At 40.8% G+C, this 72089-nt stretch overlaps 1 protein-coding gene across 2 annotated transcripts; it reads left to right on the forward strand.

Moving 5' to 3' along the window:
- The first annotated feature begins 13692 nt into the window (after nt 1–13692).
- On the forward strand, nt 13693–42470 carry PPP1CB (protein phosphatase 1 catalytic subunit beta). Of its 2 annotated transcripts, none has more exons than XM_080342429.1 (8): nt 13693–13965; nt 26036–26167; nt 29633–29863; nt 30210–30314; nt 35105–35176; nt 38266–38417; nt 39994–40128; nt 40739–42470. In XM_080342429.1, exons 1-8 carry the CDS (start codon nt 13914–13916, stop codon nt 40841–40843), a joined length of 984 nt encoding a protein of 327 aa, XP_080198555.1. In that variant the 5' UTR covers nt 13693–13913; the 3' UTR covers nt 40844–42470. The 2 variants fall into 2 exon arrangements, with proteins under 2 accessions (XP_080198555.1, XP_080198556.1); XM_080342430.1 differs by lacking the exon at nt 13693–13965 and adding an exon at nt 25274–25408.
- The last annotated feature ends 29619 nt before the right edge of the window (nt 42471–72089 follow it).

Below are 72089 nucleotides of genomic sequence, written 5' to 3' on the forward strand. Positions count from 1 at the left end.
TAAAATAATGTCATTTGTATTGATAATCTATGTTAATGCTTGCAAGTATTTTAAACTATTCAAAAAATATTAGGGAATCTATATGTAAAGATCCGGTGGAGTATCCATCAGAGTGACAGACGTTTTTTCTCATTGGTATCTTGGATATTTTTACAGTTCATTACACCAAAAAATGGAAAACAAATATGAAAACTCCTCAAAGGAAAAGTGACTCTTAATACACTTAACTGATATGAAGACCCAAGTAATGTATGTTGGAAGAAATTTGTAGGTAAAGCTAGAGAAAAATAAGCTGAAATAGAGCAAATTTCACCCTGGACCCTTTCACCCTAATCTATGATATAGTTTAAGGCAGATTGAATAGTCCCTGTTTAACAACAGCTATGCAAAAATCAGATTATACTACAGTGGACGCAGGGTTAGTTAATGTGATGCTGAATGGGATTTAACTTTCTCTCTGCTAACTATTCAGCTGTGGTCAGCACATTCTAAGAAATCTACCTTGATTTTCCATAGCTGTATTGAAGCACAGTAACACCTGCCTGGGTAGACAAGGTTTAAGATTTTTGTTGACACTTGAAGGCTTTGTCTTGTGTAGGGTGATTTTTATGACATAACAACTTCAACAAAAGCTGTAGCGTACACACAGTTATACCAGAAAAAAAAAAAAACAAACAACCAAACAAAAAAGTAGGTTTGATGTTATGGCTCATATCGCTTGCCAAACTGGAATGCGTTTTACAGGCAAAAAGCACTTTAATTACGTAGGTGGAGTTTAGGGCATAACTGCACAGCATGACAAAACTTTGAACTGTAAACAGGAGCTAGGTGCTTATTTAAGTCAGTGTGTCTTCTAACCACTTGACAAAGTATAATTTGTTTTCCAAAACCTCTCCTTCCCCAGCCACACTCTGGGTCTGACTCTCACCCTGTTCAGAAGCCAGCAGCAGGACACCAGCCCACCAGAGAGGCAGAATCAGGCCCCTTCCTTTGGAGAACGACTGCACCGACACCATTCACCCGCTAGCAGAGGCTGGCATGAAGAGAAAAACAACACCCTGAGAGGTAAAAAAAGAAATAAAAAAATTAGTCCTTGTCCTACTTTTACTTACACATTCATATGACTTCTCATGCTTTCCTGTTTAACTCGTACCAGCTCTAAGCTCCTTATGGGTGCCCCTGGGACAAAAGGGATTTAAGACAACAGCGGGAGGTGCTCACTGGGCACCAGGCAGACTGTGCCCTGCACAGAGCAGGTTCTCCTTTGTGTGATACAGCTGCTGGTTCCAGGAACAGGAAACCTTTTTTCTCACCTGAGGGCAGGCTGGCTTGGACAGACTGCATCTGTGTGATGCTGTGTGAGGACACATTAACAGCTCAGGCTGTTGATAGCTTGGCTCATTCTTCCAATTCACAACGCAGACATCGGAAGGACCTTGTGCCTGCAGGAAGACTGTGGGGAGAAGGTCAGATTTGAAGGATTACAGCAACTGGGCAGAAGAGCTTGCACAGTTCCTACCAATTGTATTTCTGATGGTTGCCATCACTTTTAATGAGCTCTACCTTTACCCCTTCCAATCTACCCCCAGACAAAAAAAATGCAAGTCAGACATGGGAATGTCTGTTTTGTACTTTTCTAGTATTTGGGTTGAAAAGGGCAAGGAGAAAAAAGAGAAATCAGCAAGATCACATTCCATTAATATTTTGGAAATCCACAGGCTTAATGAGAGAAGAGAGCTAAATGTGTGACTGATGTCACTAGCAAGTCATCTGGAGTGTGCAAGGGAAAATGCTGTCAAAATCTTTAAAGTAAATGATCATGCAAAGACAGAAATAGTCAACACTTGAGGCAAAAGATGTTTAATTAGAGTGGGAAAAGTCTTTGTTCTAGGTAATTAAAGGTAAAATTCCAGAGTAGATGAGAGAAAACAGAACTCCTTGAACATTTGACAGCTCTAAAGAGAAATCTGCAAGGATTCACAGATAAACAAGGAGATGCAGAGGATGAAGCCAGACTGCCTGCTAATGCAGCTCTGCTGAGGCACTGCAAGGGCTGAGAAGTGGGTCCCTGTCCATCCAGCGTGACTCAAAGGACCAGAGATGGGCATACAGATATCCCCTACAACCAAGGAGTAGAATAAGCCTCCTCCAAAGAACGGCAAAAAATCCCACATGCCAAACAAGGATGTGCCGTAAATCAGTCTGCAGGTAGGACGGTGTAGGGGTGTTCAGAGAGCAATATAGGCTGGACGGGATCTGGGGGTCACTGGGTCCACCTACCCAGCTCAAAACAGGGCCTGTTTGAATCAGGTACTTGGCACCTTGCTGAATTCTCATCCTGCTCAGCAGGCTGTGGGGTCTCACTCCCTTTGCATGCTGGTCATAGATTCCTCACCTTAGCTAAATCTTTAGCAGGAAGAGGATTTACTCTTTGAAACAAGGCTGTGACAGCAATGGCCGGCTTTGCAGAAGAGCCTGTCAGCTAAAGTGTGTGCCCAGGAAATGGGGTTTGGGATCAAGACACTTGACACTGCCCAGGGCGTGCTGTAATCCTTGATCTACGGCACAGTCTGGGAAAGAGGGAAACCTTTCCTTTTGCTAGAAAAGCTGGCCTGTAGGCAGCTGGGCTGCCAGCATCATGGGGCTTAGACAAGAGGTTAGGGCCACCTGCCATGCAGTGGGGCACCTAAGCTTTGGTCCTTACTTTCAGAGCTACTAACGGGTTTTGTATGACATAGCATCTTCTTTATACAGGACACAAATAATCCTGGTATTGGGGACAAGCAACACAGACAAAGGAACAGTAAGTTCATGGATCCTCATGAGATAGAATTTTTGAGGTATCAGTACTGTCCATGCTGAAACATCTCTGGACATCCTCACAAACAGGGCTGCCAGCATATGGAGGAACTCACAAATCTAAGATTTACCAACCAAAGCTTTCACTCAGAGGCTGATGAGCATCCTGGTTTTGGGATTTGGTATGGCAAAAAGGAACTGTTTAAGACTGAGGCACCTGCATATTTTTTGAGGTCTAACTATAAAGATATACACACTACAATGACAGTTTAACATGACAAAAAGTTTTATATGATAGAGTTCAATCTCCTAGATGAAAGAAAACTGGAAAAATCCTCAGTGCACTGTGAACTGAAAATGTTCCTTTTTCTTTTATTTTTTTCTGGATACAAGAAGTCAGGTACTAGTCATGTAATCTTTGCATTCCAACTGTTTCCAACAAAATTCATACTTTGCAACAAGCTTTGCTGTATGAGAGTCATGACTAAGCTTTGTATAATTTGGATTCTACTACAATTTTTTAACATTAATAGCATTTTCCAATTTTGTGCTTTCTCCCTTCTCTGTAACGGTTGCCATTATAAATTTGTAAGATTTCCCAGCAAGAAGATTTCTTACCACCCAGAGCTTTCCTAGCACTCAGCAACAGTAGCAAACATTTTTTGAATTAAACTTATGACACAATCATATGGCTACCAAGTGTGCTGCATTTCTCTTCATTAACAAGCTCACTGATGTTTACTGAAATTTATTGTGTTGAATTTATGCATATACAAGAGGACACTGTCAAAAGCTGTATCTTTTCTCAGTGTTGGCCAAGATCAAATAGCTTTAAGTTTACAGTCCAACTTCTGACCAGCATGTGGGAATGGACTCATAATCATCTGCACAAAAGCCTCAACTCTTTCCTAGCTATAGATTTTAAAGGGCTTGCCACAAGTGAAACTGGGATTACCTAGGATTATGCAGAGTGAGATAATCATCTAAACCAGGTATTAAACAGTATAAAAACCATCCACATGATTCCTGGGAATCTTTTCTTCTTAGTGGAATAGGAGAGAGAATACAACAGCTGGTTTATACTTTAGCAAACAGAAAGTCACTGGCTGCTCTCAGAAGAAAAAGACAAATGCTGAGTTTTTATCAAAGGTATTTTATCATAGAGTTAAAACTGCCCAGTCTTTGCTGGAAGTCTGTTGTCAAGATCACTAACTAGCCAATTAAAGTTTATTCTGACTAGGAAGTGCTCATACTTTAATGGATGAGTATGTGAAATTTTGGCTTTTAATTCCAATCGGTCACACAAACTTTTCTTGTCATTTAATTAGAAAGAAGATGTTCAAGAAAGTCATTAATTTTTTAAATTCCTGGGGACAACCCCAAAAAGGAGCTCAGCTTCAAATGAGGGATTTACACTGCTTATCTCTGAAACTTGTGAAGAAGGTTGTTTATAAATCACTGAACTCTACGAGGAACATTCATTGCACAGGCGCCCTGATTTTCTGCCCTGTCATACGTGTGTGCCACATGCTGCCTACAAACAGAAGTGTGCTACCCAGCCCTGCCATGCTAAACATGGGCAAGGGCCTTTGGGAAAGTAACATCTTCTTTTTTTTGGTTGTTTTTACGGTTTCTGGTGGGGTGTTTTTGCTAACTATATCAGCTCCCTTCCCTTCCCTTCCCTTCCCTTCCCTTCCCTTCCCTTCCCTTCCCTTCCCTTCCCTTCCCTTCCCTTCCCTTCCCTTCCCTTCCCTTCATCTCAATATTTTCTTGTCGACTGGGTCAGACAGTTCTGGACTCAGTATTTTGGTTTCTAGGGGTCTCATTCAATGACAAAACTGCCTCTGTGCTGGGTACAGCCTTTTTTTGGGGTTGCTACAGAAGCAGAACACCACGGCTCCCGCAACCCTTTTGGCTTTGGGCTTTATGCAAAATGCTGCTTTGTCCTTTTATTCTGCCCCTGTGAAAGTCATGGAAATGTTTATAAGAAACTGTTTTCCACTTGTAATAGAGTCTCAGTAGTTCAGCTTAAACTGCCTGGACGTTCTAAACTTATCAGCACCATCCCACCAGAGATGTGTTCTTGAATGTTAAATTTAGGCTAATTGAAGGCATATCCTTTAATTTAGCAAGCTGAGGTTACTAATACAGATCAAGAGCTAAAAATTAGCAGCGGAGCTGATGTATGCTAAATGCCTAAGTGATATCTTAACCTATAATTATACAAGTTCTGTTAATAGTGAATAATTCAAATCTTCAAGGATTTCAATAGTCTAATGGGCTGTAGTTATTTCCAATTTACATTATGGTTGCTAGGTTTCATTAAAATGAGAAAAACGCTGTATAGCATAGCAGAAGAAAATTGGTGTTTGTAATCATCACCCAGGAATCAAAATATGAAATTTAAATTAGAAGGTGTCCGAGCAACACAATGACACTAAAGCCGACTGCTGATAATGGAAGTAGGAAGAGTGCAAGTTTGGAGAGAATATTAAAGGACAACAGCACTACTAGCAACATGCTCCGTAACAACAATATCTTAAATGCTGCATTAGCATAGCATGTAAAGAATCCAAAACATATTACAAAATGAAATTAAGCCTTGCTACATTCTTCTGAATTATTTAAATTTTGTTATCACTGATTTGCAGATGGCAGGCCGAGGCAGGATGAAGCACGTGATTTAACTGAAGTCAGAGATGACTCAGTAGGATGCAAGAGCACCAGCTCAGGGCTGTAGGTCCCCACTGGTGGGGTACAGGTATGTCACACCATCGGTTTTGGGAGGCTGCTCAGCCTGTCCCCCTCTACAGTTTGCCGCTGCTCATTTAATCCTCATGCCACAGTCCTTGGGCTCCTCAGCTGGGCTGAGACACGTTTGAGAGATGTGCTCTACACCAGCAATGTGAATTGAAGCTGGTGCTTTCCAGAGAGCCAGAGGGAGCTGTTATTCATCTGGATGACTGTGGACATCTGGCTTGCAGGGCAGTCCCACAAAGACACCAGCAAGGCCGCAGGGATGGCAAATCCCAGCAGGGCAGGACAGCGGGAGCTTGGAGACACCACCTGCCGCCAGCGCTGCCACCACTGAGAATGTGCTACGTATCCAGCCCTGGCCACGTGTGCTCCACCGACTCAGGACACACTTTTAGCAGGGGACCACAGTGCACACCCCCCAAAACCCACTTACGACAGCAAATGGCCTCCTCTTAGCCAAGCCCACCCAGGCTTTTAGAGTAAGTCTAGGTTTTGCTGACTTCAGGCTTAAATCTGTCAGTGTGACTCATTGCTACTAGTCACAGTGATGTGACTTCCAGCTTCTGCCCTTCTGAGCCACACTGTATGCAGGTGAACTATTTTTAGAACAAGGAGGATAAATCAGGTTCCTTGATAGATAATAAAAATGCGGCACAAGTTAATAGGAATGCGCAGCATGTGTTAAGATTTAGTGGAAATCAAGGTATCTGGCAGGTTTTGGTATCTAAATTTGACTTTAAATTTCTTTTTAATTCTTCTGGAGTGTACTTTGAACACAGAGAGTATCTGCTTCTTATGAGCAGATTAACAACTAAAATGAATGTTCTTTTATACTTAAAGATTATCTATTTCTTCAGTGTTTTGTTAGTGATTCATGTTACTTTGTTTAAATTCAGCCTCAAATTCCTCACTTGTATTAATATATCAGTTCAGTTTTTTGATCTAAATTTATATTTCTCTAAAAAAGCAGAAAATATGGTGGAATTTGTTTTAATTTAAACACCTTGAAGTGCTGCAGTTTCCATGTTAGTGAATGAGCCATGGGATGAAGATTTATAGCTAAATCGTTCTTTCTTTACAAAATAGGTTTTCCCAACCTCTCCTTTTTATTTTTTTCTGAATCAAAGTAACCTCTTGCATCTCCCTCTGAAATACATGTACCCATTTTGTAATATGTTGCTACATATCTCTGATTTACATAAAATGCAACAGCAAAACTCCACGTACACTGCGTTAGTTAAATTATTATTATTAGGTAATTACATAATGGAGAAATAGCAAATTCAAACTCTTAAAATGCTGATCATGAAGTATATTAAATTATAGCATTGCCTCAACTGCAGGGCAGGTGTGCTCAGTGGCACACCCTCTGCCGCACAGACGATGGGATAAACCAGAGCACAATGCAGCTTCTCTTCTGGAAACCGAGGGAAACCAGCACCTAAGGAGACATTTTGGACTTCTGCTGTGTTCTGCAACCAGGACACACTTGAGGGTTCACAACTGTCGAACTTCGAAGATGTTCATAGTGATTCACAATAAATATGCATTGCAGTGAGCCAGAAAACTGCTGGCTTTTGCGGGCAGGCTCATTCTGAAATTGTGAATAAGAAATCCTTCCCAAGCCTATTTTTACACGCAGCAGATGACAGGGAGTCAGCAGGGTTGGATTTGGCTCAGGAACACACGCTGTAGCCGTCAGTGACCACGAGGCCCAAAGCCCCCAAGCCACCCTCTCCAAACCGTGAGTAATCTTGAGCAACCCACATCAGCCTCCCAGCAGCCAGCACAGGGGTGTACCTGTCAGTCACACAGCACAATTACTGAGCGGTCAAAAACCACTTTCAGATCGGTAGAAAAGAGATGCCTTGTTACTACAGAATTATGTTAAGCAGCAACAACACAAATCAATAAAAATCACCAAATAATTAAGCATCTTCAGACACTCAACACCCATTGCAACTGCCATTAGCAGGAGGTTTGAGGGCTGCTCACAGATCTCTTTAGCATATTATAAATTCCCCACAGAGCACTCATGTCCCAGCTACGGCAATGCGTGTTGCGTACACTGCAATCCAGTCCCTGTGCTATTAACAGTGATGGCTTCACATTTTACAATCGTGTCCTGGGAGTGTGGCTGAGGACACAGCACGTTGGAGAGGCATTAGCAAGCAAAGGGACATGTGGATGGCCAGAGCACGCAGGAGACTAGATCGTGACTCACTGCATAACACGGAGAAGCTCATTTACCTTCTCATCTTTAGTGTAATGTGAAATGCGTATCAAAATTTAATTACTTCATGGACTGTTATGTAGTCTGATTAATAATATTTAGAGAGCACTTGGAGATCCCTGGATAAAGCTTGTCGGTTTTTGTAAGTCTATTCTCATTGCCTTCATAGCTTTAATTTCTCGTGTTGGGTCCCTGAATTTAAAGGAGTTCTTTTTAATGCTCTGCACACACATTTTGTGAAACTCCGACTGCTAGTGTCAAACGCCAGCATATTCACAGGGCATAAACCATCTGGTTTTGCTGAAACTAAATATTCCCTTGTTTACTTAGGAAAATGGATGCAGACATTTTCAGTTCTCACAGCTGTTCCTTCCTGGGAAACAGGAGGAGAAGAACATTTTTCTCTCCTAAGCAGAGGAATAGTAAGCTTGATTGACATTCCAGAAACTGCAGATCCTGCAAGCCCAAATTATTTGCCTTGTTTTGCTTCAGAAGTCCTTCACCCTTCCTCACTTGGGGAATAACGCCACAGCAAGTGTTGTGTATTTCTGAGAGTTTGTGGGCAGTAGGACATGCTGCTAGGGGAACTGAGATTATATCATATGCTAATAAATATTATAATAATAAAAAAGCTCCTCACACTTCTAAATAGTTCGGACACCAAGAGATCAAGTAATCTGTGACAGGTACCCCTGGGTACGCCTCACCTTGTCCTGGTTCTGCATGGGCTCCCGGGAGGCTCCCTCGTGCCTTCAAGGCACGGCTTATCCTGCCCGGGTGCCCTACCCCAGCTATGGGGACAGGGCAGGGGTAGCTGCTCTTTTCATAATAAGGCTTTCAAGCCATATGTACTGGATTGAAATTTGTATTTTTTAATTTTTTTTTTCCCAGCTGTTTCAATATTGGTTCTTGACATCCACAATCTGTTTTCTTGTTTTAATTCCAGAGAAAATAAGGGAACATCTAGACCTGCCCTGCCTTTTAAGTATGCATAAAAGCCAATTAGAACACAACTACACACACAGGAATCGACAGTCAGTATTAATATACAAAAAACCCCCTCGTTCTTCAAAAAATACTATTGTTAAAGCTTTGATGATCATAGCAAACACATTCATGTATCAATCAAACATCTCCTCGTGTGTTTCAAATATTTCAGTTGTGTTTCTTCACTCCCTAGAGCAGTTCACATATGCTATTAATCCCATTATAAATGTGGGAATTAAAATTGAGAGCTCACCAAAGTTGCCCAGGTGGTGACAAGCAAATGTACGACAAGAATCTGGGGAGGCTGAATCTGACTTACCTATTACCTCTTTGAAGTGGAAAGAATAGGTGTAAAATGTATGTAGAACAGTTATAGCATGTTACATTAATGATACCCTACCTCTTTGGTTGGATTAATATTTAACTATTTCTATGAACTATAATACCTACATCAAAAGAGATGGACCAGCTCTATCATGGAATGATTGGGGCATTCACCCAACACAGACCCAGACTCAAGCTGATGCCCCAGTTTAATTATTTATAAAATGTTTTGCAATTCCAGACAGTGATACCAAGAGACCTGCCTTGGATGCAGCAGTTCAGAGAAGAGGTTTTCATGTCCTAGGTATGTGCTCCCAAACCACTGCCTGGTTTGGGACTCTCCTTCTCCTTCTCTATTTTTTCAGGAAAGTTGAGAAAGTCTTGGTTTGAGCTCAGTGTAGAAGAGTAGTATTTTTTTTTTTTTAATCTTAAAGGGATACAATTAAATCTGCTATTTTCCCAGCTTTAGTGCAAATATTGAGAAACAAAAAAGGGTCATAAAGTGCTAAGGAGTGGCACCTGTTTGGTTTTCTGCACCTGTCTCCGAATCAATACTTTTGGGACAAAAATAGTGATAATTTACCTGCAGCCTTTGTATATTTTGAGATTACTTTGATACAGTTTCTTGCCACTTCCTGACTAAAGAAACTGGGACCTGTGAATATTTTGTAAACAAACTATGCTAAGAAAATGCATTGCTGATATGGATCACCAATTTCTGTTTCAAGTCGGAAACTGAAGGCAGCCATAGAGGAGGCAGCGGTTTTTCAGCTATCACTGCCCAGGGAGAATATGCTCCTAATTACATGCTGGGAATCGAACCACATGGCTCCTCTTGGCTTTCTCCTCCCATCCACATAACAGCTGCAAGCCAGCCCTGAGTTACAGTCGGCAAAGGTGACAGAGTACACTAGAAACAAGCTGTACGGGTGAGATAATGCTGCAAAATATGGCTGTGTGCTGTCTAGCAGGTAACTGAAGACAGACCTAGGAGGGCAGTGTAGCTGGGGCCATGGTTTTTGAAAGCAGCAGTTACAATGGCATAGTAAATAACTTAATGTTGAAGGACAATGACGTGGACGTACTGGCTGAAACAACACAAGGTCACTAGGAAAGAGTGGGGAACATTGGAGATGCTGAGATGGTGCTGTGCAGCTGAGCTGCAACCGTATCATTGTCTCAGCAGCAGCATGAAAACTTGTGTCTAGAGAACCACAGTTTAGGGAATGACACTTAAAAACATATAATTTTTTTTGCCACCTTCTTCGGAAATTTCTGTCCTTCAAATCTCATAAACTCAGCAGAAGAGCAGTACAAATTAAAGGACACCTTGAGATGGTGTGCGGATAAGGAGAGGAAAGTTGACAAATGGGGCATTTGGGGCAAATGACACTGAGATCAAGTAGGGGAAAGTTAGATGCAAAATTGTGTTGGTGGACATAAGAGGAAATTTCAAAATAACAGAAAGGAAGTTTAGAAAGTTGAGTGTTATTAATGGGAATCTGTCACAAGCATCAGCAATGTTCAGCTTCTCCTGCTGCTTAAATCACCAGTTAGGTATCTTTGGCCTGTACCTGTGTATGCTGTAATGCCCAAAAATTACCAAACATCTCCCCTTGATCAAGGAAAACACATTCAGTCCACATAAACTATTTCTTTCTGTATCACAGAAGAGGCTTCATTGTCTGATCTTTTACTTCTATTTGCTGTACTGGGATTACACCAACGTAAACCACAGGTCCTCTCAAGTCTTACCCACTGAGGGGGAAACTCATGTACTTGTTTCCCTGCTATGAAGTAAGGTTGGAGAGGGCATCGCGGGGGCAAACTTTACAGGGTTATACAGCCCAGTGAGGCGGCCACCCTCCTGTCTGAAAACCCACGTATAGGCAGGGAGTGACCCTGTCACCCAGAGATGCCGCTGCAAAGGGTGGGAAGGTGGCCATGGTGTGCAAGCTGGGATGCAGCCATGACGGGAACCGAGAAGCATCCGGTGAGGTGTCGTCCTTCTGACGTCAAGGGTAGCACCAGCGGGCTTTCCTCATCGTGTGACCCAGCTGTCCGTCAGCCCCTCGAGAAAACAGAGAAGTAGTGAAATGGAGTAGGAAAAACAAGCCTAACATATTTACCGGAGATCCTCAGCAATGCAATGGCATGATTTACACAGGTCGATGTGGGTTCAGATGTGATGTGGTGAAATAAAGTAAGACACTGGCAGAGCATCTACATGGAAAGAAGCGAGGTATTTTTTGCAGCTTGTTCTGTTCCACAGCATCTCTGCTTATTAAATTATTTTGCTATTATAATATGCTGCTGCATTGTTTCTGGAACATGCTGACATGCCTAGTAAAAACGGTTGTTATAGAATTGTTTTCTTCAGTGTATCTGAAAGTTTAGTAGCTTCTGGAGTTTCAGAAGACAAATTAATTGTATCTTTATGCCACAGTGAAAGATAATTTCATATCCCCATTTTGTTGTCAATGCAGAATGCTCTGTGATAATACAATATTATTATGTCTGAATCTGATGTTGTGATGGCTTAAAACAACCTTCAGGGCAGTTAGGTTGTGTGAAATGAAACTGGGACAGTTCCTAAAAGCTCAAGAAGGGCTGTAGATCTATTAGTTTTAGCAGCAATAAAGTAATTGGGATAAGGTAGATCCTTTTAAAAGCTGAATATTTATTTTTCCTTGTTTCACCAAAAAAAAAAAAATAGAAATTTAGATTTTTCACTACTAGAAGAATTTGAAAAACAAAAAAGATAGCTGTATATGTGTTCAGCAGATGAACTGGAATTACATTTCCAAATATGCTGCCTATAAATCGAAATACAAAATCAATTTTCTTCTCTGGAGTTTCTTCCTCTTTCTTCGGTGCATCAAGTGAATCTTTATTATCATTGCACAGGTATTTCAAAAGAGTGTTCTTTTACCCACCTGTCTGGACACCTAGGATCATCTGACGCCTAATCATTGCCCCGCCTTGTCTTAATTGCTTTAGTTTTGCTCATACTCAAGAGATAAAAAAACTGGATTTTGAAATTATTCAAGGTAACAGCATTTTGCTGGCTTGTACGGACTGATGGAAAAATTCAAGTTTGAAGTCACAGAAATAAGTTTATCCAACACCAACTATGCCTAGGCATATAAATAAGCAGCCTGTTTTTTCTAGAACATCTGCACTTTGTTATTTTGTCAACACACATGTATTTGTCTGCTGTCCCAGTTCACAGAATGTTTTCACCACCCACATTTTAAAGCACTTTTGTCCATCCAAGGCAAGCATCTGTTGTTACTCTGAGCAGGTCCAGCCACAATGAAACCTAAACCACACTGGTTGGGAGGTTTTTCTGACAAGCGTGTTAGAGTTGGGCTATACTTGTCATTCCAGTTTTGACAGTTTGGTGTTTTTTAAATAAACTGTGAGCTTTCACAGGTGCAGCTTCAGCAGAAGGGGTGACACACAGGTTAAATGCAGCCTACTAGGCCTCGTTTTCTTGTCTTTTGTGCATAACTGATGGCTGCCAATTAAAGGGAAAGCCACCCTTCTCCTGCAGCAGCCCGTTATGAGGAGGTTGGGCACCACCAGAAGTGCCAGGTGTCCCAACACCCATGGTGAAGTCCTCAGAGCTGCTCCCCAAGTGGGAGTCAGCTGGTGGAGCTGCCTGAGCCCTCAGCCTAGGGTGTATTAGAAAGGGGGTGGTTAGTAGATTGAGAGAGGTTCTCCTTCCCCTCTACTCTGCCCTGGTGAGACCACACCTGGAATGTTGTGTCCAGTTCTGGGCCCCTCAGTTCCACAAGGACAGGGAACTGCTGGAGAGGGTCCAGCGCAGGGCAACAAAGATGATGAAGGGAGTGGAGCATCTCCTGTGTGAGGAAAGGCTGAGGGAGCTGGGGCTCTTCAGCTTGGAGAAGACTGAGGGGTGACCTCATTAATGTTTATAAATATGTAAAGGGTGAGTGTCACAAGAATGAAGCCAGGCTCTTCTTGGTGACAACCAATGGTAGGACAAGGGTTAATAGGTTCAAACTGGAACACAGGAGGTTTCACTTAAATATGAGAAGAAACTTCTCAGTGAGGGTGACAGACACTGGAACTGGCTGCCCAGGGGGGTTGTGGAGTCTCCTACTCTGGAGACATTCAAAACCCGCCTGGACACATTCCTGTGTAACCTCATCTGGGTGTTCCTGCTCCAGGAGGGGGATTGGACTGGATGATCTTTTGAGGTCCCTTCCAACCTCTGACATTCTGTGATTCTGTGATTCGGCACTGGCGGCGTGACAGGAGAGGGCTCCTCACCCCTCACTCTGCGGAGGCCGTTCCCCCAGAGGACGCCCCGCAGGGTCTCCGGCCCTGCCAGCCTCATGGAGACCGGCAGGTGACGGTGTGTCCGTCCCATCCCGCAGGACCGCGCCCTCGCACCGTAACCTAAACACCCGCGGGGACGCGGGCGAGCGGGCGGCTGACGCTCCGCGCATGCGCCCCGGAGCCCGCCAACACCTTGGGCGCCTGCGCGGCGCCTGGAGCGCGGGGCGGCGGGCGGGAGGGGGCGCATGCGCGCTGGCGGCTCCTGAGGCGGGGAGGAGGCGCAGGGAGGAGGGGTGGCCGCGTCCCCCCATTTAGTGGTGAGGGAGCAGGCGCGGCGCTTTCGGCTGCCAGCGCGGGAGAAGCCGGGCGGCCGCAGGGGACTGCCGGAGGGGGGTGGGGGGAGCCAGTGTAGTTGCGGCCACCGCTCCCTGCTCCTCCTCCTCCTCCGTGAAGCGCCGTCCACCCCGCCCTCTCCCCGCCCGGGACCGAGTCTGGTGGCCACAAAATGGCGGACGGGGAGCTGAACGTGGACAGCCTCATCACCCGGCTGCTGGAAGGTAAGCGAGACGCCGGGCAGCCCAGCCCAGCCCGCTCGCCGCCCCCTACGCGCACCGGGAAGGGGGGGGGCAGAGGGTGCCGTGCCTCCCCACGGGCTCCCCGCGGGAGCCGGGGCTGCCGGCGGCGTGAGGGGGAAGCGGGCGGGGTGGGCCAGTCCCGAGCCGCGGCCGGGGAGCCGGGGCATCGCCCCCTCCGCGCCGCCCGGCCCGCGGTGGCAGCCGGAAGGGAGTGGGAGCGCCGCGCCACAGCCCCGGGCCAGGCCGTGCGTGCAGTGGCTGCTTTCCTATTAGAAAAAAAGAAAATGCCTTGCTTTACGTCTTCGCTTTCCCCTGCTGCAGCTGCCTGGCTGAGGGGCGAGCTGGAGAAGCCTCGCTAGCGGGGCTGTGAGCGGCCTGGTCCCTTCCTTCGGCTTGGTTGGTCGCAGTCTCCCGTGTTTAAAACTGTGTGTTAGGTGTGGGGTTGTATGAATGTGTCAGTGGAAGCAAAGGGGTTTTGGTGGGCTGACATTCCTCTGCCCGCCTGCGGGGCAGTCTCCAAAAGTGGCTCTCACAGATGGCTAATAAACGCTGTGAAGGGTTTTTTGTGTATTAAATAGCGAGTCTTTCCTTTAAAGAACAAGGAAGCTGACTCCTTGCTTTTGGAGAAGCTGAGGAATTATTCCAAGCGTTTTCTTTTTTATTTATGTCTCGCATATTTAGTCTTCTTAGGCCTCTTCTCACATTAATCTTTCATTGCACATTCAACAAATATCTGGTATGCTGGAGATGAGAGTACATGCATGGGTATGTGCTGTTCGCTTGGCTGCTGTACTCCGTGGGTCGTTGGATCACTTTGCAGGAGGCTTTATGGAAAGGAATTTCTGGAGCATGTACAGTTCTGGAAGTCAAACAAGCTTTCTAAGTCTGAAAGTTTTGTTCAGCTGAGTTACTACAAAGCAGAGTTTTTAGGGCTTTGAGGATTTTTTTCTTTTAGTAATTCCTATATTTTCTTTTCAGATGTGAAACTTAATTATGAACAATAAAATCAGTGTTTTAAAATACATAAAGACTTTGGGCAGTTGTGCTTATGTTTGTGATTTAAGGTATACAGTGTAGTATAGTATGTAGAAACTGCGGGTATCATCAGTTTATGTTTATATGTGATCACTAATACTGATAAAACTCCCTTTTTCCGGATGTTGAAACCCAGATTAGTACATAGGTTTTTAAGACAAACCAAATAGTAACCTAGTAAAAGTTGACTTTGCAGTGCAGATTTTTTGGGGACATTAAAATGCATGTATATGTGTGGTGGTGGGATTTTTTGAGAGATACTTAAAAATATGTTTGATACTTTTGCTCATTGCTCGTTAGTGTAGTTACTTAAACACAGATTCCTTTAAGAAGAGGGGATTTTGTCATGTTTTGGTATGCAACTTGGTGGGTTGTTTTAAATATTACTCTACTTATCTTTTTAAAATAAGAATTTTCAAATGTTTCATACCTTTTATGTACACCATAAATACTTGTGTTGCAACTTGCTGCCTTTTTGGGTTATGGTTGGGTGCCTTGTGTTTGAGCAACCTAATCTGTGCTTTATATTCCATGGTACTTTAATCTTTAGGGTTGTGTATGTGCAACTTCTGAACCAAGCTTTGCTCATAATTTTTCATCTCTGTTTCTTGGTTTGTTTCTCCCTCTGAACAGAGATGAGGAAGATTCTTAAGGGAAATTGGGTGGGTTTTCACTGCTTGTTACCTACTAACAGTAGTAGGAGTGCCTTGTACATCATCTTGTATCTGAAAGGGAAAAGGTTTTTGCAGGTTTTGTTTGGAAAAAAAACGAACAACAACTTAGAGTGCATTGTGTATTATTTTTGCTTCCATTTTACATATTGTGTTTGTGATACTGCTAGTGTATAATATTTTAAGCTGTGATTTGGATAGTAGTGTTTCACAATGAAGCTTTTTTCTTTTTTTTTGTGCAACTGGTATCTCACATTCTGGATCTCCTGCTATTGCATAGCTGACCTGTTCCGGTAAAGTGAATATGGATCCTTTCCTGTGCTGCTTGCACAGAAAAATTTCTATTGACTCTTATCTCTGCAGCAATTAATGAGTTTAAAGCATTTTTTTTTCCTCCATTACACTTCAATTTTGACTTAAAGGGCAAGGAAACATGGCTTTTGAGCTGTAAAAATGCACATTAAAATAATCAAGACATTTTTATGAAATGTCATGAGACACATATTTAGTCCTTTTAGTTACATGGAGTGAAATGGATTGTGTTGATAGCAGTCTACAATTGTCTCTTGGTGACTACTGCATGTACATTTTAAAGGGTAGCAAATACATACCAAAAGCCACAGCAACAGGAAACTTTCCTGCTGTCACTGGATTGTGGGTTGGTGACACCTGTTTCTAGCCTTTGACATTAGTTGTCATGAGTTCTTGCTCTTACTTTAATTAGGTTACTCCAACTGATTTTACACTTGTTCAAGACTACATATCTTTTGGGATATATGAGAAATTAACTTGCCTTTGATTGGAATTACCTACTTAGATCATCTTACTCTCCATGTGCTGTGGTTCGTTGTTTATTTTCTTTTCTTTAAGCTATCAATGTGAGGTGTAGCCAGGCTGCTTGGGAGAATTCATCAAGAACATCTTCCCAGCCCTCAAGATGTGTGCATGCATGCCTAGCCTGAATGCGTGCGTACTTTAGAGATCTTTTGAGTGTTGAAAGTCAGATTGATTAATTCTTTAGTTAAATTTGGGACAGTTTTCAGAAAGACTCAACTGAACTGTAGTGTTAATGCATGGTGATAGTCATCTAGGACATGAGCTTTCAATTTCCATGTTCTTTTGTATATACCATGTTCTTACTCTTTCTTTTCCTTCCATGGAGGAATGGGAGGTAGAGCAAATAAGAGAAGGCATTGCTACATTCAGACTTGATGCATACAGTATACACTGTAGTTTTACTTTTCTCCAAATAGAATTCATTTATAAGGTATCACTAACTAGTGAATTTAAGAATAAGAGCTTGTTTTGAATTCTCTTTTAGCATGTCTAGTATATAGTTTCATCCTATTCCTCATTCTTTACTAGACAAATGAGGGTAATGCTAGTGCTCTTAGATGTGTGCCTGACTGATGTTGGTGATACTTTTAGCTTTATTGTAATATTTTTGATAAATAAATCACTTGTAAGTGAATCTCCAAAGATTTATAGGTCATGTAAACACAAAATTCCATAGTTCACTAAAACACTTTGACTAATGTGTAGCCATGAAAGTGAATGAGCCAAATTAGTGTTAAGACTGTTTCCTTCTTGCACTGGTATTCAAAATTCTAGTCATGGGTCAGACTTAGTCACACTATGGCACACAGAAAGGTGATCCTCTCATTTTTGCTTCAGTGTCCTGACTTTTTTCTTCTTGTTGTGTTTGTGGGTTTTTTGGTTGGTTTGTGTGTTGTTTTGTTTTTAATTTTTTTTTTTAATTTATTTATTATTCTTCCTACTTTCCCAGCTATGCCACCTGGTGGATAGATGTTTCCAGTCCCTTCTAGCTATGAACAGCACAGGAGTGTGCACATACATGGGACAGTCAGGAGTACAGCAGATGTGGAATACGTTGTGCTTTGTCTCATCTAGGCACACCATGTATCCCTCTGTGGGAAATGCCCTGAAATTTGCAAAAATGCTGCACTAAACTGTTACACTAGGCTTATATTTAAGACAGGCTCTAAGCTAACTTAAGCTTTGGTGATGTATGCAAAAATTCCATCTGTATCAAAGCAAGGGTGCTGGAATAGGTGTGACCTTACTTGTACGGAGTGTTGTGCATGGTGTTAAGTGAGACTGCCGTATTTCTGTCCTGGTGTTGGGCTTCCTGTTTCTGTGCTATATATGTCTCTTATAGTGTGAATATAAGGCAACCCAGCTGGACTGGACTTTCTGCAATTTCAAATATATATGTATCTGTCTCAGTAAACACTGAGGAATTTACCATATGGAAGAGAGGATGTAGTTGGGGAAACCCAGACATATAGTAGCTGTAAATACAAGCTGGATTTCTGTGAGGAATGTTTATTTATATAGCTGTATAAACAAATTTACCTTGTCTAGGCAAGACCTCTTGCTTGCCTAGATATGGCTAACTTATTTCAAATTAACAACTTGAATTCACTTGATGGAACTTAATGTGGATCTGCTTTGAAGTAAAATTATTTTTTGTGAGGTTAGGAGGGCTGCTAGTTCTGATAGTACTGACCCACCAAGAAAGCTGGGAAGTGTTTATCCAAGAAGACCTGAAGAATGATTATTGCTTCAATATTCAGCTCAAAGTGTGATTTCTATGATTGCCTTGTAAAAGCTGGTTGCATAGTCTTACTGTGTCATGTGATGTCCTCTAAGAAAGCTGCAACCTTAACTTCATTCTGATTTCAGAGGTCTTGCATGTTGTGATAAAAATAGAAATTTTAATGTTATTCAAATTTTCAAATGGAAGTTGGATTTTAAATGCTTATGAAATAATAAAGATTTTCCTTATTAGTTTTAAATGCTGTAGTGCTACTGTGCTGATGTATTATGGTCAACAATGTCTTTCTTGTTTGATTAGTGTCTTAGCTAATTAAGCTGTGCAGCCAACCTGGCAGTGTGGTGTGATACAGCAGTAGTGCTCGCAGTTCCACAGGCACAGTAGCTGATACTGAAAAAGAGAGGTGGTTGTAGGGGAAAAAAAATAGACTTTATTGATCTGTTGCAGAACAATATAAACAAACCATTGAGGTGAAGCTTGAATAAACAAGGGTGATTACCTGGTTTGGTTTGAAATCACTGGATAATTTGTTATTAGAAAAATAAATAAGGACAATTTAGTAAGTTTCTTACAAAGGTTGTATTTTTGAAATAAGCTTTAGAGAGAAAGATAACAGGCATATTTAATGTTTCCAGCAGGGTAGGTATTGTATTAAACAGGGAGAAGGGGTAGAAAGAAGGATATTTGTTTCTGGGTTTGTACAGCAGTGCAGGTATCAGCCAGTTCATCTTTAGCTTTATAAGTGCATGATGAATGGGATAGTTGGCTTGAAAGATTGCACTGAAGGCCAAGAGTCCAGCGTCAGGCTAAGTGTGCTTGTGTTCCTTTATTCTGGCCGTCTGTTTTGTGACTTGAAGCCTAAATGATTCAGTAACTGTTTCATTTAGATATTCTACAGAATAGTTTTTACTTGACTCATTCAGTGTCTTGCTCAGTGTTCAGCTAAATCATAGTATAAAAGGAAAAAAAAAAACCCTGTTTTTGTTTAATGTAAATATGAGGATTTGTAATACTTGGCGGCTGCAATTAAGTACTCATTAGTGACCACTACGAATGTAGGTAGGTATGTCAGTTTTGGGGGTGAAAAAAAAGAAAAAAAGAAATCCACCAAAACACAATATATGGTTTAACACTGTGGAGTCAAGCATGCTATATATGGCTATTACTCAGTAAGGTGAGATGCTGTACTCGGTCAAGGAGATGTGCGTACAGGGGGATCTACTCATTGCTGCAACCTGAGGTGCTTCTAATGTGATGTGCATCTGCTTCATAACTTTAACATAGAAATGAACCTCTTCACTGTCTTCTCTTACTGCTGTATGATCTGTCTAGTACATTGGCTAGGTCATCTTAGTTTCATAGCACCATCTTCTGTGTGGGTTTTTTTAATATCAAGATTGATGCAAAGCTTTTGTGTGTGTGTGCCACATAGCCGTATTAGTTAGATACCTGAGAAACTGAAGAGATGAAAAACTAATGTTAAACCCTAGCTTTTTGTATTAAGTATTTAACTTCTTTCCTTGGTACTTTTCAGGAGTTATGAAGTAACTTTGTAATTTGCCTCTGCTTTCCTCAAGTTTTAGGTATTCCATTAGCCCTGCTTTAGAGCAAAAGTCAAACTTGAGAAAGAAGCTGAAATTTGTTGTTTCGTGAGATTTTTAGCCTTCCCTGAGGACTAGAACAGGAATTGCTGCCGCTGCATAATCCAGCATAGTGAGAGCCTTCTACCTCATGCTTTCCTATGTGTGAGTTTGAGGTTCAAATGTAGTTAAGCAAACAGTAAATATAGACCAATAACAAGCATTTAAGGTTACACATTTTGCTTACAGGGTAGAGTAACTAATGTGATCTTGTCTTTCAAACTTGAATTCAGCAATTCTTGCAATTGTGCGTGGTCCAGAATGAGACCATAAATTAGTTTATAAAACCTCTGTGTAAGGAAGCAAGTGGTCCATGAAAAGCAAATATAATGGATGAGGCTGATGCAGGGGAACTTGTCTTTTCATGGCCTTATTTGGGTATCCCCTGAAGCAACTTTAGGTATTAGTTTCTAACAAACCTCCTTCTCCATGAGCATTAATTCTGCTGGATAGTATGTATTTTAAGAATGTAAATTCAAGTTTGAGTAGAAGAAGAACACTTTGTTTAGTTATTTTCCTGGTTAGAAATGATAGGCTTGGGCAGTCTCTTACACTGCAGTGAATATTTTTTTAATGTTAAATAAGTCCTACTAAAATGAGTTCACAAGCAATCACTCTGTTCTTCTGCAAAATACTTAATATCAAGGGCATCCAATGAAGGTTAATTTAATAAGATTTTAGGAGTACTTGGATATAAAAAGCACAGTTCTTCAGGAAAAAACTCTCTAGAAAGCAGATTCTTCTGTTTTTAGTGGGGAGTTTGGATGATGTACCCTATGAAAGGTACAAGCCTTTGCTGCATACACCATGCAGAGGAGCTGTGTATTCAGCAATAGCCTACTTACTGTATTGAGTGAAGTTCTAGCAGGGCTTCAGTTATATTATTGATGTCCAGCCATGTAACACATAAATGAAAGCCATTCTAAGCTTAATTCTGTTACAGCAATGCTGAATTAACTCTCAAATATTTTACTGCAAGATAGGGAGTGGTTACTTCTGGATGACAGCTGAATAATTTAAATAACAAAGGGAGTAGATGTTTCACTTTCCAAAATGAAAGACACTTTTTAAACCCAGTGTAGGATTTCTGACTTAAAACCACAAATATACATTAGTTGGATTTAAAAATGCTGGGAGTTGATAACTTCAGAACATGTTTCCAAAATTGGTGTAGGAATTGTTTGTTTCCAAGTCATTGGTAATGCCACCCTTGGCTTCCAAATCCATTCTGCTTCTGCTGCTGAGCAGCTGTTAAGGATTCATCAAATATGCCAAAGTACTTTGAAATACAAGAAATAGTTAAATGTCATAGTTGCTAATCACCAAACATTAAACATTCCACAGAAAGCTGGGGAGGGAGCATAAGCTTGTGGGAATTGCTTGTGTGCCAATTTGTAAAATTGCATGCTTGCAGTCTTGTGTTGTAGTTTGGGGTTGGTTTTTTTTTTTAGATATACTCTGGCAAAATAGATCTCTGAAGCCATAATTTCAGAAATATGCTTGGCTGGAGCTACTGTGAAAAGAAGCAGAACCAGCTGCTTATTCTTTCACTAGTCCTAGCCCAAGTTCACAGTGGATGTATTCTCCAGCTTGGTGAACTATCTAGATTGTTGTTGTTTTCTTGCATCTTTGTACTATGAAGAAAAGATCAGTTCACTGATGCAGTTTACTGTGCAGCCACACAAATGCATATGCCTGCAAAAGAGCAGGGAAAGAAGGAGGCTTCTTAGCAGTAATGCTGTCCCAATTTTTAATGAGAATTAGAGGTCTGTCTAGTTTTTCGTGTTGTGCTAAAACCGTGAGTGTTTTGTCCAGTAAATAGGACATGTGTGATATCAGAGAACACAGTATAAATGTTTAGGACAGCTGTGCATACAACAGCTGATTAGTAGTTGAAGAAACTTCTATTAGTGATTCCACAAAATGAACAGCTTAGTTACTTAGTGAGAGGCACACTAGAAGCAGTGTGAAAGAATAAGTTAAATTTATTTTCTCCAGTTCATAAAAGTATGGCAAAAAGTGATGCTCATAGGACTTCCAACAGTCCGTTCTTGACCCACTTTCCTTAGTTTTATTTATTTTTCTTCCTTTCCAGTATTGCCTTACATTATCTGCTGCTCCCTGGCATGAATTTGGAGGGATTAAAAAAAAAAAAAATCGAAAAATTTCAGCAAAAATAATCTATCCTACCACTGTGCAACTCATGTCTCTGATTACTAATTGCTATTAGTAGACTTGCTGTGGTTGCTTATCAAAGCTTGTGTAGGTGCAGAGACCATTTTTAGTATTGATTAGAGCAGCTTTTGGATTACTATAGGATCTATTGTGCTAAAATAATGGCCTGACAGTACAATGAATATAGTTGCTTTAATTCTCTTTATTCCCTGCTATGTCACTCTGCTTTAAGCTCCTTGCAGCAAAGGTTTGTTCTGACATAGCACTATGCACATGGGATTGTATATTACAATAGGAATTGCTGTCCCTATGAAATACTTTTATGTAAATCAAAGCTTGTTTGCCGCATCTGTGTCTTAGATTAAAGAGAATTAATTTACGTCTAATGTTGAGATGCTGTTTCTGCTCTGGGTAAATGACAGCCATTAAAGAGATGGTTTTCCCAATGCTGTTAAAGGTTTTTTGTGAGGTACAGATTTTACAATGCATGAAACTATGGCTTGTATGTTTTAAGAATAGGTAGAAACAGTAATTTGTAAACGAGTCTGAAAAACATCACACCATCTTCTCTTAACCTCCTTTAAAATCTGTTCTTGGAGATTTGGTTTTTGAAAAACCACATGTGGTGAGAGATGTTCTTGTTTACAATCAATACAGTGCTCAGCTGAGTCAAGGAAAGTTCTATGAAATTCTAGTTGTAGTATAAGCTGGTGAAATATTTGCTTGTTCTTGCTTATGTTCTTGTACCACAGCTTTGGCGCACTTGGTTCAAGTGAGAATTTTGCCAGCTTGGCAAACCTTTCAGTGCCTTTGTGAATCTAGTAAAGGGCTGAGGTTTGCAAGGTCACTGTAGCTTCTTATTTTTCAATATTTAGTACCCTTATTGATGGTCAAGGGATTGTGGGAAAAAACTTCTCTTAACTCTATTGATGATTCTTGCTCATGAAACCCCAGACTTCCTACTTCTTCAAATGTAAGAGAGCTTACAAGTTTGCTGTGTGGAGCCTGCTGACTGTTGGGATGGGGTGGGGGGGAAGGTGCCTTTGCAAAGGTACGGTGGCCCAGATTTGTATCCTTCCCAAGGGCTGGAAGTAACTGCAATCATTAGGTGTGTGTTGCCGCCTCCTCTGAGAGTGACATACTTGCTATAGTTGTAGAAACTTCTCTTATCTGGAGAATCCCAAGTGTGGTAATAAGTCACTGCCCTGTTTGTTGGTTTGTCTCTTACAGGCTTGCAACATTTGAGGCTCTGTTGTGAAAAATAACGAACTAATATGAAGACACTGGATGCACTGACTATGGCAGTTAGTTAATTTTGAAGTCAGGAACTGCACGTTCTTTGCGTCTTTCGGTGCAAAAATCCAGCAGCACTTAAAGCCTCAATCCCATAAAGCAATTGTTCCAAGTTTAAACCTCCATGTGAGTTTCAGGGGGAGCTAAAGGCTGGTGTTCTAAGAAATATTGATTGGATCAAAGTTATTTTAAGTATTATGAGTGTCCCTTTGAACTGCTGTCTCAATTTTGGACTCTGTGCTTGGTCTGGAGCTACCTAGGGTAACGTTGTGTGTGGTGGGCTTTCCCGAGTCTGAGTATCAAACTAGAGTGTATGTGAAAAAATGTGCAGTTAAGTCACTTCTTGGCTTAATTCTGGTGTTGTAAAACATTATGAAAGTAGCTAAATACAGAGGAAAATTTAATTGCCTATCAAAACAGGTTAAAAGAATGCACGGTTTGTAGAGGAAAATAATAACGATTGTGATACTGAGACTCTGTGCTTTCAGGTGTGTGCTTTATCTATAATGACAGTTTATTGTGCCTATCAAAATGAGTTTCTGCTCTATGAAAGGGAACATTATAAGCTACCAGAATGTAAGCATTTGAAAAGGAGATTATTGAAGCATTTTGGTACCTCGCAAAATTGGATAGTCAAGTCCTGTGCAAAGCTATCAAGCCTGACTGTTGGTTTTTTTTTTTTTTTTGGCTAATAGTCTCCATGGGGCTGAAGGTGCATCTACAAGTGCATCACTTTGTAGATGTTTGAGATGTCATGAAACGGAAGCCTGTAGGCATTTGTTTTCTAGTCACCTTGATTTTTTGTCTGCCTTTGTTTTCTTTTAATAGGTAAGGCAACATTTTCATGCATGAAGAATAAGAAGAAAGTGTTACTGAAAAGCTATTTGCTTTCTCAAATATAGTTACAATCTTAATTAGCAAAAGGAATGTGACTTACCATATGGTAAATATCACCTCGTACTGGTTCAGAGTTTTATTGAAAGAAGTCCTGTATGTGACAGCCTTGTTCTGTGGGCTTCTAATGAGTGAAGTATTTCCAGTGTGTCCTCACTGGAGATAGGCTAGCTTTCCTGCTATTTTGGCACTCAAACTGACTGTCCCAGCATCTAGTTTCACATATTCTTTTCCCTGCTTGAGAAAACAGTTTTTAATTTCCGCCTTTTCACATGTTCCTGTGGCTGCTTCCTAACCTCATTTCAACAAGTGTCTGGCATTTATTTATAATAAAAAATAAAAATTCATAGCACAGTGTTGGAATGGTTCAGATGTGCAGCTACAGTGGGACAGAAGTATGCAGTGATAACCAAAGTAGATATTTTTGAGCTTAACACTTTGGACTGTAACACTAGGTGACCTAGGACAAACTTAATTCCCCTCACATCCATTTTTCCCAGTTGCACAATGTAGATGGTGATATTGATCTCCTCTGCAAAGTATTTTTTTCTAGGAGCTAAGCAGAAATAAAAAGAAAAGGGGTGTTATAGTTTATGGGAAAAAAGAAGTTCCAAGCTTAATCTTTTTGTTGGAGAGGGGAAACAGGGAACTCATATGTATTTTATGGCGAAGAACTAATTTTTGCTCTTCTCTTTTCAAACCTTATTCTGTTTCCTGAAGTTGCAGCAAAAATTTTTATGAACTAATATCTTCTGTGTGAGTTTGAAAGTATTTGGATTTAAACTGCTGAAGTTTTGTACCACCTTGTCTTGTAGGTACCACCGCAGTCTAACTCTGAATGTTGCTTCCCATTTACAGCAGGTAACAGAACAGGATGTTCGCCTGTTGTGGACACTGATACATTCTGACTTACTGGTTTGAAGTTTGGTTTATGTTGAGATGTAAGACTGAACCGGATCAGCCAAAATGCAAACACATTTATTCTGTTTTGCTGCCTCATTAAAGACACATTAAAGCCTTTGACAGAGGAATAATATAGATATTTGTGGAAAGAAACAGCTGCAGATAAACTTGCCAGAGGATGTTGGTTTGAATGCAATGACACATGAATGCTTTCGAAAACTTAGTGCTAAATATAGGTATGAGTACCTGACTTACTGATTTAGGAATTCAATTTAATTCTGATTAGAATGTCTTTGGACATAAAGGTTCTGATAACTCAAGAGCTGTTTTATATGAATGAAGGTTTCATCAGACTTTCATGGATTTTAGTGTGAAGTTCCTAATATGGCAATTTCAGCTGCTGAAAGTGTAAACATGCCTGTATATTCTTTTTTGTATGTAGCTAACCCCATTTAACTTAATAGTCCTAAAGAAGTTTATTTTGTGCTAATGTGAAAGTGTTTTCAGGATTTTCATTCTCAGGATTTTTTTGCCTATTGTGAATGCACAAGCATGATGGGATTGTTAAATTAAACATTTCTTGAAGTTGCTATTTGTCCAAATGTGGACAAAAGCAAGGCTTAAATTGTTCTCTTCTGAGACCCTGATTTAACAGGAATGCACACAGACCTTCAAGCATAGATTACCACAGTAGGAGAGATTAATTTTAGAATTCATTGGAATGTATAATTCCAACACATTTGGTAGATGTGTGCTGCCAGCTTTTTGTCAAATATAGATTTCAAATACAGCTCATCTGCATTTACCTATTGTTTTGTATCTGTGTGATAGTTACCTTCAGTTGTTAACCGATCTCATTTCAGTACGAGGATGTCGTCCTGGGAAGATCGTTCAGATGACCGAAGCAGAAGTTCGAGGCTTGTGCATAAAATCACGGGAAATATTTCTTAGCCAGCCTATTCTCCTGGAACTAGAGGCACCTCTGAAAATTTGTGGTATGTGAACTTCATATGTATGTGTTTTATGTAGGTGTTTTAACCTAGTTGTCTGCTGGGTGGATTGGAAGGATACCAAGACAGGCAAGTGACCTTGACTTGGGTGATATGGATTAGAGTGAGGTCTTCACAATCTTAAATGTAATTTTCAACCTGGATTGGATTAAGTTGAGAGAAGGCTGCTAACAGTAGGTTGTGGATGCTTCCAGTACTACTTAGGAGCAAATACTGTTGGCAATGAAAACTGCTTGTGCCCTTGTCTAGTGTAGATTTTGCAACCTGTGCCTTTTACTTCCCTAGGGACTGCTTGCACAGAGCTGCTACTCTTTCAATTGCTATTTCAAAAAGCAGTTGACTTCTTTAAAAATAGCAAATGTTTAATGTTGTAGTTGCTTTCTTCAAAGCATAAGCAAAACAAAGATTTTTACCTGTTGAGAAGTGGGAGACTTTCAAAAATAATGTTCAAGAAAGCATTGTTAGTCTTTTAATTAAAGAAAATCGCATAAAAACAACAAAAACAAAACAAACAAAAAACCACACACACACACACACACACACAAAACCACGCCACACTGGATGCAGACTGTTAAGATAGGCTTAGTTACCATGTAATAAGTTCCTTGACCTTTATAGCAAATTTTAACAAAAATTGTTATTGCTGACAAATACATGGATAAAACTAGAATATGTGTGGTCTTTACCTCTTTAAAGCTTTATAAGATTCTAGACTTCTTCAAAAGTATGCTGTTGTTAATAGGTATGCAAGCTTTTTAAAATCTGTTGCAAAAGTATTGTAAATACTGGCTTGTAATCATCTTTCAAGTTATTAAAAGCAGGTGCAGTCTTAGAAAGCACTAGATTTATGAAATTAGGCTTCTTAAACTGTATTAATATTAAAATTGAAGCAGTCTTTGATTTTGTTGTAACTAACATGCTCAAAGATAGATCAGATTTTTCCTAGGCTTCTTTCTGGCAGGCCTAGTGTAGCAATGTTTCTCACATCAAGATAGGATAGTACCAATTAAAAAAAAAGCCCAGCACGCTCATGGCAAAGTCACTTTTAAATGACCCATTGCTTTGTAGGGTGGGGAAGAAAAAGCAGACCAGCTTGCATAATGGCATAAAGTTGAAATTAAAATCCAGGTTTACCTTGTTGTGTTTGATACACTGGAAAGAATACAACAGTCTCATCATATTCCTAGATAAATAAAAAATGAAAACTCAAATATTTAGATTGCACACAAGTCAATGTCTGCAAAGAATAATTAGCCTCCTTCAGAGTTACTTTCTAATTTGCCTAAATCGAGGTGGTTGAAGGGACTGTTAGATGCGCAATTATAGGCTAGCAAATGCACAGTTTAAAAAGACATTTGTTAGTTTTAAATTGGATTCCAAACACCATGATAGCACCAGGAAGTGTCAGGTGCATCTGAATTTAATATTAGAGCACTTGTCAAAGATGCATTTAGATAAAAGCAAAAGAAAGGTGATCGCTTTCACCAAAAGCAAAATATGCAACTGTACTGCTTTGAACTACTATTGTAGTCTGCTCTGGCGTTGCCTGAGGAACCATTATAGGATTGTTTTTTCCTGTAATCAAGTCAGTTCAAAAGAAGCTTTTACATCTTTAATGGCTGTGTTTTAATGTAAGATGAAAGATATTCTTATGTAAACATTCATTTTAAAATAGGTGCAGTTTTTACTGTAAGATGCTGTATCTGTTAGCCTTCAACTTATGCCCATGTGAAGCTGTATTTTTAAAATGCCAAGTGCCTTTAATGAAATATTAAATGCTTTGGTTCATTTACAAAATTGTTTCTATAAAATGTTCCTTTACTCTCAAAGTGCTTTGGTCCCTCTGGCTCATATGTGTAACTGAAAGTAATTTTAGGCAATGAACACATTTATAGTATTTTTTTAGTATGTTTACTTGGCAGTTAATTCTAGTGGTGTTGAAGTTTGGAGAGTGTGTTAGTAGTGTAGTTCTGGAGTACTAGACTCAGCATAGCAAGGACATCTTGAGGAGTCTTCTATGTATTTTTTCTGGTTGTGACCTGGAGATTTCTAAATATCAAGTAGAGTAGGAATCACTGCAACATATGTCAAAATGATTTTAGCCAGTGAAACTTCAGATTGAGGCTAGAATTGGATAGTGGAGGATGTTCCTGACTATTAGAAGAAAGGTGGGAAGTGATTCCTTTCCCTGAGTTCAGAATAGTTATGGAAGAATGTTGCCTAAAGGAAGAAGTATAGCATTTCTAATTGTAATAGTAAAGAGAAATATAGCTATATACTCACCACTGTATGCTTTAGGAATTGAACTGGAGAGCATATAGGTTTGGGAACTTTTTTTTCTTTAAGATCATAGAAAAAGTTGCGGAGAGATGTGTGTTGCAATTTTTGCCTTTTTTTTAAGACCATAGTAGTTAGCTCTCTACTGGAGGGTAACTGTGCTTAATGAAGTAGGGATTTTGGCACTGAAAAAGCAGCAGAAGCGAAAATACATTCATGGAATGCTTAGTGTAAAGGACCAGGAGGTACTAAGTTTAAACAGCATACAGCAGGTACTGAAGGCTTCTTGCATAGCTTTTTTTGCCTTCCATCATTTCAGTAATGAATTCTACAATCAGCTGGAATACATCTGTATTCTAAAAGTTACTGCATAGCAGCTTTGGTGTCTTCTTTGACCTTAGGGGCAGCTCACAGATAGTTAGCTTTGGCTAGTCTGATATGATGCACTGTGGTGGTGTAATTGCCACACAGAGCTGTTTCATGGAAAGCCTACTGAATTTTAAAGATGGCAGTGTGATGAATACCATGACGATTATTTTTCCAAAGATATACCTGCAGGGTTGAATATCTTGTAAGGGATGTAAGTCTTTGAGTCTCTGTACTGTTTTTATATGAATAACTGTATGCAAGGAGGAGTTACCCTAAATGCAGGGGAATGAGAATCCCAGTTCTGCAGTGTTACAGGATGACAAGCAGTTGACTTCTGAAGTGCTCTCTGCCAGCACAGTGTTCTGTTTCTCTGCAGTCTATCTAGATTCTCTACTAATCTGTTTGTGCAGTAAATAACGTGACAGCTTTTCCTCAATACATTGGCTTCCTGGCCATGTAACTGTTCAATTAAAGACTGTCTTTCTGACCTTGTTTTAATTTGAGCAAATTAGAGTTTGGTTAGGAAGTGTAAACTTGAAGACTTCTGTAGCTTTTGGTTTTCAGATTGTTTTCATAACTGACATAGCTGTTCTGCATAATACTATGGGTTATTTACATTTAGTGAGTACTTCAGTTTCTAATATTAATGTGATTCTCACCTTTCTGATACTTATTGTTGGCCTGTTTTTAAAGGAAATAATGGTTTTCTTTATGATCAATTAATTAAAAGTGATTAGCTGACATAAGTTCTTGATTTCTGTATTCTTTATTGCACTAATACTTGGTAAACATTTTCTTATCCAGGTGATATTCATGGTCAGTATACAGACTTGCTTCGATTATTTGAATATGGAGGATTCCCACCGGAAGCTAATTATCTTTTCCTTGGAGATTATGTAGACAGAGGCAAACAGTCTTTGGAAACAATTTGCCTGCTGCTGGCATATAAAATCAAGTACCCAGAAAACTTCTTTCTCTTAAGAGGAAATCACGAGTGTGCTAGCATCAATCGGATCTATGGATTCTATGATGAATGTAAGCAAAACCTATTTTTTTTGAAAGACTGTTTCAGACTGATCTTGTGTTTTAGAGACGCTTCTAGTAGTGACTCTTGTACTGCAAAGATTTCAATACTCTGTGAACCTGGTTTGGAACTTTCTAAAAGTACATTTCAAACCAAGATTAAAGTCATTTAGAAACTTATTATTGGCTCTTCTGCTGTCATTGAAATGCTTTTGCAGGAGATTGAAACCTAAGTACACTAATGGAAATAAAGGCCTGTAAAGACAGTTCGCTAATGTTTTTGGTCAGGTTGTGATATGTATTGCAGCTTGGCTTTAAAACAGCCTTCTCTTTCTAATGTCATTCACTGGTCTTATAGGCAAACGGAGATTTAACATCAAGCTGTGGAAGACCTTCACAGACTGTTTTAACTGTCTGCCTATTGCAGCCATTGTGGATGAGAAGATCTTCTGCTGTCATGGAGGTAAGCTGATGACCACTTTTAAAGGTTGTGTCTAAATTGATCTTTGAGTTAATTCTATAGAAAATGGAGTGTGGATGTGCATACCTGATATTTAGCTGGATATGCTTAACCTTTTATTGTCTGCAAAGGCTGCTGTTATGTCTTGTGCTTTTCTATACACCTGACAGCAAACAGATATCATCCTTACTGATACACGTGGTCCTCTGTGCCTGAGAGGCAAGCACATATCTAGTTGTTCCTGTCAGTATGTCCATGTCTGAAGGATATTGAATGCTAGAATTCTTGTCTAATTAGCCACATGACTTGTTGCTGTTACTGTCTGTTGATGCAGCATTAGCTGTCATCCCTGGCAGTGGAGTGAAAGAAAAACTTTCCCAAGTAACCCCATCTTTTTAGTCTTGGTCTCTTGAACTGGTTTCGTAAGATGTTGGTGGAATGGACCTCTGAGGTCACATCGTCAAGCCTGCTGCTTGAAGTAAGATAGTTGTTAACGTTAGAGCAGATCAGCCATGGCTTACAGGTTTTTGGCATCTTGCAGAGTCACAAGAACTCGAACAACTTAGAACAATTTCAAATTACTTGTAGTAAGAGCCATCCCTGCCTCTTTGCAGCTGTCTTTGCAACTACCTCCATTACTGAGCAACTTAATGCCTTGCACTGAGTGATCCAGAGATGGTCTGGTTGGTGTCACACCTGCATTACCAGTGAGATAGAGACTAGTGGAAGTGAGAGCACTGTAGAAACCTCTAGTTTGAACAGCTCCATTTGGAATTAGAAATAACAAGCACCCGAAATCACTGAGCAAGACTCTTACAGGCTTTGTGAAGTGATATTGATGGCTAGCATCCTGCACTTATTATTTACAGGTATCTTTGCAAGAGCTCTGCCTTTGTGGAATGTGTGGTAAAAATTATCCTGGCTCTTTCTGAACCTTGTGTTGAAAGCTTCTGCCTTCAGTGCCTGCTTGTATAAGCTATGTCTTATACGTAGTATGCTTTGAGGTATTGTCATGTCTCTGTAAATACAGCAATAATGCAATGATAGACAGTTGAGTCTGTGCCAGTCTCCAGGTAGCACTGATGTATTAGAGGAAGTACATGTTGTCTCACAGGTCATCTTTTCATCTCATTCTCAATCAGTGTGGTGTCTTTCTTTTTTAAGAGCTGGTACCTGTCTTATGAGCTAGATCGCATGATTTTAAGAATGTGAGCTACAAAAGTACTTCTGCACTGAGTGAGCGAGTTATCAGTGGCTCTCCGATACATTTGTTTCCAAAAAAACTGGGAAAGGAACTACTCTTTTAGTAGCATTGTATTTTATGAATTTTATTTGGGAAACAGTAAAGAATGAATGGTGACAAAATATTGTAGTGTTTTAGGCAAACAATTAAGCTTAGGTGGGTGGGAGAAGGTAATCAAGGAAGCTTAGCAGGTACTGTATAATACTATGTTCTGAGACAAAACTGATAGTTTTGTGTGTATATGTACTTGAGACTTGACTTACATTTAAGAAGCCTAGAAAGCTATTTTTCAAGAAAAAAATAAAGCTTTATTATAAGTGTATTGGGGGGATTAATCTCTTGTTTACTCAAGTAGGAAAACTGATTTTGTGCAGTGCTCTTTCAGAATCCTCTTACGAAAAGCAATATTTACTTTATTGAATGCTGATTGTCCCTTAAACTTGTACAGGCTTCATCTGTAACTGAAATTACTGTCACAATTGATCTGCAGCTGTGAAATTAAGTGAAAAAGATTACTAAATGTGCTGTGGGCTCCTAATAAATGGAAGTGGACATTCAGCACATATATCAATTTTGCCCTTTTTCTGCTTTTCTCCAATTCTATCCAAACTGCATTCCAGATCCCATGAAGTCATGGACTGTCAACGCCTTTTCATGATGTTACTACTATAATAAACACTGAGGCAGCAACACAAACCATTCAACTCTGCTGGAGGTTGAAGCTAGCATGTAGATATAAGGTAGGTGCCTTTTTTACTATATTGCGCATTTTTGCATAGTTTATTTAAAAAAATTGTCCTCTGGGATATATAATAAAACTTTGCAAAACCGCATAACATAGTAAAACAAAAGGCACCTAACTTACCCCAGTAGGCTATATACAATAGCTTAAAATCTTGAGTCAGCTTTCTTACCTGGGTTTTTCTGAACATCTGCTGTTCTGAGTGCTGTCTCACTATGTATATCAAACCTCTCTTGCCATTCATGTCTCTGAATGTTCATGCTGCTGAAAGGATTTTTCATTTTATCCTTCTCATCACCTCCTTCTCTTTTCCCAGTCTTTCCACATGGAACATAACAAGTCATATTTTGGCCTTTTTTTAAGGTTGTTCTCTCAACTTCTGACTTTGCTCATTATCTTGCTTTGTTAAAGCTTATTCCATAACCATTCTGAACTTCTCCCTTTTGCTCTGCTTTGTATTCTGTAAAATATTGTCCTCTTATCTATGACACCACTCTCCTTCTGATCTTTACAGACCTTATGTGATTACTCTCAAGTTTCTATAAATTAAGTCCTTGTTGTAGTGTCATGTTGATGAAACACATACTTCTTATCATATTGGAGTTAAGCTCTGAGATAGAAGTCATGTTAGTTTAGTAGAATACTGGATATACGTAATATTTTCAAGCTCTGAGATTCTACTTTTCTAGTGACATAAATGACAATGAAATGTATGTTGAAGGTGAAGTCTGTTTGATAATCTTACATAGTGTCCAAAGAGACCTGACGAGCTTCCTGGATTACACTATAAAAATAAATAACTCACTCTTTATCAATTCCACCTGATCAGGAAGTGGTTCAAACCTACAGCCTGGATCTGATGAGCCTGCCAGGAGTAATGACAATTCATTTTTTTTGTTTCCTGTAGGGAATGGGTGCTCTTATGCTTCAAGAAGATGATATGCTGAAAGATACTTTTTCTGTGCTTAGCTGTCATTATGTGACAAGACAGCTTAATGCAATTTTATACTTTTCAGTTTTCTTTCAGTATGCAATCGGTTGCAGTGATCACTAGTGGCAGCAGCCTGACAGTGAGCTTGAGAAGACTTTGTTTGCATTCTTATTTCCTTTATATAGTGCTGATCTTGTACAACTTTTGTCTGTACGTCTGAATTTGAGATATAAGCTCGGAAGTTATCTTGGGAAAAAATGACCTCTTTGGTGGTTACAAAGAGGTCTGCAAGTATGCAGGCAGTTCTTTGGTGTTTTGACATTTTACAGTGGTGTAAAATAGCATAAAAATTAACAGCTACAGGGTTGAGACATGGTTGCTAATAGCACGTTTTCTTTTAAAGAACTTTATGTTCTGGGTGCAGCCCGAAATGCAGAGCTGTAACCTCATAGAAGGTCACAGACTGGTTGTGCTTATTTCACTGAGATTGTCCTTTACTATCTTGAGGTGTGGTGCTGAGTAGAATCAGAGCAGAATCTACAAGCCTTGTGCTAATGTAATCTGCATGCAAATAGATCAGTTCTGGGGAAGGGGAAGAGGTAGGCTGGTCAAATTGTAAAAGCTGAATTTGTATGAATTTTTATTAGTATCCATGTATCGTTGTGTAAGTAAAATTGACTAAAACTCCTTTGGTATGCTATTTAATGTAAGAATTCTGCCATCCTTTGCAACCTCAGGGTAGTAATGTGAAGACTGCTTTAACAAGCTGATGAGGATAGAACACTTTTATCATAAGACTGCTTCAACAATCTTAAATCTTAACAATTGAAGAAAAGTTCCTCATGTCTTTATATCAAATGCATTGGAGTCTTTGTTCCTGTAACACCTGCATTGCAACTGTGCAAACTCTGATGTCGGCTGAAATTATTTTACATGGTGACTCCTTTCCAATGATGTGTTTTCTTCTATCATGTTCGAAGTTCTGGACTGAGGGTATGGCTTGCTAATGTGAATTGTGTCTAATCACAAATTAGGTCTTCTTTATCTATGTCCAAATTTGCAACTTTATTATCATTTAAGTCACTTTAGGACCCTGACTTAAGGATATATTTAGGTGTTAGAGCATGTATTAGGCTCTCTTTCATGCCTTATGCCTCAAGTAGAGAAGCTCTAGAGTGGGTACTTTAGCTGTTCAAAGGGTGACTTTGGAATCCCATGCTTTGGCTGTAATTACATGTTAATATGGCAAAACTACAAAAAGAGCTGTCTTTGTGATGAGGTTTTGAGTAATCAAGGTACTCTGGTTTTATAAATGACTAAGCAGCTGAGCTATAGGAGATGACTACATCTGTGCTCCTTGCAGTTGCACAGTCTAGTATTTGTTTATAGCACCCAGTGATTTCTGCTCAGCTGATGTGTGGTTAAACACTGAAATAACAGTGATGTGGCATATGATTACAGTGCTACCTGCAGGCTGTTTTGGCTTGTGGTCTTTTAAAGCTGGGTAGGCATTTTCCTTTAGCTTTTGTAAAGTAAGGTGATTGTAAAGAAGGTCATCTGCATCCAGTTTGTGTTAGATAATGCCATCCTTCACTGGTTATCTCTGGTAAGCTGTTCAAGAGAACATACTTAACTGTAGAGTTCTGTGCTGTGTGGCTACAAGGATGGTAGGAAAACAATTAAAACCACTTACTAATTTCACTTGTGATGTTCTCTGTCCTTCTGTTCAGGACCTCAATTGTCTTATAGAAAACTTTTGTTTATGTTACAGCGGAAACAATGGATGCTGTATGACTTTGAACCTCTAATTGTGTGTTCTCTGGAACTCTTTACAGGTAAAATACATAGATAAGTCACTTGTTTTCTTGTACTTACAGGTCTGTCTCCAGACCTTCAGTCAATGGAGCAGATCCGGCGAATTATGAGACCTACAGATGTTCCTGACACAGGTGAGTGATATGGAATTTGTGGTAAATAGGTCTTAATGATGAAACAGGTTTAATCAATTTCTGTACAGGCAATGCAGTGACTTAACCTCTGTTCACAGTACAGTATTCCTTGATGTATGTTTGTGCAAGGTGTGAGTCTTGTTCCTTATGATTGCTAAGTTCCCTGACATGCTAGAGGCTGTTGCCCATGTTGTTATTGCTTGTCATTAGAGTAGGGTACATTATCCAAGTTGGGTTACGTTACCCATGTTTGCATTAAAACAAACTTAGAAATTTAATGAAAGATCAAATGAAACTAAACAGCTACTTCTTTTTTTTGCCTTGTTTAGGCACACCCAAACCTTGTAGCCTATCAAAGAGCCTAACTGTTTAAAGCCTGCTGAGTATTAAAGTATGCAAGCTTCTTTCTACTTGAGTCCATGTCTCCTTCCTCTTTAAGTTATAAAGTACAGTTCCCACTTCATTGCAATTGGGATTTCAATTGCTTGTATCAATGTGCTAGTCCTGAAATTTTCTTCTACTAATATATTCTTTTAATATAGATCTTGGATGCAAATTGCCAGTGCTTTCTGCACAATATTCTTTTGAATGGTTTAATTAATAATCTTCCTCAGTGTCCAATTTATTCCAAATTTTGTTACTAGTGGATTGAAGAGACTGTCAAACAGTACAATGGGATATTTTCCAGTGTTGATTTCAACAGTGGTCTGAAATTAACTTTCAGAGGAGATATTTCATCTGAAACTTTTTTGAAACACAAATTACAGTTAAACTTTGGAATAGAATTCTGCTTCTGGTAATGTTCCTCAGTGCTGAGGCGTGGGAGTGACTCGGTCTAATATATATGCTGTACCTTAAACAACAGAATTTCTGTGCAAGCTGGTGTATACACACAACACTGAGAAGCATTACTAGACTGTTGTATGAGTGTTTCTGTAGTACAAATTACTACATTGTTCTTCCATTTATGCTAGGAATTCACTCAATGCATAACCAAATAAATGTCAGTACAAACGAGTTAATCTTTGCATTTATCAGAGCTCTCAGAAAAGCTAGTTCTGTTGAACACACTAATACTATTTCTTGAGCCACCCCCTCTTCAGGAATGCCCTTGCAGAATGTAATTCTGGTTTCCATGGACACTTCACTGAAATCATATGTATTCTTAGCACCTCCTAAAAATAAGTATAGAGATTTTTTTTAAAAGGTTATTTATCCACAGAGTGCTTTGCAGTCTTAATTTTGCTTTCAGAAGCAATAGCTGGATGTTTGCATGCGGAGGTAAAATGAAATGTCCCATCAGGGGTGTGTGTGTGTATGGTACAGTCACACAGAAGGTCTTGGCCTTTGGGACCTACTTAGGGCAACTGATACTACAGAATGGAAGTAAATCTTGTGGAAAAATTAAAAATAAGTTAAAGTGGTCTCACATCTGTGAAAGTTGCAAGTCTTTAAAAGCTGTCCCTTTGTGGAGGAATGCCACTTCCCTGATATTAATGTTGGTACAGAAATTCTTGGTAGATATTAGTGTGGTTTGTGTGGAGAAGATTAGATCATTATGATGGTCTCTTCTAGCTTGATAAAAAAAGCCTTTTCTGCCTTGACTGCAATTTAAATACCTTTATTTTGGTGACATGTCTATGGGGTTTGGAAGCTGTTAGCTCAAATCTGATACTGTATTCCAGCTTAAATCAGTTGCCTTTGGTAACCATTAGAGTATTTGCATTTATGAGGCCAAGGTATAAATGTTGTGTTTTGGTAAGCACTGGCAACCATTTGCTTTTTAGGAAACTAACTCGTGTAATCTTGAGTGCTGTGTATCAGCTGTGTTATATTATGCTCCTGGTCAGCCCAAGCTATTGCAATGGTAGATATTGCATGTTGAAATACAGACCTACTTGGGCAGCATTGTTTAGTATAGGCAAACTTGTTTCAGGGTTCTGTTAAACCAGTGCTAAAGATTATAGGACAGATCTGCCTCTTACTGTTTGAAACCCTAAAGATTGTTTGATTTTGGGAGAGAGAATAGGAGAGCTTCCTAAGCAGCTGAGACATGCAACTTCTGTCATGTGTTGGAAGTTCATATTAAGAAGCATTTAGGCATTGCAGTGCAACTATTCTGTTTTGAAAAACATGTTATTCAATATAGAACTAAATATCAATGATGTCAGTTTTTGTCATGTGCTGTCCATATTCAGTAGTTTTTTTCTAGATAGATATTTTACCTAAAATGCAGTTGTCCTTGCTGTTCTTTGTCTTCTAAATGCAAATAAAATATTATTTTCTTTGTGTTGAAATTGAATTGGCCTGGTTCTTACATGAAAAAAGTTCTTTGAAAGTTCTATGTATAAAGACATTGCAGTTGATCTAGAGAATATTTTTTTAATACCTGATTTTAACTCTAGAGTTAGCTGACCTTTGTTTGGCAGCAGAAAAAAAGGTCTTGACCAGTGCTAAAATACCAGAGAGGTTTATTGTTCTAATTTGGATTCCAGACTGGTTGGCACGAGGCTTTTTGAAAACTCAACAATAGTCAAGCAAACTGAAAGTGCTACCTGAAACAATATATCAGAATTTTGCAATATTAAATTTTGATTTAGTCACATAAGATTCTTCGTGTGGTAAGAAAGGTAAGAATCAAAGCTGTTCCATGTTCAGAAGCATGCTGTACAAGTTTATTTGTTTTATTTATGACCGGCCTTGCATAGGATTTTTAAATTTACTGTAGCTTTCAAACTAAGCTTTCTTGGTGAGCTGTGAAATTGATTGCCTTTTAAAATGCATCCACTGCAATATTTTTAAACTCTTAAAATGTTCACTGTAAAGATGCTGAATATTACAATTAAATATTATTTCAAATAACTACTTGGGTCTGACTTGTTTCATCTCAAGGTACTACCAGTGGTTAAGGGGGGTGAAATCTCCAGATATACACAGACCATATCTTTTGTCTGAGTTGCAGTTTAAGTATTGCTATATTTGTTGCTAAGGCTTCTTTTCTTTAGGAGAGATAATTAGAGTACAACTATTTTACATTATAGAATGATGCCTGCTAAGACTGACATCTTCATATGTATTGTCTTTCAAAGGCTTGCTATGTGACCTGCTGTGGTCTGACCCAGACAAAGATGTGCAAGGTTGGGGTGAAAATGATCGTGGAGTCTCTTTCACTTTTGGTGCTGATGTGGTCAGTAAATTTCTGAATCGTCATGACCTGGATTTGATCTGTCGAGCTCACCAGGTATGACTTATGCTGCTGTTGCTTCTTAAAACCTCTCCTAGACTTGCTGCTTCTTTGCTGCTTATCAGTAGGATATATTTGAAACTTACTTTGCATTGTGTTACTTTTAGGACAGAAAAGTACTTCCTAATAAAGAGGCTATAAGACTCTGTCCTTCTGTTGACTCATATTGAACTGAATGTCTAATGTCAGTGAAGTAAAATACTAACACTAGATTTCCTCATGGATCTTTCTTTTGTATTGTCTGTTTATTAAGACTGCTGTTCATGAACATCAGAGGTAAAGTGTCCAGGCTTAAAGTCACAAAGTGACTTGGATTTTAGTTTTACACTGAAGCTTCAGGGTTCTTCCATTCCAGTAGTAGTCATTTTTCTGGTAGTTGTGGCTTAACTACCTCTGCTTCACTTCATGAAAGTATTAAATACATTTGGAATGTTTCTGCAAATCAGTCTGTACATAAAAGCTTTCACTGTTGCCTTCCTTTTGGTTCAGCTATCTAGAGAACTTTGGCATAGATTGATGTACTGAAATGTGCAGAAAGCAAGGTTATTTTTAGCATCATCAATGTTTAAGTACACTTTTTTGCAGTTTTTATTAAGTTACTTCAAGCAAGTGTCCTAGTTAAATGGACACCAGGTTTCAATTTCCTGTATAACATTTCAGTTTCATTATTTAGTCTATTTTAAAAGCTCTCTCCTGCTGTGAAACAAAAATAGGCTTTTTATTCTGTGTCCCTGTTAGGCTTGGGTATACTATCAGAACACTTCACTAATTTTCCTTGCAATTTTACTGCTGAAACATTAGAGTCAGTGTATGGAATGGATATTAAGATTTTAACTGCTCATGAAGATTTCTGCCAATTTCCTGTATTCATGTAGTCACATCAGTTCTCTATAAAGGATATGACATTTTCTAAAAGATTATGGTGATTGGACTGAACTGAGCAGTTGGTGCACTAGTTTAACTATGTTATAACATGAGGCTTCTGTTTGGGGAAGAGAGAAAATCCTTAGCTGATGCATCATACTATTTGTGCTATTTTAAAGATGCTCTTAGAGGAAATACGGTAGAACCACTTTGCTTTCAGAGCATCAAAATTTTTAAAAAGGACTACATTTGAGGTTTGTACAATGGACATCACTGTAAGTGAAACTTAAAAGTTACAGTTGTAATGAAGATGGTATCCAAACTTTGCGTGCTTGGAACTTGCAGATCAAACATCCAAATTCTGTGTATAAGCCATAAAATGCTTGGAATCCTTAAACTAGCAGTGTGCATAATCGGACTTCAAATATTAAAATATTGACTAGTCAAGCTGATGCATATTTAACATTGGAAATGTCAGACAGGTTAAGCTACCTGATTTGGCATTCAGTGTCCAGATAAGGTGACTAAACCTGTCATGTCTGAAAGCCAAGACATACCTTTTTGAGTTATTGTCATCTCTTTAAGTTCTGTTTGCTTCAAGACTGGCTTTTCTCTTAAAAGTTTATTTTTTCTTATATGAGCTGTATTAATTTCTCTGGTGTTGAGATCCCTTCCAATCCCTAACATTCTGTGATTCTGTGTGTGACAGGTGGTTGAAGATGGATATGAATTCTTTGCTAAACGGCAGTTGGTCACCCTATTCTCAGCTCCAAATTATTGTGGAGAGTTTGACAATGCAGGGGGCATGATGAGTGTGGATGAAACTCTGATGTGTTCCTTTCAGGTATGGCATATTTGTACATTAAGTATCACATCAGGTGTTGGGCTATGTGTACTGAGAGAGTCTGCTTGCTGATGTACTTGTTAGTCTAGGGTAATATACTCGAGCTACAGAAAGGACTGCACAACAAGCTGGTGTTTGGACAATCAGAACTGCAAACCAACTGTTCTCCAGAGAATTGTGTGGGATCTGCTGTTTTCCACACTCCTGCGTATTAAGTTATTCCCTCTATTCAGATGCTTATTTCAGAGTTTAATTGGATGATTCTTTTTAGTCATACCTAGTGATCAGAGTACCTGGTTCTGCAGACCAACACATTGTTGGAACCCTTTCAGTGTGGTTACTCTGAGATTTTAAGCTCTACTCATTGCTGGATGTGTTTCTAGTCCCTTTCCTTTCCCTTTCTCACTCCAGTGCAGTGGTAGATCTAGAAGGATTTAGAAATAGTGTTACTGTTGTATGTAGAATTAAGAAATTTGTAGGATTGTGATGGGATTTCCCTCGTACCCTCACCCCTTTTTTTCCTGCTGAATGAGATCTCATGTTGGCTTAACAGTGTTTGAAATGTTCTTAGCTGCCACTGACTCAAAAGAACTTCTTTATTTCCTCTAAGATATTGAAACCATCTGAAAAGAAAGCCAAGTACCAGTATGGTGGACTGAATTCTGGGCGTCCAGTCACTCCACCTCGCACAGCTAATCCACCGAAGAAGAGGTGAAGAAAGGAATAATGTAGAAACACCATCAGATTTGTCAAGGACAAAACTCCATATTACAGTATATAATAAGTGTGCACTGTAAAACCATCCAGCCATTTGACACCCTTTATGATGTCACACGTTTAACTTAAAGAGACGGGTAAAGGATCTTTATTAATTTTTTCTAGTAGAAAGATGTGCGACACTGTATTGTAACAAGTATAGCTCCAAGTTCTAATATCCAGCATAGAGTAAAAAAAGTATTAGGAAAAAACTATTGCAACTATGTATTCACACTTACCACGGTTTTTAAAGTTGACCAACATCCCAGTTAAAACTCGCTGTAATAGTTAAACCAGATGAGAGCATGATGTTCCATTTGTGTAATGTGGTCCTATTGTTGCTTGATTGCTTTTACTTTGGTTATTTTGTAGCTAGAATGATGCAAATATGGTATCTAGTCTTTTTTTCCCCCCAGCTCTCTTTAAAATTGAAATAAGGAAGGGGCTTTTTAGAACAGCCATTGATCTCTTATCCTTCCCCTAGCTTCCTGTTGTTCATAATAATGCCGCCCAAATGTGTGCCCCATTATAATGCAAAGTTTATAGTAAGGTAGTGATTAAAAGGCAAACTAAGTTTAAAATGCCCAGACTGGACAGCTTGACAGCCATCATAAATTGAGACAGAAATACCTGTCTTGACTTTTTTATTTAAACTGCCACACAATGAATTTGTGCACTACACTATTTTAAATTATTGACGTTACACTGTGCTATGGCACTTCATTTAACTTAGGACAAAAATGGTATTGCCTATTAGTTGGTAACTTGATTATGTGGTACCTTGGCTTTAGTTTTATTAGCATGAAACACCTTTGGCATGTGTAGCTTCCAGGTAACTCCCTACCTGCATCGGAGTTCATCTTGCATAGTTCCACAAAACATGAAGATCTGTATTTGCTAAGCCTTTGAAACCTGATACTCTTTTTCAGAAGAGGGTGTGTTTAAATGGATGTTCATCAACAGACAAGTGGTGAGCTGAAAATGCTATGTGAATGTCCAACATGATTGTAAGGCTTATGTCAGATTGTCATTTGGATTTTCATGATCAAATTTCATATACTATTGTATAGATTTCTGCTTTGTAGTGTACTATAGCAGCAATAATTTCTGTACATGATCAAGAGTTATGCAGTATTTCTCTTCAGTTTTCTCCTTTCTTAAAAGAGTTAACATTGGCAAATGGCAAGATACAGAAGGATACAACATTTATAGTAGGATAAGGCACAGATTTGTGATGCTTTAGGATGCAATACTTATTGGATACAACTACAAAAGCTTTTATTGAATATTGTCAAATTTGTAAGATTCTTTGGGGGAAGGCTTCAGATTTATACCATTCTTAATGTGCATCAGTAGGTGTAAAACTTTGACTTCAGTATTGTCTTGGAAAATGTTAAATTGAGGATTCTGGTAACTTACATTTTATGAACTGGCACATTATATAATGCAAGAGATATATTGATTTTTGACACAGTGAGCAAGTTCTTTAAAATGGATTTAAGTCTCTTCTAATTCCATTTTGTTTTAAATGCATATTTTAAATGTAGGTTTTTTTCATTTAGTAAAAGTTGTCTAATTCATTTGAATGAAGTCTGACTGGTTATTTTAACATACCTTACTGTTACTCAAGAAGTGTGGAGTTTGTTTTTTCTTTTTAAAAAAAATCCAATAACTTAAGGGCATATGTATCTGTTACTGATTTATATGGGATTGCTCTGTGGTTTTGAACAATGGTTTAACTTACCCCACCTTGAAGCAAGCACCAGAGTTTCAATGCATAGGACAAAATGCAGAAGTAGATTTCTTCTGACATTGCTCAGAGACACCTGTTCTTGAAAGTCAGTGGTGAGAGCTGTGTAAGCATAGCTTCAGTCTGTGATAAGGTAATTGATGACATGTATTCTATAAGCCTTGGCACAGTAACTTCCTGCTCTAAGTAATTGCTTACTTGAGGTTTAGTTTTATAAGTTTTGAAAATGCTGGGTTTTTACCAAGTGCCAGCCTCTATCATAAAGAAGGCGTCATGTTACCAAACATCTGGGTTAACACTTTTCCATTTTTTTTTCTGTGGTTTCTGCAACAATGTCTTCTGTATCATGAAATGTCTGGGTGTAAAGCTGTATGTTATGTGAGTACCTAACATGCTCGCTTGTATTACAGATGCTATGTCAAAAGGAAAATAAAGTCTTCAGGCCTTCTTACGTGTCCTAAAGAAACAGGAAATTCTTGGTTTATTTTATGGCTCTAGAAGGCCAGATCCGATGGTGTTCTGAAGAATCGTTATTTATGTATAACAGCTATCCCTTGCAAAGGATTTGAGTGCTGCTCTGAATTTTGGGTAGTTGGGACAACTGCTAACATCCCTCATCTTCCTGTATTGGGGAAAAACACATGATTTAATAACCTTACCCTTACAGTTATCATTGATATTCAATACTAGAAGCAAGTCAGGAGTATCAGATACATAGCAGAACTTAACCACTTCAGCTTATGTTTACACTGTTAATATAGGTCTTTAGTATTTTTACTGCTGTCCATTCTGGAAGAGGTAGAAAAGAGAACCTGAATTTAACTATACTCAGATAAAATTAACTCTTCCATGGAAATTTGCTAGTGGTCTAGTAGCCAATAAGTTTTTTCCATGTAAACATCTTGTCCATACAAGCCTAAAATGCTGCTAAATAGCACAGTGTTAGCATGCTGGGAACTAAAAGGAGTGTTATCAAATGAGCTGTTAAGAGGTGTATAAAACATTACACTATTTGAGGGATATTTTTGCATGTTCTCCCCTCACCTGCTTTTATCTGTCAGTAATATCCATTCCTGAATTCACAGAGTGCAACATGGCACATAACCTTGTCTTGTTCCTTTTGGGTTGACTGGCACTTTGTGATTCTCAAACACCAGAGAAATAATTGATTTAATCTAATTTAAAATATTGGTGCAAGCAGTGCTTCTCTGGTCTCTTTTGTGTTGTTTGATATGAGATTGTTTTACATCACTTTTTTTTTTGTATGCTTCGTAGTAGTCAGTGTTTTCTGTGCACGGAGTATTCATAATTTATTGCTACTTTAAAGGAGGAAGAAAACAATGTTTCGTGTTGCTGTGGGTATTGTGCTGCTCTAATACCTTGAATACTGTTTCTGTTTAGGTAAACTTGCTTGTACTGATCTGATCTGTGTTTCAAAAAATGCTGTAGAAATAGAGTCACTGAAAACACTGTAACAAGTCTTATACTGGTGGGTTGTATTCAGTTTTCCATGTCTGGACACCTCGAGGTAACTGTGGCCACCGAAGTATGAGTTGGTCTTTTTGCTTCTAAGTTTGTGACATTAACTGCAAGTGTACTGCTGGTAGGTGTCACCAAGCTTCATGATCCTGTTAGGAAGATGGTTTGCATTTGTTTTGTATTCTCTGTTGAGAGAGGAGCTAATAGGTACATCTGACACAGCTTGTAGTACCCCAGTGTGATGCATTCCTATGTACTTACTTACCTGGGAAACTCCGATGGAAATTCTTCACATCTGTGGAAGGAAGTTGCTTTTATTGTTAGTAGCCTACCTCCCTGTTGTAAGGTTGGTTGAAGACAGGCATCCTCTCTGCTGTATTTCAGATGATAGGAGTTGATGAGCAGCAAGGTATCTTTTAAATAAGTGTTCACGTCTAAGGATTATCTTTTGGTAAGTCCAGGAGGATATTGCTGAAGCTGTCAGATTAAACATTTTTTTTTCCCTCTGTAATAATGGAAATATTAAAGACACTACTGCTATCAGATACTGTTGAACTGAAAGTCACCTGGGAGTAACTCTAGCTGGAGTTATCAGAATATGTAGATGACAAACATAAATATCCTATGTGTGGCTTTTGGTGTAAAGCTCAAAGGTTAACAGAAATGGGTATCTGCTTTATGGAGGCTTATGTAGATAATAACTGTAAAAACCTAGCCTATAACTGGTGTTGAATTTCTTATGGGCAAACTGTCAATGTTGTATCCATGGCTGGTGTTTCTGGAACTTCCCTTGCAGTCAGGTTTCTTGGAGATGACACTGTATACAAATCTGACAGGTAACATTACAGCTTAGCAAAGAGCAGAGGTGAAGTAATACTGTCAATATTGTTTTGCTTTTGAACTTTTTTGAGTTGTAACTTGACTCATGATTGGCATCCATCTGCATTGTAATGTACCTGAGAGTAAATGTGGATATTTGGCTTCAAATGACCTGGTGAAAAAGCAAGGGTGAGAGAACATTCCTTATGCTGGAGCAGAGGTGGCTACAGCACAGTCAAATGTCTGAGTCCATGTGGGCTAGTAATATGCTTTAGAGAGCAGTGTGGTTTTTAATACAAAACAGAGTTGCGATCAAGTTCATGTTCTAGTGTGTGTTTAAATTCCAGTTCTAAGAATCATGGAATTGTTTTGGTTGGAAAAGACCTTTCAGATTGAGTCCAATGGTAAACTTAACACAGCCAAGTCTACTACTAAACCATGTCCCTAGGTGTCACATCTGTGTGTCTTTTAAACACCTTCAGGGATGGTGACTCCACCATTTCCCTGGGCAGCCTGTTCCAATGCCTGACAGCCCTTTCTGTGAAAGGAGTTCTTCCTGATATCCAATCTAAACTTCCCCTGGTGCAACTTGAGGCCATTTCTTCTAGTTCCTGTTGCTTGTTACTTGGGAGAAGAGACCAACACCCTCCATGCTACAACCTCCTTTCAGGCAGTTGTAGACAGTGATAAGGTCTCCCATCAGCCTCCTTTTCCCCAGGATAAACAGCCGCAATTCTGTCAGCCCCTCCTCATCAGACTTGTGCTCCAGACCCCTCACCAGCCTCATCACCCTCCTCTGTGCTTTCTCCAGCACCTCGATGTCCTTCTTATAGTGAAGGGCCCAAAACTGAAAACAGGATTTGAGGTGCAGCCTCACCAGTGCCAAGTTCTTGTGTCTGTGGAGATCCTTGACTGTCACAAGAATTGCACACTAGGCACAGAGTCATTCTTACCAATAAAAAGGAACTCCATGATTCACTGTCAGGCTTGGGATATTTATGCATAGCCCTAGATATTTTTTGTTGCCGTCATCTGTTTGATTCTGCTAGTCAGCAGTAAGGATTTTCAAGCTTGCTCTCAATGCAGCTCTAAACTTTTTTTTTCCCTGGATCATACATTGATTTTGCTTGCTTTATTCCAAAGGCTAATCAAGGTTTTGGTGACAGCATCTAACCAGGTGGCTGCAGATAACTCATGGGCTTTATAACCAAGCATTCTCACTGCATGTATCAAATGGTCAAAGCTGAAGGAACCTCAGGCCATGTTGAACTGAACACTGGGAAACCATGTGACAGTAAGTCCATGTTGGGGCAGTAAATAAGTTACACCAAGGTAAGACACAAGTTTGGGCACTGTATATTGTTATGGGTCTGCTGGTTTTTTGGATTTCTGGAGCTGGTAATGCCTGAGCATCTTCCTTGCAGATCCCTTGAGTTGTTGGAAATGAGCAAAGCTGTCTGGTTACTTGTTCTGGACCTTATTGTGCCTTGTTAAAATAAATACTTATGATCTCAAGTTAATTGTTCCTAAGGACAAAATTTAATTCTGTTTCCCAGTGTCCCGTTTGAACTCATGTTAATCTCTGCATCTGTATGTCCCAAGAAATTAGAATTTAAAAACTTAATTAAAAATAACCATTTGCTGCAAGCCCTTGCCAATACATGGCTATAGCAATCTTTTCCAAGGAAAACTCTTGTTGCTGCCCAAAGCAGTCAGAACAGAGGGAGCCTTAAATAGAGTGTGTGCGCTGCGTGTGGCTGAGCACAGCCCCTTCCCTGGATTCTCCTGCTTTATTTACAGAACTTGCAGCCCAGGCTTCCTGTTCAGCCTCCTGCAGACTTGATCTTAGAAGCAACTGTATCAGAAAGCAGGTGCTAACTAGATCCAGCTACTAATAAAGATCAGTAAAAGCCATTTTGTATCTTGAGGTGGAGATGTAAGGATGTTAAAAATGAGGAAAGCTCCCAGGCAGACCTCTGGAAACAAGCACCACTTGAAAATCCTTTTGAAATATGATAGATGTGCCTGGCATTAAATTTCAGTGTTTTAAACTGAGTTGCTGTTAAATGGAGGAAGTTAAGCAAATAGGCTGGATTACATTTTTTTTTTTCTGATCTCTTACAGATAGCTGTTATTCAAAAATGACACATAATATTTGCAGAGAGCAAAATAACTGAAACACTGATTTTCCCCATGGTACAGAGTTCTACCTGCTCATGTTGCTTTAGAGTTTTGAATCTTCAGGGTGCAAGAGAGATGCTATAGATGGATCCAATTAACTATTGAAAAGGCTTAGCCGGGCAAAAACTGATATTATCTTGCAGACAAACTGGTGCAGCTCATGACATGAAGCAGAGAAGTGCACAACATTGAAGAATGCAGAGGACAACCTTGGCAAGTAAATATGTTCCAATGTAATGTTCTTCTCAATGGCTTTGCTTTGAAGTTCCAACATACATGTAATAATGTAAAAATAGTTGCAAGTATTTCACATTGTTCCGTCTCTCTGCTTCCTAGCAGCATTTCTACAGTGCCTCATGTAAGTCCTTAATTGTCTTGTTGAATTTCTGGGCATGTATAAATTAGTAATTTTCCAGTATCCAGTATCCCAGAATATTTTATATTTCAGGTTGCTCTTCCCGAGTGGTTTCTTGCACCTTCCACAAAGACAGAACCCGTTTCATTTCTCTGAAATGCTGGGAGAGGGAACATGTTATGAGAATTATATTTTAATGAGCTTCTTAATTGCACCATGATGGTGTCTAGTTTCCAGGAAGCTGGGTTAAGAGGATGATCTCTAAGACTTAAGGCCCCGTTCTGTTTAAAGCAGTGATGGAGAACAAATGCCTTAATTCTTTCGTACTCAGGGTTCTTACCTGAAGGTCCAACCACAAACTACTGACATTAGTCTCAGAGGCTTTTGCCTTGCCATCACCACCTAGAATAAGGTGACATTATCGTCTTTGTACAAATTGTACAAATGCTCTACAAGAATTTAACACAGTTATTTAATGAAAAAGATGTAAACTAGCCGTTTTCTTCATGGTAGAATTGGTCTAGCACGCAGGTGCCATCTAGTGGTCAAAGGCCAGGGCATGAAAAGCTCTTGGTGCGGAATTGGCATTTTATTGCATGTTTATCCCTATCTGATGTGGAAACCGTATCCCTTGAACAGTACCGAAATATATCCGTAGTGCATGGCTTCATAATAACTCAGAACTTGCTGCATTGAAACTAGGCTTGCTTCAGTTTGGTGTACAAATTTATTTAGCTTATATTTGGCAGACTTCATGAGGTCTTTTTAAATTATCTGAAGATTCCAAAGGAAAAGAGTGTTGAAGCTGCCATGAAAAGCAGGCTTTGTCTTGGGCAAAGGTTTCCAGGTTTCTTCCCCACTCTGGAATCTTCTGTTCCTAAGTCTAACCAAGTAAGGTGTGATTCTTTGTATAAATTTCCAGTGATTGGAGGAGGACTGGTGGAAAACATGTAAGAAAAGGTATGCTTACATTTGTTATAGAACAATATAACCACATAGAAAAAATGGTTCTGTCTTAGGTTTTGAGAACTAATTGAGAGATGCTATCAGAATAGGCATTAAATGTGAGTACTTTTATTATCCCATGTATTACATAATTTGTGTTGCTTTTAATTAAGCAGTTCTTCCTCTGTTCCACCCACGGACATGGTATCACAGGCATATACTGTTGAAAAGAGATTTTGGGAGTTTAAACCTGATTTGGAGGAGTCGCTTGATATTTAGCCAGGTTCCCCTAGTTGTCTACAAGTTGCTCTTGAAAGGCTGTATCTACGCCAGTGTGTTAGTCTGGGGCAATTATGTGTTTTTGAAATGAAACCTGATTGTCCTCACATAGTGGTTTGGATCGCAGAGCTCATTCTGTTGTGTGCTAATTAGATCTCTTGGTTTAGTTTCATCCAAAAGAAATTTGTTCCCAGTGTATGCCTATGGTGTCAACAAACCAAACTACCGAGTGGACCTTACCACTGTGAAGGGTGAGTGACACATGGGTGCACTGACAGAATTAAATGAAAATGTGAAGAGCTAATGTGATGCTGCAGTGCTTCCCATGCTGTGTAAAGTGGAACTGGCATCTCCACTTTGGACACAGTCAAGAGTCACACTGGAGTCTTACTCAGCTGTTCTACAATCTACCCAACATTTTCCTCAGTATCCTTTCTGTTCTTTCTGTTATACCTTCTGTTTCTCCATTTATTTTTTTTTATTTCTCTTTTCTGACTGCTTTTCTAGCCAATGGTGTCAAAGTCTCTGGCTTCCCAGGTGTTTTGATATGGTAGCACCTTAGGCTACAAGGAAATGCTCATTTTCAATCTGTCATGAGAGGACTGAAATGTTTTGCTGGATAGCCTGGCAGCAGGAGGAGCAGGCTGTGTATCTCAATAGTCACTGACTACCAGGAGACAGGCAATTGGGCTGTGCGTGTAGTTCAAGAAGGTGGAAGAAGTCATCTTGGAGACCAGGGCAACAACCAGATTTTGAGGTGTCATAGCATGTCCTTACTGCAGTGCTACTGTAGAGATCTCTTTGGAAGCATAGGGCCTCCTGTGCTTGTGGCAGCTGAGATTCAGCCATGCTTTCCTTATATGTGTTGTTAGGCTGGAGAGGGAGAACAGGTGTGTGAGCCTTCAGGTGGAACTAGGGCATGGGTCCAAGCGTGTGGAGAGGCAATGAGGCACTAGTCTGAGCAGGAGGGCTGTCTTAAGCTTTTAAAAGCAATTCTGTATGGCTGTGAGCTGTAGGAGAAATCTACCGTGAAACAGCTCTGTCCCAAAGTGCTGGTTTCCTGTTGTGGGAGGTCTGTCCAAGAAACCAAGCAAACTGCACACAAGGGTAATGTACTCGTGTAACCATCCTCTACTTCCAAGAGGCGAAACAGCCTCTTCCTGTCCGTGAATGCTGTAACCGACATAACCTTGTGAACAGTAGCCATGACAAATATTGGTTGAGTTGTCAGTTTACGTGGAATGAAAGGCAGTTACCCACTGACACTGCAGTAATGTTTTTTCCCTTTCACATACCAGCAAGCCTGGAAGGTTTCATGGCTGCCCTTCCTTAGTCACGCCCTGGGAGCAGCAGCATGGAGCTTGCCCCAGAGGAGATGCCTCCTACCACTCTTTGGTAGGATCAGAGGCTTGGACGTCAGGTGCAGAACTGCTCTCTCAGTAGGCAATGTGCAGTCATGGATTGGTTGTAGGCCAAGGCAGGAGAAAAAGGATGTGTTGTCCTGCTTGCTGGCGTGATTTTGTTGCAAATATATAGCAGCTGACTGGGAGGTAGACAAGCTTGTGTGTCACAAGAATTCCTGTTGGTTGGTGAGTGGAGGCCATGCTGGAAGATGTGCTGTTCACAACTGTGGTCTAAGGCAAAAGCGAGAAGGGACTAGAGAAGGAAGAGCTTGGAGATAGTTGTGGTCAGTTACCTAGAACTTGTAGCAGGCCTTAAAGCATTTCTTGGCCAGCCTGTGTGCCAGATTTATTAAATCTTAGGAGACTCCAGGAAGGTGGTGGGAAGACCAGTATCTTCAAGAGGCATGTGATTTCCCTCCAGAATTCCCACATCATGCTCTTGGGCAGTGAGTCATGAGACAACTGCAGGAAGAAAGGAATGTCAGCTTGGCTCTTTTAGCTTTCATACACCTTTGGTCATCAAATACCCTCTCCATTCATGTAGGTGAGCATGAGATAATGCGGCATGGAAGCAGACCCTATACAGAGTGCTTGCTGGACCTCCAGACTTCCTCGGAACTGGGGGTGTGACTCTTGCCCCTTTGGTTAGACCTCACTGAAAATTTGGGTTATTAGTCCCTAGTGGGCCACATTGAGCTCCTGGGAGAAGTTCATACTGGTCCGGTGATTCCTGTCTCTTTCCTATCTCTGAAGTTCTAGGCCCCGCTGGCTTCCCCAAGGCCTGTCTCTGCTCATCCACACAGGGACTATGGGCCACTTCTCAGGGAACATACTTTTGTTTGGACACTTTTGCTGAACCATTCCAGTTCAGCTCAAGTGTTCTGACCGCTCAGAGTTGTGGGTTTCCACCTTAAGCTACCTGACTTCTTGACCTGTGGTTTTCTAGGCTACAGACTGAGCCACGTGTGAAGCTAACTGTGAAAAGGCTGCTTCAGCAAAGAGTAGGCTTAGAATAAATGGATTACTTCTACTGAATTACGGGCTCAAACATCCACATGGGATAAGTAGCATATATCTGTTTGGTTATAAAATATGTATGTTAAGCTCTTACAGTTGTATCTGATAGTTGACAAATAATGGCTTATGCCCTCAGGGCTCTGAGATACTGACCTGAGACTACAGAGCAGGCGGGGAGGAAATGGAGAAGCTTTGAAACTTGTGGCCAGCTTGTGGAGATGGGCTTGGGCATACATTGTTGGGCACCTTCAGGAGTCATGCAAGAGCTTGACTGTCACATACTTAACTTGTCAGGCATGAGTTTGTTCCCATACAGTGATGTATAGGGTGTTTTTTAAGCTGGTAATAAATTTTAATGGCATTAAGGAATTTTTGCACTCACATGAACTGCTGTCTATCCCTTAAAAAAAAAAAAATCAGTGCCAGATACAAAATTTAGTATCTGAGTTATCAAAGTGGCCGGGAGGTGGCATCAATGTACCACAAAAGGCATTTGAGTCTCGAAGTGTCGCTGAAAGGAGGCAGGTTCACTGTGAACATTTTTTCAGTGCTTGCTTAGTCACTCATGTCTGTTCGAGTTGCTTTGTTACATAGGTGAAGTGTAGTATTTTTATGGAGCTTGTCTAAATCAAGAACTAATATTTGTTGGCAATCCTGGTCAGATTTTTTTTTTTAGGGTGACTGAATGTATTTGTTTTTGTACACAGTTACTCAAACTGCATTTGTGTGGTTACCAATTTATGCAGGTAGGGCTTTTTCTATAGGTCACTGATCTCAGTCACTGGTTTTAGTGTCCTAGACTTCAAAGTGAAGAAACCTGGAGTGGCTGAAGTTTACAAAATTGATGCTTTATGAACAAGAAATATTTGTTCTATGTTGCAAATATAGTGTGTTCCTATGCTCCTTTCATGTTAAAATATTCTGTAATCCACAAGAATCCAAGCAATAAATCTGACTCACAATCTCTTAATGTAGATGAGTATCATGGTAGAAAACAAAAATATCAAAGGACTTTTTGACAATAGAGTGCTTGTGAGGACTAGAGTGAAGATGCGAGAGTTCCTGACTCAGGCCTGCAGTCAGGGTTAGACTCCTACTTAAAGGCAATAATTAAAGTGTTCTGTGTACAACACTGGCAGCACAGGCCATAGTTTCCTAATAAAGTGCTCTGTTTGGGTTTTTTTTTTCTTGGAGCTCTTCCAAAACTTTGGTTCTTCCTCAGTCTTTGTTTTATCCTGGTTTCTTTTTAATTTCTTCCTTCATTTTAACGTTTCAAAGAATAAGCGATAAGGGGGGAAAAAACCCAAAACAAACCACATTTCCTCCACCCATATCAGACACCGCTTTGTTCTTGTGTTTTTGCTGACCCACAAATAACACTTCTAAGTAGGAGCTGAAGAAAACGCTGCAATCCCTCAATCCCTCCTTCATAAGTGTGTTGTCATATTGGCTGTAGCACTAACCTACTGCAGGGTTAATGTGCGGTGTTCTGATTGCCCTAGACTACTGGCTGCTCATCTTCCTTGGATTGCTACTAGGCATTAATCTCTTCTGTTTGTACTTTGAACTGGTGCCTGCACTTCTTAGAATCAGTTCAACAGAGAAAGCAGCAGTACCATTGCGAGACAAGATAAAAATGATGAACCTTGCTCAGCTTCATTACTAGCACATACCAGAGGATGACCTGTGCTGTGTTGGGATGATTGTTGGGTATACCACAGTGATCTTACACATGGCTTTGATAGATGTTTTCTGCAAAGACTGGGGTTGAAAGCGTCTGTCTGCATTCTTCTCTTTGGAGCCACTTGTTAGTGTCCTGTGGCTGCCAGCAGCTGTGGAACACCCTGTGTCAACATGTTGTCCATGAGATACGAACTGGACTTGGGAAATTTCACGAGGTGCTTCTTACCAACAAACTACAAGTGACTGTAATTCTCTAAAACCCGGGTTTGCTTTTGTTTTGCATATGTCCCCATTTCTTAGAAAAGCAGCATGTATATTTGAATTTACATGGTGTTAGCCTGTGATATTAAGTCATTGTACATCTGTCCATGTAGGAGATGGCACACATCGTCCTGTACAGCTTATGAGAGAAACTTCAAAGCAGAGAGCACTGGAATGATACACATGTTTTGGGACAGGCATCTGAGCCTACTGCTAACTTTTATTGTAAGCCACTCAAAATTCTGTTCTGAGATAACATTTGAAAGTCAATTGTTCTTAAAAATTTCCCTATAGGAAAAACAAAAGGAGTGTGTTGCAGTTGATGCTTATCCTTGTTTCAGTAAGACTTTTTTTGCAAGAAAATTGTCCGCATGTGACTTCAACCAGCTTTAGTATTTTGATTCTGGGAGTACTAAGCATTGTAGACCTGGTGGGAAATAAGCTGCTAGTGTAGTTCTTTACCCAGTTATGGTGATCTTTATTTTTATGTATCCACTTTCTCCAGCCTGAAAATCTGCCTTTGTTTCTGTTTCCTCTGCTCCATGTTTATTAGCTTGTGACTTCTGACATCCCTTCTTACAGGTGGGGGTGGGGTGTGTATATATAAATTTTCAAATATATCTTCTGACTCCTTTCTTTGGAGTGAAAATCAGGGTAGCCAGTTGGAGGGTCGGTCACCGCTGAATGCCACTAGACCCCCAAACTCATTTAAAAAATAGAAGCAGTTTAATTGCAGTAGCATAAAGGTAACTTACCCTGCTGAGGTGTTTGCATGTTTTGTAATGCTTCATCAAGTGTTTTACTGGTATCCAGGCTCCCTGTTTTAAAGCTACTCAGCTGGAGGTGATTATGATTAGTAATACTGCTTTATAAACAATACAACTTGGTGTGAACAACCCCAAGAACAAATACATGTTTGAAATGTGTGATCCTGCTGGCCAAAAGACTAGACACAACGTGGCCTTTCATATGAAGAGAGAAAGGGATATGCCTTTATGCCATTTGAGCTGCAGTAATTTGGAAAAATAGCCTCTGGAAGTTTCTGTTGCTGCCTAAAAGGAGTTCTTCAGTTGAGTTCTGTAAGCTGCAGCAAAGATATTGCTAGAATTTATATCAAGTCTCTCCATTTTCCACCAAGAAAAACTTAATGTAGTAAAATGCTGACCTATTAATAATTAGCATCTCCCAAGAATTCAGTGTGCTACAGAAATAGTTGCTTGTATATGAATATCTGAAAAAAAAGAAGAAATGTGGCTTTTTTCATTGGCAGGTCATCTGTATATTAAACATACTTTTCTTCTCCTGGGGCAATGTTCTTAAGAACTATGGAGGAGCTGCAGGTAGAACAGAGGACTGAGCCACAAGCCTAAACATCTAAATAGTGCTCTGAACCTGGCCTATTTCTAAACCCCCTTGACTTCCCCTTCCAAAGAGGTGACCTCTTAATTTAAGGTGTTGCTACCTCATGCTTCTATTTCAACAGTTCATACCTTATTTATGATGTGGGATAATGCAAGACTGTCTGGTTTGCTGGTTTTTTTTTATGAAATCCAAACTGTCATAGATTAGAACATTAGCTGCAGTCATACACCATCTGTTGTTGCCTGTTGGGCATATGAGCATGTTCCTGAACATCCCCTGTGTCAATATCCTATGTATGATAGGTAGAGATTTAACTATTTGTTGACAAAGCGTCAGTGAATTGATTTTTCTCTTTTTTAAGCAAGTGATATCTTGTGTTTGGAGATTTCCATGTATCACATGCTACATTAACTCAAACCAGTACTGTCATAGCAGATATTTCAGAAGAAAAAAAAATGTGATTTGTTAGCCATATTAAATGTTCATTGATTTCAAAATCATAAAACTCTGACATAGTTACAAAATATAGCTGTGTCCACAACCAATATATTTCTGTAGTTATTGACTCTCTTGAAGTGCTATTTCACTAATAAGAGCAAATGCTGTTCCATAAAAAGCAATGAGCTTATGTTGATCCCTGTAATTACTTTTTAAGCAGATGGAACATATGTGTCCAGCTCATTTCAGAAGCCTCAGGCACAGCAGTCTTGCACTTATGAGGAATCAGTCTCACTTGCATGAAGAGAGCTAGTAGTAAAGATAAGTTGTGAACTCTCCTTGATCCCTACCACACAGCAAGTGAACTGTTGAAGGTACATGCAAAGCCTTGAAAAAGCAGCAAAACAGGAACGAGTGCTGCACAAAGTGCCCTGGGCACTGAAAAAATGCTCATTTTCAATGTTAACCATTCCCCGTGTGAAGCTTTCAGTGCTGTGATGGTTGTATTTTGAGGCAGGCCAGCCTAGTGAGTCAGATTTCTGGCCAGAATCCTGCATGGATCATAAAAAAGTATTACTCAAAAAAAAACACAGGAGGGCAAAGGCTCCTTCTCACACTGTACAAAACCCATCTGTTTGGGCTCCAGATTTATCTACTATTGCATGGAATCAACCTTTTATTGAACATAGAAGTCTTATTTGGAGCTTGTTGGATGATTAGTATCTGAAAACTGTCTTTTGTTGGATCCCAACAGAAAACCTGTGTCAGGTCATGTATTAATTGAAGCATGACAAACAACTTTTTTTCTCATAGATGATAACAAATAAAGCAACAATTGAAAGGGCTACAGTTGCTAATTTGGAACTAAGCTACAAGATAGGATCTGGGTTGCTTTCTTTTGGCTTATTCTTTATCATCGGGATATCTGAAGCAGCTGGAATTTCTGCTAAAGAGAAACAGACTCTGTCTGGCTTCTGCTGAGATGTGTGTTGTGCTGCCCATGCCAGCTGAGCCCTCTTTCCCAGAGGAAGAGTTCCACCCTGTGGGAGGGCAGATGGTAGTAGAGTCTCCTGTCCTCTTCTGGCTCTGCCAGAGCAAAACCCAGCTCTCTGTGGGAGCCCAGAGGTCGATGCCCAGAACCCTTGCACTCATCTGTTGCGCTGGCAACAGCATCTTGTTTTCTGAGGTGCTTCTCTACCGCAGGTACTGTTGCAGCCCCCCATGCTGCAGCTACCTCTTTGCTCTTACCGCCTTTCTGTCTAGGTTTCCACTGATGCGAACCAGGAGTAGGTTAGGCATCCTCTTGTGTATATTGACCTCCTGTTGGTTTTGATGAGATGGCATGCCTGAGGGAAAAACTTACTATAATACACTTACTATAATACATAATAGTGAAATAAGAAACTAACCTGACTAGTTGGTTCCTGTAATAGGTGTCCCTAGTACATAATAGATCTCTTCAGATCAAGCATTCACCTCAATCTATTTCTATTGTCTTAGATATTGTCAGGTATTCACAAAATAATGTCTATAGCAAGATGTAGCAGGTTCAGATAATGAAAATCCTCTGCCTTCTCATAGTATAATTTTTTGTGCATTGCAAACCTCTCTTCTGTGGTATGAAAAGGATACATATAGATGTTGTCTCTAAATGGCTTTTTGACATGAGTGAAAGTGTCTAGGTGTGTGCGGAAAATTAAATAGTACAGCAGCTGCATGATAGTGCTTGGCCCCATTCTCTGCCCCTCTCTTCTTTACTCATATGGATGTGGCTGTGAGTCCTGCAAGACCTATAAGTGCATCCAGAAGAACAGTGCACAACATGACCTATGCAACCTGTTTAGTCATAAATCACCTTTAAGTTGCAACTTCAATCAAGCCCTTGCCAACAGTTCCTCTCCCTGTAGTCATCCTGTTCAGCATCTAATTGCTATACAAGATGAACTCTAGGAAAGTTGCCCCAAAGCCTAATCCTGTATCCAGCGCAGCCTTAAGAAATTGAATTCTCACTTGAGCAGGCAACTGGCCACTCTCTTGTGAGACTCTTCTCTAAGGAAGAGGAAGAAACCTCAAGATAAACCTGACTACCTTCAAGTGCCTGAGCTGTCCCATAGAGACACTTTCTCATGCTGAAGAGGAAATAAGGTGACAGTCCTTCCTCCTTCCTTATGATGCTGCTGCTTGAGGGCAGATCTGCTTCATCTGCCTTTAACCCATTGTGATTTGAGGACTTCATAATTTTTGGTGAAGTAGTATTGTAGACTTGTCTATATATGGACTTGCTTTTGCAGGTGCAGACAGTAGCAGCTATTAGTTGTTAAGGCTAACTTGTTTAATCAATCAGGCTGGCTTGTGGGAGAAAGAAGACAGGCCTTTCCACTTGGGTAATCAGCCTTTGTGAAGTAATTTGTATGCCAAGAGGAATAGTATAAAATTTAAGATTTGAAATGTTTTGCTGCATGTGTATTCTTTCACAGTGGGTAAAATAAATGTTCCAAAAGAGGAGGCTTTGTGCAAATGTCAGAATTAATGGAGATGGAAGTGAAACCAGAAACACTTCATCACTTGATGTGGTACTACTGAGGCACGGAAATGACCTTATAACCCTTGAGCTTGTAAGGAAGGTATGTATTTTACCTATTTATTTATGACACCGGACACACAGGGAATCATTTCACCTAATACGTGTGTGTAAAATTACAGTAGCTGTGAGCTTGGTTAAATGCAGTAAAGTGTTACATATTCATGAAAGTTTTAGGAATGCCTATACATATTCATAATCTGTCCCTGAGAAGGCGGTTACTTATTATAATGAGTTCTGGGAGACCATTTCCATAGTCTCCACCTCTGGCTCCTCCTGGTTGCAGCTGCGCAGTGATCGTGAACCCGGGTCCTCTTTCTCTGTACATGGTCACCTTTGGTCCAGTGTGGTGAGTTGGTGAGGTCTCAGACTGCTGAGTTGGTTAAAACTGGTGTATCTCCTGTCCTGTGCCCAAGTTTCTGTTATCTAGTTCACCCAAGGATGCACCAAGGATTATTATCTTTGCAAGGTGTCAGTAAAGTCCCATTTCTCATACAATAAGTTACACAGAGGTAAGCAAGTCTAGGCAATAGTGATGTAGGTTAAAGGGTTAGCTAAGTGTCTTACAGTGTTAATTGTTAGTTAATTAATTGTTAATTCCCTGTATCACTACCTTCCTGTAATTTGAGTATTGCTTTTAAAGCCAATGGGTCTGTCACAGAGGCACCCCAAAGAACTTGTTTTCTGCCTAAAACTTACTTTATTTTGGCCGGAAAAGTGCAGCAAATAAACAGACTAGAAACAGAGTTTATACAATTAGTTAGCACTCTGACAACATAACGTAAATGTTTGGATATCAGTTGAGGAGATTATTGGGGTGCAGCAAAATGAGAATAATGAGGATCCACAGCATACATGCACACACAAGAAACAAACCAGAGCCCTCAGACCCCAGGGTAAACTATCACTTGCCTGGTTAGACAAGGACATACTTAGCGATATATCCAGTAAATCATCACTCACCCAAATGAGGAGGTGAGGTGCTCCCAATCCTGGGAAGTTTCCTTAGATGGCATTCCTGCCTAAGGGGAGGGCTCTGGCACAGACCTGCTGCTCTGAGAAGATCACTCAAAGGGAATCTTCAGCGGGAATCCCGTTTATAGTCTGATGAGATCTGTCTGTGGGCATTCCAGAAGCGTCTCAGCTTCTCTGTGTCCCTCCTCTGCTAAGGACCCTGTCAATCGACTCTGGGTCCCACAAAAGAGCCATTAACTGCCTCACTGAAGGCTCCAGTTCTGAGGGGGATGTGTGACTGCCACACCAGTTCTCAGGGGTGAAAGTGCAACTGCCACAGGCCTCACTCATGTTAGGGTTCTGCTGGTTTTGCGTTATCTTTTGGTAGTTTTGCACTTCAAATATAGTGTAGAACAGTAGTATAAATTAGCCCTTCAGCTCAATTTATTAAATCGTATTTGTCAGATATAAAAGGTAGAAGGAAGCTTTTACATGGATTAGCAGTCCTTAATCCTTTTAAACACTGATTCATTGGAGCACCTACGTGTGTACTTAAAATTAAGCACAGAAGTGGTTCCCTTTAAAGCATTAGGACTATTTGCACACAGAACTTCACAGAAGTTATGATCAGGATTATAAACAGAGGCTCTCTGACATGGCAGCAAAGTACATTAATGCTGCCTCCAGTCTTTCCCTAACTGTTTCACACCTTTATCCTGTTTGTGGATGCTTTCTCCAGTCAGTAACTTAAGCCAGTACCTGTCTGATCTTTCCTTGAGAAGCTTCCTGGTCCCTTAGGATTTAGCAAAGCAGTGTTTTGTTGCATGTTCCACCCATCTTTTCTTTTCTCTCTCTCTCTTTTTTTTTTTTTTTTTAAGATGAAAAACAAAACTGGCTTTTTTTTCAAGTGTTCTTTGACCTCAGCAAAATGCTATGATTGCACTTGGAAGCAGAATGCGGTTTTTGACCTACTATTTCATCCCCCGATCTTTGCCATTAGTGTTAAGATCATGTATACATTGTGACAGAGGGATAGCAGGCTCTCCCATCTTGGGTACCACAAGTTAAGAATGAACATCAGACGGGAATCAAACATTCTCCAAAGCTTATGATGCTTGTGTACTACAGGTGAGTGTCTGCAGCCCTTTCCATTATATTCTGTACATTATTGATCTCACTGACATTTGTGCAGTTGCCTGCAGGCTCTGTTCTGCAGTTTGTTCCCAGGCTTTCTCATAACTCGAATGCCTCATTAGTTACTGTTTGTCCTTTACACGGAAGTTGAATGCAACCTTAAAAAAAAAAAGTGAATGCCTTGGGCCATTTGGGAGCTCTAGTTGTGTGCTCCGTTCTTTGAAGGTGTAGCAGCTCATACAGGAAAGTTGATCCAAAGTTCATGGAGAGTGGTAGAAAGGCAAGGAATCTTGTTAGCCTTGTACAAGGATGGAGATAAGTGCACGTGTGTGTTTATCTGTGGGTCAGAACCTTGCCCATGCGGTGTCTGTGTGTTGCAGCCTTGCCCATTGAATTCCATTCCCTTTTTAAACATAGCTGCTTCTAGAGGTATTGAAAAGACTTTATTCTTGCTTGCAATTTCATTCTTAAATGCTGGCATCCAAAACTGGTGCACACAAGAGGCTTTCAAATCTGCTAGAATGATTTTAAATGCCCAGATCCTCTTCTTTCTAATAGGGAGTTCTCATACATCCAAACAGCACTGAGAATCTCAGCCTCTGTTTATATTTACATGCAGCCTCTATAGGTGTGACTTATTTGCAGTCTTTCACACATGTATGTTGCCAAGTTAAAATTACCATGTTATGGTAGTGCTCCCATCATTGTGATATCTGTTTTATTTCAGGGGAAACAAACAGAATAGCTGCATCTGGTTTACTGTCCCTAAATATATCTTCTTTTCTATAGGAAGTGATTTTGTTTGCATGAACAGTAGAGGCAAGAGAAAAGCAGGTGAGTGCCACCCACACTGTGCTGCAGCAGCGGGTGTGGTAGCTTGTGTAGCAGGGTGCAGAGGTTGTCACTCCTTGCTTGTTAGACCATCTCACCTATTGCCAGTGGCCCAGACTGCAGCTGATTGTGGTCTCCTCCAGACAGAGAGCTTGTCACAAAAAAGACTGTGGCAACCCAGACGGAGGGCCTGCCCTGAACTGTGTCTGTTCAGACATTCCACCTGTGTGAGGTGTGAGCAGGTACAAGATCTGCTCAGCATGGTGGTGGAACTTAAGGAGGAGGTTGAGAGACTGAAGACCATCAGGGAGTGTGAGGAGGAGATTGACTGGTGGAGTGACTCCTGGGTGTGCCAGTCAGAAAGACCCCAGGGAGATACCCCCTAAAAGGTGATGGACCCCCCACCCTGTCAGGCTGAGTGGGGAGACCCAAGACAGCCCTTGTCCTGTCACTGTTGGACAGAGGTAGGGGACCGAAAAGATGAGGAGGGTTGGAAGCAAGTTCCAGTTCAGTGCTGTGGGCAACCCCCTTCCCTACCTGCTTTGCTTCCACAGGTCCCCCTCTATAATAGGTTTGAGGCCCTGGATCTTGAAGGAGAGGTAGGTGAGGTTGTGGTGCAAAGCCTGCCTACAAGGTCACATAGGAAGAGGCAGTTGACTCCACACACGAAGACCACCTCAGATAAGAAAGAAAGGAGTGGAGAGGAATTGTAGAAGGCAATTCCCTTCTGAGAGGGACAAAGGGCCCAATATATAGAATTGACCTCCATCATAGGGAAGTGTGCAGTCTACCCAGAGCCCGGATCAGGGATATCACCAGGACAGTCCCCAACCTGATGCACTCAATGGACTACTACCCACTGCTGATCTTCCAGACAGATGAGGAGGAAGCTGCATCCCGCAGTCTGAGGGGAGTGAAAAAAGATTTCAAGGCCTTGAGAAAGAGTCTGGGGCGCAAGTTATTTTCTATTTTCTCCTTCTGTTTTCAGGTGATGACGTGGGATGGAATAGAAAAATTCAGTCCATAAATGATTGGCTACAAGACTGGTGCTACAGGCAGGGCTTTGGATTCTATGATAATGGCTGGTTTTACAAGACACTCATCTGAACAGTGATAGGTGGGAAGGGTTTATCTCACAGGGGCAAAAGGATGGAACAGGCTGCCCAGGGGGTTGTGGAGTCTCCTACTTTGGAGACATTCAAAACTCGCCTGGACACATTCCTGTGTAACCTCTCATCTAGGTGTTCCTGCTCGGGCAGGGGGATTGGACTGGATGATCTTTCAAGGTCCCTTCCAATCCCTGACATTCTGTGATTCTGTGATGCTGGGACAGGAATTAGCAGGGCTCATTTGCAGAGCTTTAAACTAGTTTTGAGGGGAGATGGAGTTGTAGCTGGGCTTGCATCAGTGGGGCAGCACTCTAGAATTGATGAAGACTGGGAGGCCTCCCATACCCCTGGGGTGAAATCGGTGTGCTCAGCTCGCTCCCTGAAGTGCCTGTACACCAGTGTGCACAGCATGGGGAATAAGCAGGAAGAGTTAGAAACCTGTGTTCGGGCAGGAGATTATGACCTGGTGGCAATTACAGAGACATGGTGGGACAGCTCACACGACTGGAATTTGGTCATGGATGGCTATGTCCTTTTCAGGAAATACAGGCCAGCCAGGCCTGGTGGTGGAACTGCTCTTTATGTGAGAGAGCAACTACAATGTACTGAGTATTGTCCAGGCACGGATGAGGAGCGAGTCGAGAGTCTGTGGGTGAAAATTAAGGGGCAGGCTGGCAGGGGTGATACTGTTGTGGGTGTCTATTACAGGCTGGCAGATCAGGGTGAGGAAGTTGATGAAGCCTTCTACAGGCAGCTGAGAGCAGCCTCGCAGTCACAGGCCCTGGTTGTTGTGGGTGATTTTAACTGCCCTGATGTTTGCTGAAAGGACTACTCAGCCATCCAGCCACAGTCCAGGAGGTTCCTCCAGTGCCTTGATGATAACTTTCTAATAAAAATGGTGGAGGAGCCGACTAGGAGAGAAGCACTGTTGGATCTCATCCTCACTAACAAGGAGGGTCTGTTTGAAGCAGTAAAGGTTGAGGGCTGCCTTGGCTGCAGTGACCATGAAATGGTGGAGTTCAGGATCTCATGAGGCAGGAACAGAATACCAAGTAGATTGACAACCCTGGACTTCAGTAGGGCAAACTTTGGCCTTTACAAGCAATTGCTAGGGAAATCATGTGCGAAAAGATTCTTGAAGGTTAAGGGGCGCAGGATAGTTGTTTAGCATTCAGGGGCTGCTTCTTCCAAGCTCAAGATCAGAGCATTCTGACATGTAGGAAGTCAAGGAAGGGAGCCAGGAGACCTGTGTGGTTAAACAGGAAACTGCTGGGCAAGCTCAAGTAGAAGAAGAGAGTTCACAGATCATGGAACTTCATGAGAGGGGTGAAGGACAACAGAAAGAGCTTTTTCAAATACATGGCAGATAGAACTAACACCAGAGGCAATGTAGGCCCACTGATGAATGGGATGGGTGCCCTGGTGACAGAAGATACATTCATTAACTCTGCTTTCTCTGGAACTCTGTCTACTCTGCCGGAGGCTGTTCTGAGGAGCCCTGTACCCCTGAGGCCCCAGAGGAAGGCAGGACAATGGAGGAGTATGCCTTGGTTGATGAGGACTGCATTAGGGAGCAATTAAGCAATCTGGACGTCCATAAATCCATGGGTCCGGATGGGATGCACCCGTGGGTGCTGAGGGAGCTGGCTGAGGTCATTGCTGGACCGCTCTCCATCATCTTTGCCAAGTCTTGGGAAATGGGGGAGGTGCCTGAGGACTGGAGGAAAGCAAATGTCACTCCAGTCTTCAAAAAGGGCAAGAAGGAGGACCCGGGTAACTATAGACTGGTCAGCCTCACCTCCATCCCTGGAAAGGTGATGGAACAACTTATCCTTGGTGTCATCTCAAGGCATGTCAAGGATAAGAGGGTCATTAGAGGCAGTCAACATGGCTTCACCAAGGGGAAGTCGTGCTTGATCAACCTCATTGCCTTTTATGAGGACATAACAAGGTGGATAGATGACAGTAGAGCGGTGGATGTGGTCTACCTTGATTTCAATAAAGCATTTGACACAGTCTCCCACAGCATCCTTGCTGCTAAACTGAGGAAGTGTGGACTGTATGATCAGGTAGTGAGGTGGACTGTGAAGTGGCTGAAGGAAAGAAGCCAGAGAGTCGTGGTCAATGGGGCAGAATCCGATCGGAGGCCTGTATCTAGTGGAGTGCCTCAAGGGCCAGTACTAGGGCCAGTATTATTCAATATATTCATCAGATTTGGATGAGGGAATAGAGTGTACTATCAGCAAGTTTGCTGATGACACCAAGCTGGGAGGCGTGGCTGACACGCCAGAAGGCTGTGCTGTCATCCAGCGAGACCTGGACAGACTGGAAAGTTGGGCAGGGAAAAATTCAATGAAATATAACAAAGGCAAGCGTAGAGTATTGCATCTGGGTAGGAACAACCCCAGGTTCCAGTATAAGTTGGGGAATGACCTATAGAGAGCAGTGTAGTGGAAAGGGACCTGGGGGTCCTGGTGGACAGCAGGATGACCATGAGCCAGCACTGTGCCCTTGTGGCCAGGAAGGCCAATGGTACCTGGGGTGTGTTAGAAGTGGGGTGGTTAGTAGGTTGAGAGGGGTTCTCCTTCCCCTCTACTCTGCCCTGGTGAGACCACATCTGGAACACTGTGTCCTGTTCTGGGCCCTCAGTTCCAGAAGGACAGGGAACTGCTGGAGAGAGTCCAGCGCAGGGCAATAAAGATGATGGAGTGGAGCACCTCCCTTATGAGGAAAGGCTGAGGGAGCTGGGGCTCTTCAGATTGGAGAAGAGGAGACTGAGGGGTGACTTCATTAATGTTCATAAATACGTAAAGGGTGAGTGTCACGAGGATGGAGTCAGGCTCTTCTCGGTGACAACCAATGATAGGACAAAGAGCAATGGGTGCAAACTGGAACACAGGAGGTTACACTTAAATATGAGAGGAAATTTCTTCACAGTGAGGGTGACAGACACTGGAACAGGCTGCCCAGAGGGGTTGTGGAGTCTCCTACTCTGGAGACATTCAAAACCCGCCTGGACACATTCCCGTGTAACCTCATCTGGGTGTTCCTGCTCCAGCAGGGGGATTGGACTAGATGATCTTTCAGGGTCCCTTCCAATCTCTAAAATTCTGTGATTCTGTGATATCTTAACCAGCTTCAGTGAATTTAGCCTTGTTAGCTTTGAGTAGTAAAGAGAAAGAACACAGTAGAAAATGAATGGAAGAGAAGGTTATTCAGGTTTTGCTGTATCAGCTTATGGTCCATTTTCTGTGTGTGTACAAGAAGTGTGTATCCACTTCAAGAATTAAAACCCACAGGAAGAAAACAAAGACTATTTTTTCCAGTTATCTTGTTTCACTTATCACAGTTTTAATATAGTCTGAACGTAACGTCCAGGCCATCTTGCTTGGTGATTCCTTCTCAGAAGTTTTATAAACACATTACAGCAGAGGGCAGTAGGAACCTACCTCTGCTTCAAGTTGTTTTGTTATCACCAGCATGCAAGTACGTATTTTCTCCCCGCTCCTCTTCCCTGCTATAATGACATTCAAGGGCCAGATAAAGCTTATAGAGGGGAGCTGCCACAACTGTTGTCACTGCACTTGTCACAGTGAATGCAAGATCTATGTTTGTAGATCCATTTCTAGTCAGTGAGCTGATTCTCTAGATTTGATGTATGATGCAAAGAATCCAGGCCCAAGCTGATGGCAGAAGCTGGGCAATTTTTATCTCAATTCAGAATCCTTTAACAGTTGGTAGAAGGGAAATGATATGACAAATTACAGCTCATCCTCAAGCACATTTTCCTGCTGGTTGCTGAAATACCTTAGTCTTCTCTTGGAAGGCTGTTTCTTAATTTTGCAGTACAATTTCTAGGGACTAAAACCCAAAGACATGCACATGCATATAGGGAAGAAAAAGCCAATGCTGCAAAGCAGCTTCAGCTGGGAACCTTGCAGATCCATCCAGTGTGATGATGTCACTAGTGCTGGAATCACCTCCTCTCTGCACATCTTGTCTCCTCAGTCTCTGCTCACCCTCAGCATCTTCTGCCAGTGCCCGGGAGCCTCTGCACTTCACTTGGGTTCGGTTGCCACTGCCTCCTGTCAGTTCAAGTTCGTGTTCCAGTACTACGAGCCACCTCAGTAGGTTTGGGGGGCTCCCTCCCATCCTGGTTTTATTTCCCGAAGGAGGACATGCTTGTACACCCTCTCCTCTGGCTCAGGAGACTCACATCTCAGCAGCGAGCATGGTCATTTCTGAGCGTACTGCCGGTTCACAGCCGAGATCAGCAGAGGCTTTGAACTTTTTCCTTTCTTTAACTGGAAGTAGCCTGGGTCTGATGAGCTTCCAGACAACATTGCAAAGCTCAGCTTTCCCCCACCCCCAGCTCCTCCAGGCGTGTGAGAGTGTACGTGTGTGGGAAGGAGGGAGTTGTCATTGTGAAGGATTGTTCGGGAGAGTGGGGGATTTACTCGTTTCCTAGTTTACTGGTGACGATCTGCCTTATGTATTGCTACACCTGGGATGTATTTTTAACTTTTCTCTGGTAATTATAGTATACGTACAGATGGAGTTACTGAAAGATGGACAAAACATACCATGAGCTACACAGACACAGGGATACTAGGACTGTGGCTGGCTGTAGAAGTTCCTAGCTCTTGCACTCACTCATATGTTTTTTTTAAACTGAGACACTACTAGCGAGTCTGGTTTCTTTTTTGTCTTTTTTTTTCCCTTTGTTTGCCTATATGCTTGGTAAAGGACAGGTGGAAAGCAGGACTCGTGTAGCAGAGCAATTCACAAAGTGAGTTGCTTCTGAGCCCAGACAGACCCATCTGTAAAGGACGAAAGCTGCTCGCTGCATGGTTGCTCACAGCTGTTCGAGGATGGGAAATGCAAGGAATAATAGGGGTGAGCTGCAGCTTCCAAAGATCCCTTCTATCTTGTTCTGGTGCTCTTATTTTCCCTATTACTCAAATTAAGTCCATGCCAGGTGAAGTCCCATTTTGAGTAGACAACTGTCTCGTAGGATAAGCAGCAGGAGGGCAGGCAGGGACATGAGTTATTAAAGTGTTTTGCTTTGGTAATGTCTGCAGCTTGTCATGTTGCAGCATTGTCATAACTCCAGCACTGCATTATTGCAGCTCTGTGTTCAGATGACCCCTTGGTGCCACGCTGCTGTGCCGCAGGGGATCGGGGAATACCTGAATGTCTGCCCACTTCTGAGATCTGTGCTCAGGATGCTCTGATACACAAGATGTCCATTAGGTATCGGGTGGGGAACACACACCTCTCCGGGCTGTTTATGCTTTCAAAGCTAAATAGCCCTGCAAAATTCCTTCCAGAAACTGGTTTCACTATGCATGGCTGTAAAGATTGCTTTTACAAAACTATATTAAAAAAAAAAAAAACACTCAAAATTGACCATGCAAAAAGTCAGTGCAATGATTGGGACACAGGAAGTTAGTTAAAGATTGTTCCCCTAAAATATAACCATGTGTTCAGATAAGCGTGCACTGAAAACATATTTAAGTCCAAATGTCAATGCTTAAACCTGAAGGAGCAGCAAAGGGTGTAAACCAGACCTGTGCAGTTTTAAGAAATGCTTAAATAGGCCTGTGTGGTGTATTATCAGTTTCACCATGAAATGTGAAGAATGCAGCTTGAAATGGAAGTCTGTTCTCAGCCCAGCCTCTTGGGCAGATGGGTGTCAAAGGGCTGCTTTCTTCTGTGGGCATCAGAACAGAATGATTCCTTATGTACAATGTACCAGGACTACAAAGACAAAAAGCATTGCTGATTAAAGGGAAAGTTTGCATTTAAACTTGAAGTTTCTGTTTTGTCAGTGCAGATTTTTGGTGTGAATACCTGCACTGGCTCTGTTCATGTCTTTTTAGGTGAGACCAGAATCACTGAAACTCTGGGGGGAAAGCTAAACAACATTATTTTTATCTAATTCAGAATTCTGCAAATGCTTCATGGTACCAGTGAGGTGTCTTGCCTCCTACCAAGTCATGCTGCAGTGGTACCTTGCTTATGTTTAATTATGTGCTGCTTATTAGCAGAAAATGATGGAAATAATCAGCTGTTCAGAGGACAAGAACAAAATTACTAAAGCAAAACAGTTGAAAATTTCCAAGCAAACAAGTTTGGTATTGGAAATTGCTGATCGAGTAAAATGGAAGTGTTTCACATACACAGACACATTCTGCTTAAAATTTCAAGGAAAGCTTTTGAACCTTTTTTTAATTTGACAAGCCAAAAGCATCTCATTCCAATTATAATTTTAGATGTTGCATACGATGTAAGTCAATATAAGGCACTTTGAAAGGCAATTTCAGAATTTTATTTTGCCATTTTTTGTATTTTTAATTATAAATCAAACTTGAGCATTTAGAAATCTTCCAGCGAGGATGGAAAGTCTATTTTGAAGTCAGTGCTGCCGAGGTTTGTCAGTATGTTATGCAGATGTGAAGTCAGCACCCTGCGTAGTATGGTGGAGGAGTTTGATTGCAGGAATTAAGAGAAAATAGATACTAAAACTGCATGACCTGTTTTAACCTTGGTCAGACCTTAATGGATGGCTGTTTCAATCTGCCTACCTGTAGCTGAATCTGAACCAGAGTGCTGTTAGAAATGTTAAAAATCCTAGTGTAGAGTCTTGAGACTCCATCATCATTGGACTTCCCCACGTTATGGAAGGTTTGAGTTTTGATCAGCTGTCACTGATACAGAGATGTGAGGAAAGGTTCAAAGAGGGTTCAAAAAAGACAGGATTGATCCAAACACAGGGAAAATAACTTGACAGTTCTAGAGCACCAGATAATATGATGGTGTTAGCTTAATTATATATGCTTAGAATACAGTAACCTGGAAGAAATCATCCTGTTGTTATAAAATGAGAGAGAAGTGCTGCATTACCTGATGGATCTTCTGGTTTCCAGTGTCTGAAAGCCACAGTCAGAGTGGTAGGCAATGAAATAGCAAGGGAAAAACAGGAGTGGTTACCTGGTTCCTCCTTTGGGGTACAAATGGAGAGGATTTGGGTGTTGTATCTGGCTGTGTTGTTGTTTGGAGACTAAACTGAGAAGTGTGTGTCCTAGTTAATTTTTGGGTCTGCTCCTGGCCGGGTGCTGAAATGTCCCTGCAGAGATCAGGCTGTAATGTTACTAGCTGGATTTGTGACAGCACAATTGTGACAGTGCCCATAAGGAGAAGCACTGAGGGAGTAATTTGTCACACAGGTCACTTCAATATCCTTAATAGAAAGCTTCTAGCACATGATTAACAAAGAAGAAAGTAGCAGTACAATTGCTTCTTTGTATTCAGCAGATGTTTCCCAAACTAAGTAGTAAATTCTTAAGACCTACACCATGAGCTAATCTTCCCTGGAGTAACAACCTCTGCTATCTCAGAATAGTTATGATTATTACTATTGCATAGAGAGAAGCCCCAGGGATCAAGGGTTCATTGTGTCAAGGTATGCAGTGTATAGAGCATGAGGGGCCACCTGATGGTAAGAGATTCAACCTAAATGGAAAGACAGCTGAAAGAAAGCATTGCAGAATGCTGGAGTCATGTAGTATCTCACTGGCCTTTGCTTAACAGGCCTTACTCTGAAACACAGCTTTCACGTTGCTCCGCTTTCAAATTCCTAAAAAATCCTTTTAGAAGAAATAAGGCAGAGGGTAATAGTAGCTTTACTTTGAAATCTGCTTATGCTTTACATAACATAAAAACCTGCCTGTCTAGGTTAGATGTCTGCTCAGTTCTGGGCCAACTTGTATGAGCATAACAACTAAGATTCAGTCTTAAACAACAGAAGGTCAACTGAATTCTGGTTATTCCATTTCTTTCAACTCACAGAAAGAGTGGGGGGTGAAAGAAATCACCGCAGAATAGTGTGACACTCAAATGGTGAACTTCTCATGTAATTTCATAGAGTTAAAACAGAGTTAATTTTAGCCTGTTCATCCACAGTCTCTACTTTGGCATCAAGTACAGCCTTTTCCTATTCCAAAGGAGAGAGTTCACCCTATGGGGAACACTCCCATGGCCAGAGGACAGCCTCTGACACATCTTCCAGCAGCTACAAGGAACACTTCAGCTCTTCAAGGGAGTGCAGCCAGCTGTGACGGTCTGTATAGATGATTCTTGGGCGTTGTGGGGTTTTGTGTATGTTTTTTGGTTTCGTGTTGTGTGGGATGGTTTTTTTTCGGTTTTGGATTTTTTTTGTTTTGTCCCACAGCCCTTCTTTCAATAACTGGGAAAACTTCCATAGGTTTAGGATCTGCGTTGTAGCTGAAAATTAGTCAGCCTGGGTTGTGCCAGCATGTAGCTCTGCTGGCCACGCTCGTGTGCTGCTCTGACGCTGCCTGCTACTCATCCTACTCCTCAGAGGCCAAATGGAGTGTCAAACACAGTCATAAAGGTTTTGGTAACACAACTACCTCTTTCAGAGCTAGTTTGAGTCCCTTGACACAGCACCACATCATATATGTATGTGTTCGCAACCCAAAATATATTAGCTTGCATAGCTACCAAACTGCATGACATAGTCATACCCAGCTAGCTCCCTGCTTTCACTTCTAGTTCTTTCATTACTGTTGCTTTCCACATTTGTCTCTAGTCTTACAGGAGTATCTGCAGCTTTGTTTCCTGCAGAGAAAATGCTACTTTGAATTCTTCCCACTCAAGAAAGATCTAAAGCATCACTGAGTCAAAGGCTTTCTACCCTGAATCCAATAGACTTCAGGTGAGATCCTAAAACTGCCTGTGCTGCATTTTCTTTTTACTTCAACCACACTTAGATTACTTCCCTTGTAGTGTTTCTTAGCCCTTAGTAGCACTTGAGAAAAGTTCCTGTTTAATACTGTATGTTATTGTCTTTAATGTGCCAATGACTCTGTCTTCTGTATCACTGAGGATGCTGAAAAAGATGCCTGGAGACATACCCCTCTTTTCATATTTCAAATTCATATTTGTTCTTTCTCTGTTTAAAGTATTTAGAGAAATATTAGTTTGCATGACATGGCTCCTATCTGAGATTATTTGAATCCATTTTGAGAGGAATCTGTGTGTAAATTATCTTCTATAATCTAACCCTGTATCTGATGCTTCCTTTTTGTTCACTGGTGGTACTCTAAAATGAAACAAACAACAGCAATATCAGCAACAGAAATTAACCAAAGATTTGTGCTTTAGAGACCAAGGTTGTAGATTACTCTTCTCTTATCCTCTGTATGCCTATAGATTTTTTGTTTTTTCTTCTCAGAATTTGTTCCTTTTTGTTTTATTGGCAATAGATGCTGTCATTACTGCCACAGAGCAGAGCTCAGCAATTTTTCAAGGATGCTTTGCTATATTGCACTTTCCATCCCAAGATGGAAGTCAAATGTGTTGGCAGAATTTTAGCAGAACCCAAGAGACACTTCCTCATGAAGAAATAAGAGGCAGCCAGACAGTTTCGCAAAGTTGGTAGTCTAGCTCTGGCTGAGCTCAGTGGGCAGCAGGAGCCACTGCCTTTCACTGGGGTTTCCATAGGTGCTGTAGTTCCCATTTCCCTGCACGTGATTTAACATTTGTTCATGTGAGATGTTTGGTATCTAAGTGGCCATGGCTGGCAGGCAAACTCCCACAGCTGCTTGCTCACTCCCCTACCTCAGCAGGAAGTGGGGAGAGAGGAGGAAGAACAGGAATGAGAAAGTTCATGTGTTGAGGTGAAGACATGGAGATCAGTTACCATCATGCGCAGAACAGGCTAGATATGAGGAAAATTAACTTAATATATTGACAGTTACTATCTATGTATTTAATTTCTGATTTGGGTACCGGAAAGCAAGATGAACAACTAAAACACTTAGAGAAATCACCTTTCCTTTCCCTTTCCCAGGCTCAACTTGGCTCTTTTGCTCCCTACCCCCTACCTTCCTCTCTAGCCCCTTGTTATCACCACAGGTTACCTATGATCAGTCCCTCTAGTGAGGAGCGGGGTTATGGTCAGGACCTGGCAGTTCCTCTCTGCTGCTCCCTTCTTGTCATGCTCCCCTGCTCCGGTGAGGGTCTTCCCCAGGCTGCGGTGAATATTGCTTTCCCAAATGATCAACTAATGCAGGATTCGGTGCTCTGAATACCCAGGGCTGGCCACAGTGCCTGCTGCTGGGTCAGGTCCCCTAACAGTGGTGGCATTGCACCCTGTGCTGGATGGACGCAGAGCAGGAGCATCAGGAGGGGACCCGAGGATGCTCGGTGACCCTGGAGCCTGCACTGGCCCTTGTCTCCATGTCCATGGTTGAGTGTGAAGGTGCTCAGCACTTTCCAGGATCAGGCTATCAATAATAAACCATTTTAAACATCTCAAAAGCAGTGCTGTGATGACAACCCAAGTAATTAATTGCATTACTTTTAATAGACCCTTCAAACAGTGCCAAGTCAGTGACGTCTGCTGCAGTGTGGAAATACCTTCAGGGAAGAACATTTTTAATGCAGTGATACCTCAAAAGGCAGGCCATAGATAGATGGGCTGAAAATGGCCATGCAGGGGATAAGATGTTTTAACAGATTATTAAGCTCTCCTGCTTATTGCCCAACCCCCAAAACTGACCATTCACTCACTGAATGATAAATGGTTTAATTAGGA

This window comes from Nesoenas mayeri (genome assembly GCF_963082525.1).
Source record: "Nesoenas mayeri genome assembly, chromosome: 3".
In the NCBI taxonomy this organism is placed as follows: Eukaryota; Metazoa; Chordata; class Aves; order Columbiformes; family Columbidae; genus Nesoenas; species Nesoenas mayeri.

Excerpts from the sequence above, each read along its gene's own strand:
- PPP1CB (XM_080342429.1), top strand. The coding sequence starts at position 13,914 with ATGGCGGACGGGGAGCTGAACGTGGACAGCCTCATCACCCGGCTGCTG. Across the intron at positions 26,168-29,632 it reads GGCACCTCTGAAAATTTGTG|GTGATATTCATGGTCAGTAT; the intron begins GTATGTGAACTT and ends TTTCTTATCCAG. Across the intron at positions 40,129-40,738 it reads CTCTGATGTGTTCCTTTCAG|ATATTGAAACCATCTGAAAA; the intron begins GTATGGCATATT and ends ATTTCCTCTAAG.